The sequence below is a fragment of the Scardinius erythrophthalmus genome (assembly GCF_964197995.2).
Source record: "Scardinius erythrophthalmus genome assembly, contig: HAP1_SCAFFOLD_276, whole genome shotgun sequence".
Classification (NCBI taxonomy): Eukaryota; Metazoa; Chordata; class Actinopteri; order Cypriniformes; family Leuciscidae; genus Scardinius; species Scardinius erythrophthalmus.
The window spans coordinates 1-72,000 of NW_028296335.1; the positions used below are offsets into that span (position 1 = coordinate 1).

The 72,000-nt window shown below is 37.7% G+C and overlaps 2 protein-coding genes and 1 pseudogene across 4 annotated transcripts; all 3 read right to left on the reverse strand.

The window, feature by feature from the left end:
- Positions 1-1,865: 1,865 nt before the first annotated feature.
- Positions 1,866-2,982, reverse strand: LOC308686430 (putative nuclease HARBI1; annotated as a pseudogene). The gene has a single exon. The product of its transcript is annotated as a putative nuclease HARBI1 (transcript).
- An 8,009-nt stretch (positions 2,983-10,991) lies between these two features.
- On the reverse strand, positions 10,992-40,574 carry LOC308686428 (3',5'-cyclic-AMP phosphodiesterase 4C-like). The gene is made up of 15 exons (XM_081394858.1): positions 40,096-40,574; positions 24,279-24,455; positions 21,605-21,641; positions 21,267-21,337; positions 21,084-21,133; positions 20,778-20,890; positions 19,839-19,932; positions 16,782-16,951; positions 16,606-16,704; positions 16,259-16,423; positions 16,049-16,148; positions 15,760-15,914; positions 14,436-14,558; positions 13,983-14,165; positions 10,992-13,098 (listed from the first exon to the last, which is right to left on the reverse strand). The coding sequence occupies exons 1-15, from the start codon at positions 40,221-40,223 to the stop codon at positions 12,703-12,705; spliced, it is 2,061 nt and encodes a 686-aa protein (XP_081250984.1). The 5' UTR covers positions 40,224-40,574; the 3' UTR covers positions 10,992-12,702.
- Positions 40,575-47,542: 6,968 nt separating this feature from the next.
- LOC308686429 (uncharacterized protein) lies at positions 47,543-58,948 on the reverse strand. Of its 2 annotated transcripts, none has more exons than XM_081394860.1 (13): positions 58,664-58,721; positions 57,770-57,844; positions 57,466-57,555; positions 56,567-56,632; positions 56,263-56,352; positions 55,359-55,424; positions 55,055-55,144; positions 54,162-54,267; positions 53,990-54,060; positions 53,683-53,902; positions 51,997-52,141; positions 51,859-51,912; positions 47,543-47,809 (listed from the first exon to the last, which is right to left on the reverse strand). In XM_081394860.1, the coding sequence occupies exons 2-11, from the start codon at positions 57,827-57,829 to the stop codon at positions 52,104-52,106; spliced, it is 897 nt and encodes a 298-aa protein (XP_081250986.1). In that variant the 5' UTR covers positions 57,830-57,844; positions 58,664-58,721; the 3' UTR covers positions 47,543-47,809; positions 51,859-51,912; positions 51,997-52,103. The 2 variants fall into 2 exon arrangements, with proteins under 2 accessions (XP_081250986.1, XP_081250985.1); XM_081394859.1 differs by lacking the exon at positions 58,664-58,721 and adding an exon at positions 58,855-58,948 and having other exon boundaries at positions 47,593-47,809; positions 51,887-51,912.
- Between the last annotated feature and the right edge of the window lie 13,052 nt (positions 58,949-72,000).

Below are 72,000 nucleotides of genomic sequence, written 5' to 3' on the forward strand. Positions count from 1 at the left end.
GCACTATTTGTATAATGCATGATGTGAATGCAACATTTCCTACATACAGTTGCTCCCTATGTAGTGAGCTGACAGAAAGGCAGCTAACAGTTTTGGAACAGAGCCATTGTGATTTAGTACATGTAGGAGCTTGCTGAAGACAGCAGAACAAGCAAAAGCTCAACTTCAAAATGACTTTATGGCTGAGTGAATCGTTGTCCCATCCACTGTCTGACACTTATCTCTTGAGACCTGTGACCAAACAGCAGCGGTAGAGTCACCAGCTACTGAGAATCAGTCAGGCAAGAATCCCGGGACAAAAAGAAATGTCTGAGCGGCAAAAAGAAATGTCTGCTATGCCTTGGCATTAATCTGACATTTTCTTTACTGTGACAATTTAATGTGTCCTTCCTTGCTGAATTTGATGTTTTATTCCAAGAAGACACCTGGGCCCAGTTTTTCAAAAGTAATCCAGTGGGATTTCGGATCACGGATTGGATCAAATCTTGGAAATGGGTTTTTTAAAAGCAAAAGAGGGATTCCGAACTAAGATCAGAGCATGTAATCTGATCTTACATTTGATCTGGATCAAACCTGCCCTTTGGATTTTTCAAAACTTTGAACTCGGTTTGGGATCTATTAGATCCAAAAAATAAAAAAACAGGATTTTCCTGATCCCATCAGAAGGGTGGATTCAGTTGTGATTTTTCTAACCAAATTAAATCAGAGAGTTTTTTTTTTTTTAAGTGAATGATCACAAAATCAATGACGATATATACATTTCTTCATATTTAAAGCATATTTGAAGCATGTCACATCTAATGAGATATGGTAAACAAACAAACAAACAAAAATCTCAAAGCTATGAGCTGTCAAATAAATGTCACTTGCTCACAGCTCTATAATTCCACAGTATACTAATGGCAATGACAACAACAAATATACTCAGTCATTCAGTAGCCTAGTTAAAAGTAATTTCTCACAATTGACCTATGGCTAAGCCACGCCCCCTCCACTCACTCGGACAAACAGTCGACACTCGGTAACAGGCGCTATAGCGGTAGCTGTCACAGTAGGAGACATTTCACAGGAGGCAATTGATGATTTTTGGAGACAGAAAGATTATATATCATCTCGAAGTCAGCAAAAGGGCCTTAACTATGCATTGGAGGGTTATATTAATAATTTCATTGTTGAGAAGGTCGATGAAAAGCTAAGGTCTTTTATTGTTGAGAAGGTCGATGAAAGTGCGTCCTATTCGCTTTGGAAATGTTCAAGCGTCGAACTAGACACGATACGTGCGAATTTGACGCTCTATTCGCGTTTGGTGTGAACGCAGCATATGAACAGGCTACTATGTCAAGATTGTAATGCTGGAATGAGTGTGTGTATGTGTCAGAGAGAGAGAGGCACGGGCGCGATCAAACAGTGGAAACATAAAAACATACTCCATCATTTTGTTCATACAGGACATCATTACAACTGCAAAGTGTTTAGCCTACTTATATTTGTGTAAAACACAACATTGTGTCTGGCTATTTACAGATACGCTAATGAAGCTAAGTGACATGATGTACAACGCAGCTAGAAGCTAGGCTAACTTTATGTTAGAGATGTTAAAGATGACGTTCAAATACATTGTTGACTTACCTTAGAACAGATGTAGACATCCTTGTTTAATTGCGTTTAGTTGGTGTTGTGGTCTACCGCATAACTTAATCCAGAGCAGACACTTATCTCGGTTGAAATGTGGCTTGGGAAAGGGTAAAAAATACACACCGTCGCCCAGCCTCTCAGAATACCTAGTGTCGGAGTTACATGTACCCCATGTACACCGTTTGACCATTTTAAACTTAAAATGACAAGAAAAAACGAATGAAAACTGACTAACTGCAATGCATTTCAATGGACGTGGAAGCAGAGAATGTCCGAGTGTATGGGTTAGCTATGTGCACTGTGATCGGCTCATCGCGTTCGGGGGCGTGGCTTAGCCATAGGTCAATTGCATCTCTAATTGCATGTCCAGTGTGTCCTTCATTAGGTAAGAACATTGGCGGCTGTTCTGGTTCTACATCAGGCTCAAAAATTGTCATCAAGAGGGACATGACACCTGGTGGTGATGTTATACAAAACAATACAGGCAAGGATTATGTTGCATGCCACCTTGGGTTGTACTCGTGAGTAGTTAAGACACGCAAACCGTCTCTTCAGGACTCCATTTAAGCGTTCAATGGCACATCTTGTTTTGCAATGCGAGGAGTTGAAGTGTACCTGCTCAGGTGTGTTTGCAGCTGGAAAAGTGGTCATTAGCCAAGGTAGGAGTGGATGTGCGCTGTCTCCCAATACTATGCCATTTAGTCGGTGGGATTGAAGCTCTCTGTATAAAGCACTCTCTCTTAGAATATGTGCATCATGAACAGACCCAGGCCATTTCACAACACAGTTGGTTATTATGAGGTCGGCATTGCCCACAAGTTGGATGTTGATGCTGTGCCTCCCCTTTCGATTGACATACTCCCACTTCCTTTCACAAGGTGCTAGGATATACACATGAGTACAATCAATAGCACCAATACTAGAGCTAGGCATGTTTCCCATTTGAAAAAAAACGTGTGCTTAGTCTGAGCTGTCTGGTCATCCTTAGGAAAGGAAACAAATTGATTGATCAGACTGCCCAGTGCTACTGACATAGCCTTCACCACATTACTCACGGTTGCTTTTCTCACTCCCATATTGTCACCAATTACTTGGTAGAAAGTCCCACATGCGAAAAAGCACAGAGCGATTAAGCACTGTTCCTCCACGGATAAAGCATGACTTCTTTGGGTTTGGTGTTGGAGTGTTGGCCTGACAAGATCTGCAAAGTACTTAATGTCATCTCTCCCAAAGCGAAAACGTTCACACAGTTCTTCTGATGTGTATTGCTCGAGTGGTCGAGTGGCACGCTCAGCATGCGCTTTAACGGTACCTTCTCCTATGGTAACGATGAACAATACCCGCCATGTGGCTGCCTCTGTAGGCTAAGAGAAATGGGTGCAAAGACATGATGTGTTTAAATGATGTCACCCATTAACCAGCAATGAGCTGATTGGTGTAAGCCTAATTGAGCACAAGCCAAAGCAATCATGCTCAAGGCTTTTAAGATCAGTGTTGGCTACACCAAAGAGTTGGAACCATGGACTCAAAAGGGCCTAATTTCAGTGGCCAAGTGGCAGAAACTTGTGCACTGCTGGAGGGTGTTCGGGCCAATTTTGCCTCGATAGTAGGAGGTTTCAGCTCTGCAAAGGGTGAAGTGACCAAAAAAGAAAAACACAACATTTGGGAGGACATAACCTCAATGTCAATGCCATGGGGTCTGGCCAAAAGAGGACCATAAAACAAGTTTTGTTGCGATTGAAGAACCTTAGGACCAAGGCAACGAAAGACCTTACTGAAGCCAAGAACACCCAAACAGGTAATATAAGAGGGGTGATTTCACTGATATGGTCCTTGATATCATAGGAGGAGAAAAACCAGAGGCCCTGCATGGCATTGAAGGCATAGAAGCAGATGGAGAGGCCACAATTACAAAGTGGTAAGCCATGGCCACAAAGACTAGGACTTCAGAAGAATGCGAGCAAAATTCTCCTGCAGAGGATATGTTTGTCCTGGACTTGACTACAGTGATTGAGGAGGAAGACAGATCCCCAGTGGATGTAATGAAGACAGTCCAAGACGTTCCTACAAGAAAACGCAAACGTTCCTCAGCTACAAACCAGGATGGTGATAGCTATGAGTTGCTTCTGAAACGGGAAACCAAAAGAGCAGAAGTATAAATTGAACTGGGTAAAGAACAAATCTTGCTTACCCAACTGCAGCAGAAAAACGTGCAGATGGAGATACATCTTCTGAAGGCAGAGATGGAAAGAGCTGGTATCTGTCCTGTAAATGATTTTTGTACTATTGGATAGTATTGTTTTTGTTTTGTTATTTAACATTATAACAAAATAAGGAATGTAAAATGTTTCTGTTTCTTAAAATTAAAACAAACAATGGCTATTTGTGGCCACCGGTATTTTGGCTACACTGTTGGTTCCATTTAAGGCTCTGGTAAACAGGATTTGGTAATCCTAAAATTTGGTATTTGGATCACAGTGATCCAATCAAATGTTCCTTTAAAAAACTGGCATAAAAGTAAGATGGATCAGGTGATCCTGGATAGCAAAACATGGGATTTCCAAATCCAGATCAATTTGATCCAGATTATTATTTATTTTTTAAACTGGGCCTTGGACACCACTCATATGCAGTGTTATGAGGTCATGTGACAACAAATAGCATACATTTGTCTGTATTCTGCAACGTTTACCATTGGATAATGTGTATTCTGTAAAAAAAAAAAAAAAAAAACTAGTCCAGATATAAACAGATAAAAGTAGATCACAGTAGTGTTGTCAAAAATATCGATATTTCGATAAATATCGATACTGAAATATCTGAACGATACCAATACTAATGTCCCGAAGTATCGATACTCCCATACTAGCCGAGCTGTCACTTTAACTTCTCTCCAAAGGCGCATTGACAAACATCACACGTGACCGGACTCGTCTCATTCGCTCTGTTTAAATAGCAAAAGTGAAGTGAATGGAAAGATAGCGAGTGCGGCGCCCTCGCGACCACCTTTGGTTGATAAAGAACACCGCGAGCGGGCATGTCGGAGAATAGCGCGGACACCCGTTAAAAACGCACCGTGAGCGGGTATGTCGGAGAATAGCGCGGACACGCGCTACACACCGTGCGCGGGTATGTCGGAGAATAGCGCGGACACGCGCTTCACACTGAGCGGGCTGCGGGCACCCAAAATATTGTTTGGCTATCAATATCCCTCACATCACTCATTTTTTTTAAATTCTGAAAACAGACTTAATTAAACGAACAAGCTCCAGGGGGGCCATTTAGCAGCATGTAACTGTATGCTACTCACCATCAATGGGTCACCTCTTTCTGAATTCCCCTATAACTAACTGTAACTCCCCTGTAACTTCTCATTTTAACTTTTCTGAAACATTAACCAAGATGGCCTAGTATTGTTAAGTGTGTTGTTTCGTTTTTCCACTGTAATTCTTAATGTTAACATAAGCCTAATCTGAATGTGGAATCTTAGAAGTAAATATTTTAACTGTGGTCAAATGTAAATTAACTTGTGCCTATTTAACTTTATTCAAAAAAATATTATATAATTCTGCAATTTGCCTTCATTAGCGATTACTGAGCTAGACAATGACATCACTGAATTCAATAATGAAATGCCTTTAACTGAAAATTGAATGTTTAATCTTATTATTATACATTACTGACACTCTATCCTCCAATTTGATACTGTTAAGTGCTTTGACAATCTTTATTGTTAAAAGCACTATATAAATAAAGGTAACTTGACTTCATGTCGATCCAATGAGCATTATTTTTGCGTGTGATGCACGCACGTTTGTGTTTAAATCTATGCATCAAATAATAATGTTAATGTATTAACCAGCATTTATGACCGATAAACAATGCATTTGTTACAGTATATTTTAATCTTTGATAACAGTAGGTAATAAAAATACAACAGCTCATATAGCTCTGGTCCAAAGAAAAAATATTAACAGATAGAACTCAGGACATTTTTGTAAAATATACCTCATTGTCATGTTCTAGACTTGTTATATTCAGTTTTAAATAAAAAAAATACCCCCTTAATATTGTGGCAGTTTTTCTCTGTGGTATCTAAAATGGTATCGAATATCGATATTTTTTAAGGTATCGTATCGAAGTTAGAAATTCTAGTATCGTGACAACACTAGATCACAGTATATAGCTAGTAGGCCTATTCCATTCACAATATAACATCTCTCTTAATTCAAACACACTGAAAAAGAAAAAGAGATTCAGTGCTGACATTTCACCTTAAAACATTCCATTAAATAAACCCTTAAATAAGACAGAGGCTAACGTCATACTACTATACACTTACTATTTCTACAGTATAAAGTATGCATGTATACTGTGTACAGTATATAACAAAACAGACTGGCTGTGTCCAAAATGGGGCACTATTTGAGGGGACCGTCATTTGGTGTCCAAAACCATAGTGGCCGTTATTGAGTGCACTTATTTATTCCCACAATGCATTGCAATAACGAGTGTACAACCAATGTACGCTCAATGACTAGAGAATACCCATAATGCACTGCGACGGTCGCACTGAAAGAATTCCCGTGTCTGACCATCCATCTATCCATCACTGGTCCAATGTGGCTACTGGCTACAGCATAATATCATACAGGTATAAATTCCTTTTTAATTGATTAATAAATTGTTTAATTAAGGTTTCCATGAAAGAGTTCAAGATAAATCATTAGGCCTACTACTGGAGCTGCCAGTTTGCTAAGTTTCAAATGATTATTAAATAGCAAGCAAAAACTATGCAAAAGCGGCGGCCCTTCCAGCGAACTCAGTGTCAGAATTCACTCGCTCGTTTTCATTCACTCCTTCAAGTGAACTATTTTAGTGGACTAATGTAGGGAATAGTGAATGATGGTATAGGGGGCGATTTCAAACACAGCCTATGTCCATTACTGTATCCCACAATGCAAAGCACTTGACCTTATATATTATTTCCAGAGTGAAACAAAATTCAACAAGTCCTCAGTCATTATTTCAACAAGCCACTTGTCTTAGAGAGTTAAAGTTTACACAAAAATAAGAGTTATTTTTTCCTTTGCTCACCTTTATGTCATCGTCTGTGGAACGCAAAAGGAAAAGTTTTAAAGACTGCAGGTTGCTCATTTCTATGCAATTACAATGAACCAGGAGTGCTCCATGGAAAAAGTTACCAAGTTTGGAACAACATGAGGATGAGTAAATTATTATTTACTTCTGCACAACATTTTTAAAAAAGCCTTTTTATTTACAAATTACACTGGATTCCACTGCATTTCTGGATGCTACTAAATGCCACATATTAGGTATCTATAAAGTATAAAGTGTGTGTGTATATATATATATATATATATATACACTGTGCAGTACTTAATAACCAGTAATTCACTCCGAACAGAGACATTTGGAATACTGTGGCAAAAAGCGAAATGGGATTGGAGATTGGCATCGTATTCCACTTCAGGGCAACATGATCTTTAGATAGAGAACTCAAGGGTGGTTAAAGATAAAACAATGTCCCTATTCTATTTCTGACCTGTCAAAAACACCATAAAAAAAATAAAAACTCTAATACAAGTTTAATTAATTTCATATACATGTTTAACCAGGACACATGTATGTTCATCACAATCAGAATTATTTCCACCAGACACAGCACAAACTCAACAAAAAGGCTTCTCCTCTAAAGAACCAGGAAGCTGATCTGTGATTCAGCACTCCACGTCTGGTGTGTCGGGAAGATTCGCAGAACACCAAAGCATCCTATCAGCATCTCTCCTGATAACAGAGGGCTTGAGCAGACTAAAAATAGAGGCTAACTTTAGGATCTCAGATGCTCTTTCAGGCCAAAAACAAAAACAGACCGCCAGCTCATTTTTATTGTTGCGAAGAAAATTGAATTGTTTTCAACAGCAATTAATTACACTACATGAAATGTTCAGGCTCTGCTCTAGACTAGAGACTGCTTTTCTCTTCCTTTAAACTCAAATCCTCAATAATGCAAAAGAAATCGAGACTGACAGCCCTAGTGGACAGTGGACACTGTGTGGTTAGAGCTGCTCTGTTCAAGAACCATCAAACTGATCTGCTTCAAAATCATCATTTAAAATACTAGTCAGATAACACTGCTGAAGAAGAAGAAGAAGAAGAAGAAGAAGATCTTAAACCAGCCTAAAATGGTTTGCTGGTTAAGCAGGTGACCAGCTGGAAAGTGCACAAAAACACCTCTGAACCAGCCAAAAGACCAGCTTGGGAGACCATCAGCCTGTTTCGGCTGGTTTAAAACCTTTTTTTTTTTTAGCAAAGAATAGGCCTAAACGAAGCAACCTAACATATAAACTGCCAAATGGGAGACATTTGTCCAAAACAAGGACAGAACCACTAATAACTTTGGTTTTGCTGAATTATGGAGGTAAATATCCTAGACATAGAGCCACAAAACACATGTGCATTTTCTTGAATGGTTCTATGAGACATGCCAATTTTATCAGTAGCCCAATGTTATACTAGAATATAACATAATACAGTACAGCCTATTATACAGTATAGCCCTTTATTATAAAAGGAAATTTGTAACTAACAAAAAAATATCTGAGCATCCTTACATAATAGGAAACAGCACATGTACATGCAACACTGCTGCTGCGGAGGATATTTTCACCTGATTCACCATCTTCTGGGATGATGCTAAAGAACACAACGAGCATGGATTCGTTATTCTCGTTTAGATATATAAAAAAACGAAAAGGCAAACAATCATTCGAATCCGTGCTATGTTATGCCAACGCTTCAAAGGCTATGTGGCAGATCTGTCTTACATGGGGAGTAAAAATAGAAGCACAGAATGCGCGATGTTCATGTCAAATGAAGGTTATTCTCCTTGCAACCAGCACATTTCCCCCAGTTTCCCAGTGACAAACACACACATAAACATATATTACGGTATATTTAGCGTAAAATATTTAAAACGCATATTACTGCCGTTCTCTTACCGTAAAAGCCTTTTTAAGCGTCACTTACGCCAATACTGCGCCTTTTCCAACACCTGCAGACAATTTGACGTCACTTGAAAGACGTGTGACGCCAAGAGGGGCGGGGTCAGAGCTTTTGATTGACGGACCCGAGAGCTAATAATAACAATGCAATCCCACCCACAGGACGTAAAATATTCAAGACTCTTTAAAACCAGCATCATTCATTATTTAGGAACTTGGCTTTGGCCTTTCCATAATTAATCAATTAAAATGGTCGTAGAAAACGAGCAGCTGACACAGGGATTTGTTTACATTAGCGGTGCAGGTCAGTGTCATTTTCATCACACTAATATGTAACCAATGTTTGACTCTCATGTTGTAGTAACTGTGGTAACTATTCTATTTTGACCATAACAATGGTTAGCATGGTGATTTTCAACGCAATAATTTCTTGACATTCTAATAATATTATTTCCTCCTGATAATATTATTATATTATATGTAGGGCCTATTATATTATAATAATAACATAATATAACTATAATAATATTATTATTATTCTATTATTGTGTTGTATTTATTACATCATTTAGAGTTATTTTAGCGCCATCCAGTGTTCAAATCCATGTTTACTCAAATTATGAGAAGTCTTTATGGAGCATATGGACCCCATAAAATTAAAATGAATGTTGTGGCATGTCAGTTCGCTTTGAGGTCCTCTATATGCGAGTGTAATGCTGAAGTTTAAATGAAGTATAGCCTACATATATGCGTTTTATTAATATTTTAAAATGTAAAATTGTACCTGCAATCTTCATTTTACACAAAAACAGAGCAAAAATATTAGTGAATCATCTTGCATTCAAGGGCTCATGCAATATTGTGGCCAATCAAATGCTTTCTAGAATGAGAATCTGTCTTTCTAATACTGCTTACCACCTATAAAAGTACCAGGAGAGACCTATAATAGCATTCCTGTTCATCTCAATGGCTCTGAAATACACTGCCGGCACAATGGCATTATATCATATTATATAATATAATATTAGATTAGATTAGATTAGATTAGATTATGTAGTCGATTATATATATAGTCGAAGCTAACCAGTCGAACTGTGCCTGTTCTGGACTTTTCATGTTCTTGGCAGCTATTTTATTTATACATTTTTGCTTAAAACACAGAAACACACAACAGAATAGGTGTTGTATTTTTTGTTGTTGTTTTTATTGGCAATTCAGAACAATCTTAATTAAAAATTAAGTATTTTTTGGCTCTGACAGTGGAGAACACAAACACACTCTGTGATCACCTTTATCTGAAACGTGATCTCAACCTGTAAACAAACTGAACAAATATATATATATATATATTTTTTTTGACAACATCAGTAATACTAACAAACAGACACATATAAACATAGCACATTATTACAGAGAAGAGGACACATTTGAGTTAATATCATACAACAAAATTCATTTTAGACACTAAATGTTTCACAGTCGCTGTTGTAATGGCACTGAAGCTAAAGGGATGTGCTTTAAGGCTGTATGCTTGGATTTCTATACTGGCGTTTCTGATCTCTGAGAATGAGTGTGTCCAAGGCTTCTGGGTGGCACTTTTAGCATTTAGTATCAATCTGGCAACAGCTTCTCTCCCAGCACTGCTGACTATTTGTTTTTTTAATTAAACAAAATCATTATGCATCACGGTTTCATATTCTTAGCAAACTAAAGGTGAAATGTGTAATTCCTGGGCTACTATAAAAAAAAAAAACAACAACAAAAAAAAAACATATTTTACAACAGGTTTCCCAAGCAGACCCCCATCTCTGATTGGTCAGAAGAAGAGAGAGTTATACCCCAATAAATAAAATATGTAATAAGATATTATCTGGAAAATGTTCAAATATAATCTATAGATTAAAGTTATAGATAAAATCGTTTTGCTACTCAAACTTGTAATTTCTGAGCAGTATTTAGAATGAAGCAGTAATGTTAAATTTGGTACATGTTAATGTATTAAAATGTTTTTATTTACTGATTTCTCACAATTTGACGCAATTTTCTCTGATCCTAGTTTGGTTTTCCCTTTTCAGGGATATCAACATGCAAATGACTTACTTTTAGTAGCCTTTACTGGAAAACTAGGAAACTATATATATATATATATATATATATATATATATATATATATATATATATATATATATATATATATATATTTAAATTGCACACTTCACCTTCAAAATCCCTCTGTAATTTCATAGCATGTTTCTGATTGTATATAACCAGATATTTATGGAATATTTTGAGGCAAAAAGCTCTGAAAATGATGGCAATATCAGAGCAGGATCTTAAGGATCATTTTGTCAAAGCCCTTTATATGAGGTGGACATGCGTTTGGCTAAGAGTAACGGTTGTCTGCGCTGGTCTGGGATCAGAACTTACTGTTTAAATCCACCTGCAACCATGAAACCGCAAAAGATATCAGATCCACTTCAGCTTTCACTTCAGCCAGAGGCGATCTTCAATTTGACAATGTCTAACATGGGCACACCAGAGTAAATCAATGTAAAACACTGATTCACCCGTGATGGTCAAGTTTAGGTGAGTTTAGATTTGCGAACATAAGAAGATCTGTCACCATTCGAATTCATTCATAAATCAGATAAAACATCAACCCTGTTTCTATTTATATAATCATTATGTATACATAGTGCTAATGTTTAAGAGGTATAAAGGTATTTCAGTACAAAGACACATGTAAAGGGATTCTCCATATGGTGGTCTTGAGTCCATAAATTTGACTTTTAGATTAAATGTTTCTTTTTTTCTTTTCTTATTTGTTCAAAACAAGATTATAAACAGATTGTTTAGTGACTGCACTTTGGAGTCTTGCTACATTTCAATGAAATCAATATTATCCTGAGGTTGTTAGCAATCTTCACAATCTTATCGCTGACCTGTTAAGGCAAGACACTACAAGCCAAACTTCCTTCCATTCGCCTGATTAATACAGCTTTTTTTTTTTTCTGGCTACTGACAATATTCTTTGGAATGATAAAAAGATATCAAAAACTCCCTCTGTAAAAACCTTTATCTCTTTAATATGTCAACAAAATAAAATATGCTGAGCCAATGTACAGATTTCTGTTCTGAAAATGTATGCAAATTAGTGCATATTGAATTAGATTATAATTTGTAATAAAAAAAAATGGGCTTATCTTTATTTAGTAACATTTTATCTTTGTGTCCTTGTTACACGTCACATGTAGTTACTATAGTAATTACTATAAATTGTGCATCATTACTTGCAACTAACCCTGATTCTAACAGCCCTGACCCTATAGTAAGTTCATGTAGTTCATTATTATTGCTCAGTACTTAAATGTATAATTACACTGTAACACGGACACTTTAAAATAAAGGGTTACACTTTACTTTGCAATAATAACTTACTATAGGGTTAGGATAAGGGTTTGGTTTAAGGTTAGTTGCTTGTAATTCTTATAGCAAGTACACGTAACATGCACGTAACAGACACTGTACAATAAAGTGTTCTGTACAGTGTTTAATCAACTGGGGAATTATAGTGATATATTAGTTCAAATGTTTACTCAATTCACCTGTGGTGTCTTGCCTTAAATATTTCTCGCAACTGTCCCGTTTCATTTCAGTGGCAAAAAACAAAACATTAATTTATCCGTTATTAAAAATGTTCAGGATATTAAATATACTACAGTCCAGTGAAAAAGTTCACATAATGAGTTAATCAGCTTTCCTCTGCAATTGGCATGGACAGTCACTCAAGGGAAGACTCATGTTTCTCCATACGACATGAGACCACAAAAAAACATTCATCTACAACTTCGGCCTCAGTCTTTTTGGAAATGTTTGTGTCTGGGACACAAATATAGCTTTAAAATACAGGTTATTTGGTCAGATAAACCTTGGGTCTAATGTCTTTTTAGTTTTTAGCGTATGGTTGTTCTACTCAACCCCAAACGAATAAGTGCAACTTAGAAACACAAATGAGCAGTGCTGCGGTTGGTACTGGGTCATCTTAAGTTTCCAACTGCAGGATGGAGGCGCTGGTCATTTCTTGGTCCAGTTCTCTTTCACCGCTGTCTAAAATGGGAGTGACTTGAAGGGGGGACATTTGTGGATGCCTGGTGTCCGTCATAGTCCCTGATCTTTCTGAATCCATGTGCTCCTCTTCAGCCTCGAACTCTCCATCCTCTTCCTCCAGAGTCAGCTCGAACTGGAACTTCTCCCCGGCTGAGCCCACCGTGGCCCGCGAGTCCTGGTCTTCGGGGGTGGGCGACGGGCTGCGCGGGATCATGCTCTGGTACCATTCTCGATTGTCCTCTAATGTATCTAGAATGTCCTGAGCATCTGGATGGACCAGATCAGCCCATGTCTCCCATAGAGGGTGGACAATGTAATCAATGAATCCCACCTTAAGAAACAATGATCAAACACGGTAATCATTAATATAGTATAGGACAGGGTTTTTCTAACTTGTTAATCCCCACATTTGATCATTTTTGCAAGGTACCCTCTTCCTAAAACACAAAGACAGCTATATCTTTTTTATGTATAAAAATTCATTTATACAATATGTGATAAAAATATTAAGTGTCATTTTATAAAGACTTTTTTTTTATAATTGGCTATTGTATTGTCAAACGTTTATTTACTCATATTTTCTACTATTTATTTATTAACAAACAGTTAAAAATATTGATATTAATAGAATAAAGAAATCATATTTATCTCGTGATTTCATGAATCAAATTTAGTGAATGTTAAAATCATTATACTAAACATAATTTATTAATATCTCAAGAGCACAAATTAACTTTGACAGCCCTAAAAATAAATATTGTAATAAAATAAAAATAAACTCTCTTTTTTTAGGGCTGTCAAAAGATTAATCGCGATTAATCGCATCCAAAATAAAAGTTTGTGTTTACATAATATATGTGTGTGTACTCTGTATAATTAAATTTGTATATATAAATACACACACATGCTTGTAAATATTTAAGAAAAATGTGTCATTTATATATAAAAAATATATTTATATATATAATATAAATTAGATAAATATATACAGTATATGTATGCAAATATTTCTTAAATATATACATGCATGTGTGTGTATTTATATATACAAAATAATTATACAGAGTACACACACATATATTATGTAAACACAAACTTTTATTTTGGATGCGATTAATCGCGATTAATCTTTTGACAGCCCTATTTTTTTTATGAACCCACTACTGTTTTGAAACCCCCTAAAATAGGAGACATAATCAGATTTTTACAGGATACCTGAGTTTTTTCCACAGAAGCCGTGTGTTTGTCACACATGGGGCTGATTTCTATGCCCTTGTCACGCTCGCGGTCACCCTGACTGAAGAGCTCCACCATGATGCGATCAGTCCACAGTCGGTAGAGCTCCAAGGGTTTTGTGGGGTTGCTGAGGTCAGCACAATGCACCATGTTCTGGAGCACCTTTAGAAGGAAAGAATTAAGGAGTTTTACATCTGATGAGCAACTAGCACTAAAAAGCCAGTAATAGCTAGGGGTGGCTCAGGATGGTTGACTAAAAAAAGACTTAAATAGTGTTGTTTAGTAAGTTGTTTACTCTCTTTGAATAATTAGTTTTTTGTGGCTGTGGTGCTTTAAATGGGCTGAATTTAGTGATGCTATCAGGGGCCCCAAATTATACAGGGTCTCACATCCCTATACTGGAATTGTACTGTGTATTTGGACCTGCAATACCTGTATTCGGTCTGAGTAGTTGTCCAGCAGTAAGACTCCTAGACTGGTCACTTTTTTAGTTTCCACCATTGTCTTCAGGTCAGCCAGGAAATTCATGTGTTTGGACATATCAGTGGCTAATACCTGAAAAGACAACAGGAAATTTGGTATTAGACCCATGAGTATTAAAAACAGTATTTGAAATGTGACATCTTAAAAAGGTTTGTCTTAACGTTTTATTAGGATTGGATTTTTTTTTTTTTAGTTTTTTATGTTATTCAGTTTAATCAACAGTCTGGATTAAATACATGTTGTAAAATAACAAACAGTCAGTAGTAGTAGTCTGATTCACAAATCAATGAATCTTTTGAACTGGTTCCTTTTTTTAAATGACTCACAGATGAGTCACTGGCAAACTCATTGGTCTAAATCACTCATTAACTCTCTGAATCATTTGGAACAGTTACTAAATTTGACTCACTCACTGAAACATCATTCGTATCAGACAGATCTGGTTACGATATTTCACTGTTATATTTTCCTTAAGGTCCATAAAAGGTAAATGAGTGTAATTTCGATTCGGTGTAGTTAAGATACACATTAAGAACAGAGTTTTGTTGTAATAATAGTACTTTAAACAATGTGACCAAAATAGCATCATGGTATCATTCATGATAAGTATTTTTGTTTATAAAATAATTAAATATCAATAATAGTAAAATGGATGAAGGATCAGATATTTGGTGCTTGTTCAAAAGTAGTAAAAGTCATTAAGTTCGCTACGGCTGGTAAACATCTTTGTACTACCATTGGTTCATGGCGATTACGTAATAGGTAGGTGTGCGCGGAGGCTCCGCCTTCTTTCGCGCGGAAATCTTTTCTGGTTCATTTCTCCTGTTCAGTCCGCCTTCACGCTGGAGAGCTGCTTTATAGTAGAAAATGAAGTTGTTCGTGTTTAATACGGTAAAGCTGCTTCAGTTTAAACAATCTATTGTATAAAGTGCTATATAAATAAACATGACGTGACCAGAGTGCCGAATTGGGCATCAATTGCTATGATCAGATGCTTTTCTTATGCTTTATTAAAAAACGCTTGCTGTTTTCTCAATTTTGTTGTGTGTTTATTTTGTTATTGAGAGGAAAGTGCACAGCACATATTTACATATTCATCTAATCAGCAGTGTGGGCGGTGTTGGTTATTCGCTAACAGTATATCACCGGTTACGTATTTCGAACTTCGTTTTACCCCTAAGCGAAGAACGAAAAAGAACTTCGCTGTGAGTATATCGGGGCCTTTACTCTAACATTTAATGATGATATTCACAAATATATCACAAAGAATCACCATATCTATAGTCAACTGTCGCAGGGACTGTTTTTGTTTCTTGCTGAGATTACAAAAGATATCACAGTTTTCCTCCTGTAGAAGCTTGAAGCCGACAGCCAAGTGATGATTCTCCAACACTGAGGCGTCATTATACATGAGAGCCAGTTCAGAGTCTGAAAGAGTGAAGAGAAAAACAACATACTAAGGTCCAGCTAGGTTTTCAGATAGTCTTTCATGTATTTGTGTTGGGGAGAGAGCCTAAGTGAATGAATTAGGGAGTCATTGTAATGGTTTGTCTGAGTCGTACTTGTGTTAATGAGGAACTGGTTGGACACTCCTGGATGATCCACATCATGAATAGCACTGGCAAACAGAGCAGCCATGATCTCAAGATCAGTGAACACATCCTGAAAGTAAAAAATAAATAAATGAATAAACCATTGTCAATACCAGGATGTGTTTGTGTTTAGGTCAATTCCCGTGAGCACTGTGTATGTGTGCACACATCCATGCAGACCTCTAGGGCAGGTGTGGAGAGAAGAACGTGTGTAGACTGTACAACGTCTGCTGCGTGGATGTTGTTATGGTAGGCCACGTCTGCATGGTAGTGGTCTTCCAAAGTCATCAGAAAAGTTAAGAACGTGTCCGATGGGATTTTAAAGGTTTTGAGCAAATCTCGCTCCTGAGAATTACAGAGTACATAAAGAGTCAAATCTGCAGTTAATGCTTCACACCAATGATCAAACTATGAGCTTTTTCTTTTGGAAGTTTTTCCAACAATGGCTTTATCTACTGTATTTTTTAAATCAAGGCTATATTGTAGGAAATACAATAGCAAAGCAGCAAAACATTCAAAAACCTTACCTGAAAAATGGTGTACATTATGACTGTCAGTGGCCGATTCCCAGAATACTCTGCTATCTTAAAAATATCTATACCCCATCGATCCATGTCCTCAAGCCCCTGGAGTAAAAAATATGGTATTTTTTTCTCCAATGAATAGCACGAATAAATAGAAGTAAAATGAAATGAATGGATACCTTGGCCAGGAGGCTCTCGTGCTGCGTGTTGACACCAAATCGTGGGATGCTTGTTGGTGGGAGACTCAGGCTAGGGCTCAGTTTTCTCACTCCACTTATCTGAGACATTGGACGCCGTTTTTTCTCCTCCTTACAAGTTGATGACAAAATCTCCACATCATGCTGTTTTTCTGCAACACAAACACAAAAAGTATGTGAAAAGCCCTGAGCTGCATTCAGACTGAAAGGAAGACACAGTTTAAAAATCTGAATTAAATCTTTCCCCGCCAGCGTTTTTTTTTTTTTTTTAAAGTTGCCAGCCACCGCCAGTGTTTTTGATCATTTTTACAAACATTTCATGGCCCCCAGAATATTTTGTTGTATTAATATCTGAACATGCAATATATCAAAAGAAAGAACAGACCCTCTGCTTTAAAAAACAAAAACAAAAACTTGCACAGTCCTGTAACTCATCCTGGGTCAACATTTAATTCAGTAACATTAGGCAGTTTTGATTTATATGCTGTTTAAAGGTGGTATCAGTGATTTCAGGCCCAAAAAAATATTTTTATCACATTCATCTAATCTTTCCTAACGATCCGCTAGCTGCCCGCCCCATAAGCATGCCGTCAAAAAACTGCGTCTCTGTAGGCAGCCTAGGCTCTGAGATCTGCACACAAAAACAAATGGTTTAGCCAAACACTCAAAACCAAAACAAATAGTGTTCCAACCAATCACCGACAGGGGGAGGGTGTTGTGAGGTTTTGAGCCAGCTTTTTCTTCAGCTCTGACTTCGCGTGCAGCTGTGCACGAGCACAAAACCTCACAACACCCTCCCCCTGTCGGTGATTGGTTGGAACACTATTTGTTTTGGTTTTGAGTGTTTGGCTAAACCATTTGTTTTTGTGTGCAGATCTCAGAGCCTAGGCTGCCTACAGAGACGCAGTTTTTTGACGGCATGCTTATGGGGCGGGCAGCTAGCGGATCGTTAGGAAAGATTAGATGAATGTGATAAAAATATTTTTGGGCCTGAAATCACTGATACCACCTTTAACCTGTTAACCTTTGCCAGTGCGCCCGCGCACTGAAGCGTTTTTTTTTTTATTTAGTTCAAATTTACTATCAGATTTAATGTTATGCCTTGACAAACTATACATCATTAAAAAGATATAATACTCAAGTTTCAGTATTTGACCACTATTGTATTCTGAGAAACTTATAGCGACAGTTATTTCTAAATTTCTGTCAGGAGTTATGAAATGAAAAAATGAGTCGATACCTTTAATATGAATTATGCGCGTCAGCCGCTTTCATTCATAAAAAAACTCCCGTGCTGTCGTCATGACAGCGATACACAAAACAACGTCCCTCAGGGCTTTTAGCTCAAAAATGTGCAGATTTGGAGAAATATTGATAGATTCTCATAGGTTTACATCAGATTTCTATTGACAGGAATAATATTTATTGAATTTATACCCAAATGCGTCGATGTAATCTTTATGAGCGTTTGGCACTCTCATTTACTGGGTTTTCAATTCATACAAGAAGCCTGAGGGCGCTATAAGCACAATAATAGCCCATATATGGGACATGAAGAAGAGCCATAATCATGTGACATTCCAGGACGTCACTGATACCAGAGATACACACAAAGCTAACAAGAGATAGCGCTGTATCATGCAGATACAGATATTTTGAAGACAATAAACATGATTGCAATGATATTCGAGTTACCTGTGTTTTTCAAGCCATGCCAGGTATTTTAATAATAATAGATTATATGTATAATGTAATGCTAATCTATAGACCATCATTGTGCAGAATATGATCAAATAGTATATTTTCTGTCAGATTTTTTTTTATCTGATGTCAAATTAGATCACAGAAGATTATTTAAAACACTTCACTTGCGTTTTAAAGTAAGTTTGAAGCACAAACATGGTTTTAATCTCATAAATTGTCATGTATTGATGGTGTGCTAAGCTAACATGCTAGCTAGCTCTTGGTGCTTCTATCTTGAAAAAAATGAACTAAATACAGAGTTTTAGACTTATCATCTTCAGATTTTAAACATAAAATGTTTAGACATGTGGCTTTAGCTGTAGTGCATTTCTAGATTGCTACAGGGTCAACTTCAATTTTATTTTCATGAAGATGTTTCATAAAAATAAATTTCTAATAACTTTACAAAACTTTAAAGCTATTTATAAAAAAAAAATTCATTATGACAATAATTAATTCTACATTTTCAATAAACTGCCAGGTGTCAGCTTTCAAATGAGATCATACTTGTGCTTTTAGTGCAAAGGGTTCATGAACTGTATCTGTTTCAGTTTGGGTATGTCATTTCTGGGGATTTTTCAAAAGTGGGCTTGCAGCTTAACAGGTTAATGTTGATGATCGTTATTTTAAATATGAATATGATTACATATGAGTTTGTTGTTTCTGCATCTTAAAAGTTTACTGCAGAACAACTCATTATGTGTGTGTGAAATAAACAGTTATAGAAATGTAGAAATTAAAGTCGAAGCTCCAATCTCCACCCGAAGATCCCCCAAAAAGTCAGATGGTGCCTCAGGTACTACTTCGCTCAGAGAGGCTGTCAATCATGACGTCAAACCCTGTTTTTATAGCGTAACTTTAACTTACTTAAAAAACGAACACTTGAACTTGCATCAGCGTGACAAAAAACTTCCTAAATGCCAGAAACCATCTTTGGAAAAAAAAAATTTGAAGTGTAATTTGATTGTTTAGTTTGTCTCACGTCCCATTAGATTACATGGAGAGGGCGGGGTTTATGACCTATACTGCATCCAGCCACCGGGGGGGGCGATCGAAACGTTTTAGGTTTCACTTTTCAGGACTTGTGCAACACACTTGGGTTGCGTCCGAAATCGCATACTCTCTTGAGTAGGTACTTATTTTAAATTTGAGTAATTACTTCTGGGCTGCTAAAAAAGTATGTTCTATATAGTATCATACAAATTCTGTGTTTGGCGGGGAAAGAGTTAATAGTAAACACACCATTACAAATCCTGTCTCATAATTACATTTAAATTACATTAAGTAGTCACTCACGTAAAATTGCGCTTGCTATGAATTCCGACACCTGGTTTCCTGACCGGCTGGTCTCCGATAGCTGAGTTAGCTCCCTGTTGAGCATTCTTTTAAACTAAAAATAATACAACAAATAAAAGTGAAACATTATATTCTAATCACAAAAGTCCATTTAATGCATTATGGAACTAATTTCAGTGTAATACCGACAGCAAATGATACAATAAATGTAAGTGCGAACAGTAGATGATATACACAGTCCGGAAGAAAACTAGTGTTATGAACATTGCCACTGATCAGCCATCAGAACCCTACAGCACAATTATTCAACATGTTACTTAGTTACTATGGTAACTGAGTCCATACCAAAGGCCAGTAAGGAAACACTCATTCAGACTCTACAGTGCATGGTAGGGTTATGTAATCATGCATCAGAAAAATGATTTACAGCTCTGATTAACACATAATAAACTGAATATGATGCATTGCAATAAAAGACTGAAATAGTTTTGTCAGAAAAAATAATTTCAAGCACTGAAGCATGAGTCTTTTGACGATACAGTACATGACAGTACAGTCAAATATACAGTGTGTCACATGTACTGTAATGACTGAAACCACTCTGCCAACATTGTTTGCCTTACGTCCAAGTTTCTGTTCAGTATTTTACTGAAATGTGTTGGTTTTGTATTATCTTGTTGCTGACTTTATGCATGGCTTTGGGCGTGGAACATGCACAACATCAAATGTGAATTGAATTCATGTTATTATAATCAAAAAACCTTAATTAAAATGTACCTCCTTTCTGTACCCAAAACCTATTAATAACCAATAAAAACGACTAAATTCTGATGAACTGATAAAATGGACATATTGTATGGCTGCCGAAGTATATTATTCTAATAAAGTGTAAAGCTGTGCTGTATAGCCGGGGGGGGGGGGGGGTATTGCTTTAAATACCTTATTGGAGGCCATTTCACTGACAGAGTGACGTGTTTGCAGGGTCTCCAGCTGGTCCAAACACCAGTCCAGCTCTTCAAGAGTCTCGACAGCGAGTTTTTGATATGATTCATCTACAAAAACAAACCCTTAGATGTAAAAACAGTCCTGGTTATTTTAAATAATGTTAGAATAAGCCCCAAATACATCATTTTCATTTCTGGTGACTACTCAGATGTTCAAACTTTTACGTCTAAATCTGAGGTCTACAGCAAGAAAAAAAAAATCCTCATCTTTGGCTAGACCAGCTCATGTTCTTCCACTCACCAGTCTGGTTTGTTTTACAGGCAGATTGAGGGTTAGTGCCTGATGGTCTCCTGATATGTATATATGTAAAAAAAAAAAATAAAAAAAAATTTAAGAGACCTCATGTGACAATTGTTATAAATATTTTTCTCATTAATCATTCCATTCACTGACTATCTGAAGATGTTTTGACTACAGACTCACTTGTTGCTTCTATCTTGCATGTGGGTTAAAGCTGCAACGTTACCCCTCACTGTACGCAGACTGGCAAGAACCTATAGTACACACCCACACCCACACACACACACAAATATATATACTTTATCGATTAATTGACATGTTGTAGGTTTGACACACACACACACACACACACACACACACACACACACACACACACACACACACACACACACACACACACACACACATACGTACACATTCATCTGCATTATAGAATGCACATATTGCCTTGCACAATTATTTGGAACCTTTGTGAAATTACAAATATATTTACACATTTACCAAATTTGCACCCAACTGACCTGCGCAAAAGGCGTTACAATCATGTCCTCCCCATGACTGCAAAAGAGAAGTCAACAGTCATGATCAGATTAATTTATTTAATTCATATTTAACAAGAAATCAATATTGACCAAATTTACTTTCTTAAAGCACTTGCCTAGTTTTATTGTAAAATATTGACAAGTGCACATGTAATAATTCACTCCGACTCTTAAACAACATTGCATTGCCATTGATGTCAAAAATCCCCTTTAACCAATTTCCCTCCAATCAACAATAACATAATTTCCTGATGGATACATCTATGTAGGATTGGGAGTGCCATATTAATAAACACATTTTTCATTAAAAGCATCAATAAATAAATAGATCACAACATGTGTCAGTAAATAAATATACAGTATGTTTGCATCTAAGTCCAATGGGAAATAATTGACATGTTATTTCTTAATGTATAAACAAATTTCATGATTTAGTATGGTAATTTATGTATGGTGTCAATAAATAAATATAAATAAATAAATAATGTAAATTATTTTTTTTCATTGCCATTGGATTTTGATGTATGTAGTAATATATCAATGCTCATCAGGGACAGCATTTATACTTTGCTCAAACACTCACACTTCTGGTCTCGTTGTTGTTTACAAAAGACTGCTGAGACTCTTGTGTTGATCTTACTTGTTGGATATACTTACCTAGATTTCTCCATCGCCTCTGTTCTCCATCGTTCTCTATTGTCTGTCTACTCCTTCCTTGATCCGCTGTGATCACTCCCTCTGTCTTGTCTCCCTGTGTGCTCGTCTCATCTGACTAAAAAGTAGTGTTACTCTCAAGATAAGTGCTGGTGTTGTTTTATCTATCATCAATATACTTACCTGCGTTACCTGTCATCCCAAAAAACATTTAAAAAAATGATTCCATGACAGAAGACCAGACCAAACACACTGAACTTTCATCACTCCTGCATTCCTTCTCATTAGCCTCACCCAGGACCCTCGAGGAATTATGAGGATGATATCCTCATAAGTTTCTTCAGAGCCAGCATTAACAAACCCCTCGGATCACTGCTGCCATCCAGTGATCCTTGAGGGATGCTCTGCCCACTTCTGGATCTGGCCCTTCAATCGGATGGATCCCCCTTCAACCGTGGAAGAAGTGGATGAGGACCCTAAGTTGCTCCAATCAAGTTTCTCCAGGGCTTCCACAGTCCATTGTAGTCATCTTAGAATCAACTTCCAGATTCCACTTAAGATTTCCCTCTAACCTTCCATCCTCCAGTCCGGGCACCACATTGACCGCAGTCCAGAAGAGGAGGTGAAGGAGGAGGAAGAAGTCTGTCTTTGAACACTCTGGAGAGCTCCCAAGTCTAGAGGCCCAGAGCTCCCAGGTCCAGTGGTCCCTGGTCCGGTGGTCCCAGAGCTCTCTGGTCAAGTGGCCCTGAGTCCAGTAGTCAGGGTGGTTCCAAGTCCAGTGTTTCCAAGTCAGGTCATCTAGGTGGTCCCAAGTCGGGTGGTAAGGTTGTCCCAAGTCAGGTATTCTGGTTGGTCTTAAGTCCACTCTCCGCTCCCTTGTCTCAGCCATGGAGGCCACTCCCCACTCCCTCATCCTCATCTTCATCATCCAAAAAAACTGTGTCCCTCTCCTTCATCATGGACATGGTAACCATAGTTCCTCATCCTCTGGTTTCATCTGCTCCACCCTAGTCCTCATCCATGCTGATTACCTAAAGGTAATCCATCTCTCCACCATGGTCCCCTGCTCGGCTGGCTTGCCTAAGGCTTCCCGCTCTGCAGGCACTCCCAAGTCTTCCTCATCCCAGAGTTTCCCTGCTCAGCCAGCATCCCTGTGGTCTCCCACTTAGCCGGTGGATCCCAGCGCTTCCTGCTCCGCCTTGGTCCCCTACTCCACCTTGGGCCTCGACTACACCAAGCTTTCCCTCACTATCCTCAGTCAGAAACGCACTCTGCTCAATCTCACCTGCATTCTAATTGCGCAAGCACCTAGTCACCATTTACCTGCTCATCAATGACAGCATTTATACTCTGCTCACATGTACACACACTCTTTGTTTGGTTTTGTCATTGTTTACCAAAGACTGTTCAGACACTTGTGTTGATCTTACCTGTTGGATATACTTACCTGGATTTCTCCATCATCTGTTCTCCATAGTCTGTCTGCTACTTCATTGTTCCACTGTTTACTCCCTCTGTCTTGTCTCCACGTGTGCTCCTCTCACCTGCCTAGAAAGTACTGTTAATCCCAAGTCAAGTGTTGTCCTCTTTCACATATCATCAATATACACACAGACAGACACACACACACGCACGCACGCACGCACGCACGCACGCACGCACGCACGCACGCACACACACACTTTATTGAGTGACATTTTTAATGAAAGGTTTATTTCTTAATTCTGCACTCCCAATCCCATCTTACATTTTTCTTTTTTAAGCATGTCTTGTTTTAATTATAAATCCATAGGTTGTGAATGGTATTTCACACTGACTTTATATTTACACTATTACAACATCTATCCCACACTTGCTTCTAGAGTTACTCTCAAGAGCTACATGCCAAAAGATGAAGTAATAATTAAGCAAGAAATCACTCTGAACAGAAAATGAGTTGAGCCAGTTCAATGACAGAGTACTATGACATATTTTGCTTTAGTATGTGATAAAAGCTCACAGCTCGCTGGCAGTCGAGGTGTTTCTGGACATCGTCTTGGGCGAGATGTCGAAATCCGAGTCCGAGCGGTAAAGGAAAGACTCTCGCCTCTGGCTGTTTGCTTGGAGGACCAGACCAGAACTTGGACTGGTGTCCAGTGGACTCCGTCCGATTGACAACCCATTTTCCACATCGAAACTGCAACAGACATACAGGTGAGAAGAAATTAGTTATCTGAGTAAAACATTTGGACAACTAAAAAGAAGAAACTGCCCAACATTTGATCAAAGGAATACTGAGAATTGCAACATAGATGCAATTATCTTTTGTTTCAGAATAGACACTGGTATTCTAGCAACTCAGTTAAAACAGCAAGCACAAGTTTATTTTTTGTTTATTTATGTTAAGTCTGTGATGAAGACAGAAGACACAAGTTTATGTTCTGAAGGAAACTGTTTCATTCATGATTTCTAGTGAATGAAGGCCTCTGGCCCACAAGCTCAAAAAGAGAAGTAACAGGCCTTGCTAGACTGTCTGTAGGACTGAATTCAAGGGCTTGAAGAGAAAGTGAGCCAGGGCTTCTGGTTTATTTATATCTGTGGTAAAGGTTCAGTGGCTGAGGGCATAGTTCGAATCACATAGTCCCAAAGGGACAGAGATATCAGTTTTGGGGGGTCAGATAATTTTTCTGATATTGTGAAAAAATATAATTACAGTTACAATACAAGTCAACTCCTATTTTCACTGTAGGAACATTTTAATGTAAAGCGATTTCAGACACCCCTATTGTGGACCGTACCATTTTTAACCACCGTGGCTAGAAGCAACGGAGATAGAGAACGACTTCAACTTCTCAAGCAAGTGTCAACGTTGAATGACAAAACGCTAGTTTCATAAAGTATCATTTTTTTCAACATTCCTTATTTGTATATTCAAAAATATTTAAAATAATCTAATTTAATACAGTTATAATTTTTCAATGCAAATTATTTAATTTTATTGGTACAGCCTAGTGTCTAATTATTTTAATTGAATATATTTATCAAATTTAATAATTTGAAATGAAAGATGGAGCATACATTTAATAAAATTAGGGGAAACTGCCCTTTATAACGGTACAAAAAGTGTTTTCAAACAGTGATGTAATGAAACATTGACAATGTAAGCTTGAAGGGAGTAAAGCCTCTGTTTAGGCTATTAAGGAAATGTAATTTTGCCAAAAGAAGAAATTTTATTTTAAATAAATGTTCATTTTAAATCAGCCTACTTCAGTGTGATATGTTACCATATTATCATGCTTAATACTAAGAGTGTGATGATCAGATGCAGATATCTAAATCAAAGAATATGGGCGGTTTGCGGGTGGATTATTTATTTTTAATAGTGGATTCGGGTGACTCAAAGTGCACCAGATTAATGAATTTATCTTTAAAATGTACAAAATTTTCTTCCCCCCCGACAGCGATACCAAGCTACACCAACTAAAAAATGTGGGAAACAAATGAAGCAATATGATGATTTACAAAAAAATACACATTTAATTATCTTATTATTAAAATACATTATTATGATTTTACCACCTCCGCCTCGGTTTGAGCCAGGAAAACCCTGAAATAGGCAATAGGCTTCTTGTAAAGATATTACTTTTACTAGTAATTAGAATGGTATTTCAGTGCACTTAACTTCTAACTTTTGAGAGTTGATCAAAACAGTTCTCTTTTGGATATATAATAACAATGAGATATTCTGTAGCCTACTGATTATCAGTTTGTCGCATGTTTAGACCTTGTATGTGTGTTGCACAACACATGTTGCACTTGGCGATCACAGTGGGGATTGATATGGTAGTGGACCATGATGGTCATAGAAGAAGTGAAGGAGCAGTACCCCCCACTTATGGTGGGGTAATTCGCACTCTGGCTGAGGATCTATTTTTAGTTTCTAAGGTAAAATATTGCCTTATCAAAACCCTAGAAGACAAGTCCCATCACCTTTAATTTTATAGCGCTTTATACAATACAGATTGTTTCAAAGAAGCTTTGCAGTGATCAACAAGAAAATAATGATACAATGATACAAACAGTTTAAAGTTTTTTACGATCGCTATGACAATTTTTTTTAATACTTTTAACAATTTCTTAACAAAGTTAGCACAACATCCGTCTGTGTAGGATATACAATTAAGACATTTATTGCTGCTTTGACACAAAATGCATTCAGTTAACACACATTTAAAATGCTTGAGCTTTTTTTACGCACAAGCTCAACCAAGACCAAAACAATATATTTTTACTGCCAAATTTACAAATGCTTTCACACTGTATGTCAGAACAGATAACATCATGTTCTAAACTTATAGGTTAAAGTCAAACTGAACAGCTGTTGATATTGTGAACTGAAACACAAAAATATCCCCTGTATTTATTCCATTGCTACTGAGAAACAGCTGATTGAAGTTATGCAAATATGGGACAATGTGGCATTCCACCATTCCAGTCACAGCCTGCTTTGAAGCCCATCACTCCCCTTTCCTCAACCCCATTGAGGAGTTTTATCAGCCTGGAGATGGAAGGTTTTAGACCATTTTCCACAGGACCAAATGTCCCTCCTGGATGCAATAGATGCTGCATGCCAAGACATCACAGCTGAACACTGCCAGGGGTGGATAAGGCATGCCAAAAGATTCTTCCCAAGATGCCTTGCCAGAGTAGATATCAGGTGTGATGTGGATGAGAACATGTGGCCATGGCCAAATGCAAATTATGTTTGTATATTTGGTATTTTCACATACAGTAATACTGTAAATGGCAGCTATTTTGCATATTTTTGTTATCTTGCAGAAATGTCCTGTTACAAATAAAGCCGTTACTGCAGCAATTCTGTCTCTGTCTTCTTCTTTTTTCATAAACCCTACATTCTATAAAGCTACTCTAAGAAGGGTCATTCATTTTTTGTATTGAATTTCTGCTGCAAATAAATAAATAAATAAATAATGCACGCATTTACTAAACCCAAACAAAACATGTAAAGAGACTTCAAAAGAAACTGCAGTCCAAAACACAATCTATAATCAAAACAATATACTGTCTATTGTATAATGGCAGACCTGACACATATAAAATAATGCAGTTTCTGTAATTCCATCTTATATTAGTGTTTTTATGACAATGTGCTGATTGACTAAATGTTCCTGTTGGAAGAGAACATGTGTTAGTGTTTTGGTAGACAGTGTATTGTGTTGAAAATTTGTGTTGGAGTTTAGTTTACAGTGTGTGATTTTTAGCATGAAATTATACGTTTTGCCAATTATGTGTTGTAGATGTGTTGGTGCGTTAAGAGTTTAAGAAAATTGTTAAAGGTATTGAAAACATTGTCATAGCGATCGTAAAAAAAAAACTGTAATTCGGCTGTAAAGCAGCTTTAAAAAGAAAAAAAAGTGTCATTGTTCAGCTGAAGTCAGTTCAGTTTTGATTCAGTTCCGTTGTGAAGATCATCAATTATTAAATTGGCTATCGACCATACACAAGTTGACTTACGCCAAAAGAGTAACACTTGACGATGTATGACGTCGGATGTAGGATTAGCGTAAGCTTTGACGACTCTCGCGGTTCAAACAAACAGGGCTGGGCAACTGCGTTCGTCATTACGTTGTGCGTCAAGTTCAAGTGTTACTCTTTCGCCATAAATGGATGCGTACGGCCGTCTGCCGGAAAATAGTAATTTTAGTCGATAAAATATGGATATTTTTCTTGCACAAACACTTACGCTTCACTTCAGAAGGCCTTTATAAACCACCGGAGACGTGTGGAGCACTTTAATCAGGGATGGATGCACTTTGATGGACTTCCAAAGATATACACCGATTCACTCCCATTATAAAGCTGGGAAGAGCCAGGACATTTTTTTATATAAGTCCGATTGTATTCGTCTGAAAGAAAAATGTCATATACTCCTATGGCTTCAGGGTGAGAAAATCATTGGCTAATTTTCATTTTTGGGTGAACTATCCCTTTAAGTGACCCCAACAAAGCAAGCCGGAGGTAACAGTGGCAAAGAACCCAAACTCCATCAGGTGACAGAATGAAGAGAAAAAAAAGAAAAAAAAAAAACTTGGGAAAAAACAGGCTCAGTTGGGGGACCAGTCCTCATTTGGCCAAATGAAGCAACATGATGTGGTTTTATTGCAGGTTGCACAAGTCAGAAGTTAATCTGTGTAAATAATCAGATGCTTCTTCTGTTCTTGAAACAATCTACATTGTTAAAAGCGCTATATAAATGAAGATGACTTGACTTGACTTGACTTGTTCTTTGCAATGTAAAGATGGCTTTTGTTGATGTTGCTAAAATTTGATTGGTAACGGTCTATAGTATTCTGACCAAGTATTTTGGTTAAACTTCAGAATTTGACATAAAACATAAGACATATATGTTAAAAAAAGGTATTTATAAAAATTGCCTTTACAACTGTAAAAAAATGCCCCTGGAAATCAGTTTCAGGGGACGAATATGTCTCTTAACGGAAAAGTTCATTTCTGACCCTGCTCACAATCATTCAGAATATCTTTGCAACCTTTGAGTCCTTAATGATAAATGCAGGTAAAAATAATAATAATAATAATCATATATTTAGAAATATTTTAGACCTGTTGGGATGGTTTTCGTGGGAAATTGCGTACATGCGTCACTTGCCTGTGTGTGTCTCGTCATATTCGTAGATAGAGAAAAGTTGCTCCAGCTACTTTGACGCATGTATGACGTGAGAGTGGCAGAGGTTAGATGTCACAATGAGTGAGAAAGGTTGACATGGAGCAGCTAAATCTCAGGGGGAAAAAAACAAAACACAGAACAGAGGAGAGTCTGCTGGCAAAAAGAGAACGCAACAGAGCTCGTAATAAAACTAGACTGGCTTTTTGGAGATTGTGAGAATAGCGTTTTTGTTGCGAGATTGCGTTTTTGATATTCAACAGGTGAGTAAGGTATTTTATTTAACTTATAGATTTCCATATTATATATCTAACAGAGTTCATTGGAAAGCATTATCTATTGTGAAGGGTCATTTCATGGGCTGTTGTAGCGCTTCTGGAATGTATTTTCAAGGAAGTACTGTAATGGGTGTAGCTACAGTAACGTACAGTATTAAATATTGTGTACAAACATCTATTAAAAATCATAAACTGGTTATATGTCTTAAGCGTAGTAGTGAAGGTTTTATGAGCACTCATGCAGAGTCAAAGCACAACCAAAACAATGTTCTTCCATACAATACGTGCAGTTTTATTTTTTAACCGCCAGAGGGCCAAAAGTTACATAGTGTACAGGGGCGGCTGGCCAATAGAGGGCGCTAGGGTCTTTACAGAATTGCACATTACCTTTACATTTGAGTAAGGAAGATTTCAAGATTATTCTAGGGAGAACATCAGTTTTATCTTTTCAAGCTAACCTTCCTCCTGGGCCCGTATTCATAAAGAATCTTAATGCAAAGAGTAGCTCCTAGTGACAAAATTCTAAGAAAATTCTTAGAAATGTGGGCGTTTACTCTTAAAATTAAAGAAAAAATCCTAGTAAAGAAAAAAGTAATTCAGAAAGCATCTTAACCCTTAAAAGAGGTCTTAAGGTCAAAATTGTTAGGAGCACGGACGAGGACTTTTAAGAGGCTTAAGAGTTTCTTTAGCAGCGGAGAAAATGGCAGAAAGACGAAGAGGGAGAAGAAATCTGTTGCAGACAATGGATGACAGTGAGTTAATAAGACGCTATAGATTAGATTGTGCAGGGATCATGTTTGAGACTGATCTTATTAGAGACGCGCTAACATCTCCGACACAGCGCAGAAATGCCATAGCGCCAGAAATAAAAGTAATCACTACATTACGATATTTGGCAACTGGGAAAATTCCATGTTTGATACATTAAAACCAGCATTCAAACCACCACTTTAAATAGACATGCCAGCAATCAGTGTAATTGGAAAGAGTGGAACATTTTTTTATCATTCTAAGCCAATCAAATACCTTATAGGAAATAAACAGCATGGTAAATAAAACAAAAGGATTAATATACACATATATAATATGTGTGTGTGTGTGTGTGTGTGTGTGTGTGTGTGTGTGTGTGTGTGTGTGTGTGTGTGTGTGTGTGTGTGTGTGTGTGTGTGTGTGTGTGTGTGTGTGTGTGTGTGTGTGTGTGTGTGTGAACGATCAAATAGGAAAAATTATGCATGTAATTTCAAAGTGAAGGCTTAGAATAGACCCTATATTTAAAATCACTTTTTTTTTTTCCTTCTTGGACAACCAGCCAATCACAGTCTTCAAAAGATTGTGTCATACATAGCAACGGGGTCAACCCCGCCTCCTTACTAAGATGAAAGTTTTTGTCTTTTCCTTACTCAGAGTTGCTCTCAGATCGGTCCTGAATCGCTTTTAAGCTAAGACTCCTACGTAAAAGTTTTTAAGCTAAATTAAGAGTTTTCTTAGAGGATTCTTAGAATCTTTATGAATACGGGCCCTGATGTTTTGGATCGACTCTAAGCAGCTGGCCTACACAAAGGCATTTATGAGAACCCCAGAATGGTGGTTTGGCACTGAGACACAGATGTGATCATTAAAGATCACTGTCCCTGAAACAACAGAGAGCTTCTCTGAAAATAAAGGCCAAACATGACCCCATTCTTTCTTTTATGTAGAGTGAAAAACAGGTTGTATACATTTGTCCTGGTGGGTTCTGTAGCCTGACCTTGGCACTTTAGAGACGGGGGCCCAGATGAAAAACATGTGCCACAGGAAAAAAAAAAAATTATAATAAAGTGTTATAAAGTGTTGGTTTGGGTGGTACCTGCACAGATGACACTTAAGAAAATTAAAAAAAAGAACTACATTCTCTATAAACAGAATTTTTTTATATATTATATATTAATATATATATATATATATTTATAAAAAGAAATTAATAAAACGGCTAAAAAGGGTGGACAAACCCTTTTTAAATAATTAATTCAAAATATGTAATGGGAATGATAAAGGAAATAAAACAGAGTATAAATCTAGTTTTAAAAAAGGTGATTTCCGCTGTTTGTCACCTAAATGAATCATTCTCATGTATAATAATAATGATTTTAAGTGGTGATGCAAATTCTGAATCAGAATTCAGAATTGATTCAGTGAAATTTGAGTAGATTTTGGATTTCTTTTTCTTCTTCTTGTTTTTACTTATACTTTAGCACCATTGCTAAATGTTAAAGTTAAATCATCTCACATGAAATAATTTAAGTCTTAATTTTATCGGCAGCAAAATCATTGCAAATTTTGTGAACATTCTATAATGTATAATAAGATGCAGCCATAATGAATTAAATCAGCTTTTTTACGCTTTTACATTAAAATCATTACAGTAATGATACATTAATTAGTAATTGTGCAGATTTGTCCAGTAAACTGTAAACAAATAAATTCAAGGTGTCTGGACATAATCTAGTATTAATTATTGTACAAATACAAACATCTATTAAAGATCTTATCAAAATGTTTGTTTATATTTTATCTAGTAAGCATATGATTCACATACATTCTAAATTATCAATATCTCAACAAAATCTGCTGTTTTAAACACATACTGTAAGTGAGAAAATGCTCTAAAATGACATTTCCCAGACTAAAACACACAGATATCAAATATATGTCTTGTGAACATGCATATGGTATCAGAGAAACCAGAGAACCAGTGTTATGACAACAGGTATTATATGGATTTGGGGGGGAAACTATGTATAATAGTGCAAAAAAATCTGACCACAATATATGACATGTCAGTACAGTTACAGCCTATAGAATATGTTTTTTTTTTTTTTTTTTTTGAATTCAGTACGGTGTAGCAAACTCCATATATTTCAACAGAGAAGAAAAAGAGCAAAGTACAAATTACGAGTTCTGAAGAGCTGGTCTGACAATACGGCTCAGTTTATATAATGTGGCAAATGTCAACAGTGAACTTACCACAGTACGTGCTTTTCAGCAGATCTTGGTCTTGTCTGCAAGCAGATTGCCATTCTAACTCAAGACTTTTAGTAAGGAACCTTGGAGACAAATCCAATGCCAATCTAACCATATAACATATTTCTTACCAAATAAAGAGATAGATTTCTTACATTTGATTTACTAATTTGATTTGATATTTATTTTAAATACCTCGAATTACTTGAATCCAGAGATCAAACTCTGTAAACCTTTAATCTAAATACAGTGTTTTACCATAAATACATCCATCCAGTCCTCTCATTTTCTCTTGTATTCTGACCGCACACACACACGTAACTTCTCTTTGCCAACACACAAGTCGCAACACGCCAGCAGAGCTGACAGATTTGTAGAATGCCACAATAACGCACGTCAGACAGCTTCAGGATCAGACACGCTTTAGAGAGAAAAAAAGAAAAGAAATTGTACTTTGTACAAAGAAAATAAAGGCGATTTTTTTTTCATTGTAAATACTTTTGTTTCAATTAAAGACACCTTTTCCACAAAATTACCCCAAATAGCCCAAATTATAAAAAAAGATAAATTCATGAAATGTAATACAATAATGAAAATCATTGTCACTTTTATTATTTAAAAGTTATATATATAACATATGATTCATATCTTCGTAAATGCAAAATGATGTATTATTTAGTTTATTCTTATTTGTTTTGGTTTGAAATTGAAGGCAGATTCACAAGTCATAAATTATGAGTATTGTCTATGGAAAAGAGCCACATTAGAGAGAATGATTACTGTCACAAGTGGAATGTTAGCACACGTTGTTTACTCAAGGTATAAAACAAACTGCTTGTACAAATATTTTACGTGGAAGTGAAATTAAGCAATATGTAGCGTCGATTCTCAGTTATCCAGATCGTCATACATTTTTCCAGGGAATTACATGTTTCACAATTCAACACTCATAGCGGATGTAATTAGTTGGTAATCTTAACGCAAGCAAGAAACAAATTTTATTACATTCAGGTTTGTGCACAAATTTAATTCCAATTCAGTTACTGGGAACACTTCCCATAAATCCTGATGTACTCGTTACATCATAAGAAGAATGGCATCTACGCTAATTTTAGTGTCTTTGTTTATCCCGAGGTTTTCCCGCAGCCTGCCGGATCCAGGCCGTATCCAGATCTGATGAAGGACCTTCGCCTGGACCCGATGACAACGCAGTGCTGAAGTGCCAACTAGTCTCTCCCTATGGAGGATCCCTTTTCCACTCTACAGATAAAGCGTCGTCGGGAAACTCAATTCGCGTATCTTCCCCCGAATTGATAAAATAAAATAAAATTCTGTATCAAAAATTATAAGGAAACGCCAGTACTTTGTTTAGGCTTGGTTTGTAGGGAATTCCAAACCTGCGCACATATATGCAAACGCACATAACTATAGAACCAATTCTTAATGCGCATGTGACCGCCATCAGCGTTTCTCACAGGTTCACGTTTAAAGTCTGTGTAGAGAGAATGGTGTCGTCTTAGCGGCCCCTAATTTAATAACAAATGATCGTTGCGACGGAAGCGAATCAATCAAAACTAACTTTAGCTGGAAAATAACTATATTAAAGAACCGCTATAAAGCCAAAACAATCTCTGTTACCTTAAATTGTACGTTTATCTCTGTAAAGCTGCTTTGAAACAATCTACATTGTTAAAAGCGCTATATAAATGAAGATGACTTGACTTGAAATGTAGTAACTTAGAATGAACTAAACTGCACCAGTTGTGACACTCTTAAAGTCATCATTGTTCATGTATGACCCTGGTGGCTCTGAACAGGCAAACATGGAGACAGATTTGACCAATCCGTCCAGGTGCTCATGTTATGAGCGGGGATCTGGAATGGTGGGATCAATAAGCTCTTGGTGTGAAGAGCACGATGAGAGGTCTGCAGTAATAAAGGACAGTTATTCTCCCACAATGCACTAGTGCCCTTGTTCACCTGCACACCAGCTGTATTCCAGAGCTCTGACTCTAGTCTCTCTGCTGGGTCCGATTAGGAATCGGTCTTAATTTGGAACATTGCTTCGATCGTGACACGACAGGACACATCAGTTACTGAGCAGAGGCAATTAAAGTGCACAGTGGCCAGTCATATAAAGACTCAATGCATGATGGGCAAGAACAGCTTTGCAGAGAGGGATGGACCCTGATTAGAGGTGTAGATGTGGCTTAAATCTAAATGTTTCAATAAATGAGTAATTCAAGCATGGCTGATGCCACTTCCTGCTCAAATTAGGTAATCATCCCCCACCCCCCTCCCAAAAAAAAAACAAAAAAAAAAACCTCCAGTCAGTTGGCCTGTTTATCTTACTTGACTGTTTATCTTATCATGTTTTTATTGCTGCTCTCCCTGATCTTATCCAGGCTGCATGGATGCGCAGGGAGTTCTTGCCCAATCCAATTGCCACAATTCACTGCCAATCCAAACTGTATGCTAACTGTTGATCTACTCTTTTTAGAGTAATAGATAAATGCTGGGTTATGTAGCTAAACATGAATATCACAAGTTTTTTTTTTTTTTTTTTCAAATTTGGACAATATTCAGAATATAAATATCTTCTCTTTTTCTTCTTTTTTTTTTTTTCTCGCATGCATTTGCTATTAAAAAATGTAAAAATATATATTTTTGGCCCATATGAAAAAAGATATGATCTGGATAGAACATCTATTGTTACAAGGCACGCACAAATCTATTGTTCCGTCGCTGTCTGGTGAAAAACCTTCAATCTCCATAATTATATATTTTTTTTCTTCACAATTCATTACTGTTGGTCAACCTTTACGTCTATCTGTGGGTTTTGCAAATATTTAACCAATGAACCACTGGATCATCAAACTGTCAATAAAATCTCATAACTCCACCTCGCCTCAATTGGGAAAGAAGTGCCACACACATTTCGGACCTTCTCTGTAAAATAGCCAGTCGTATCACTTCATATTTTATAACATGAGATTTTGGTCAAATGACAGAAAAAAACTGAGTCCTCACATAGCCAGGACTTCATTTGAGGGGGAATGCGGAGGGATGAAAAATGTTGCTCCCTTGTTATAAAAAATTACAAAAAACTACAGGTGAACTATCTCTTTAAATTACCATTGAAACAAGACTTTATATTGTAGATTCAGAAATATTCCATGTGCACACACTAAATACACACTCACTTCTTTCCAGGTCAATAACAGAGGCAGATCACGGCAGACTGTGTTGCTGTGCACAGCCCTAAATGATGTGAAATTTGCTCTGAGATAAAAGACAGGGTGGTTGATGTGTTTTAGATAGACCTGACCCTATACAAAACTGCATCATATTATATTTACAGTATATCTGCATTACAGCTTCAGCACAGGCTATGGCTGCTGTTATTGAAACCCTGAGCTCATCTTTTAGTTTCTCTCTTCTTATTTCTAGTTTTCAGGGAAAAGCAGTAGGCAGTGACAATGTGGCCCTTCATACCTGGCCCTGGGACATCATAAATCATGTATATCATGGTACTAAATGATTCTCATATTAATTCTTTCCCCACCAGCGTTTTTTAAAAGTAGTTGTTGTCTCCCAAAAGAAAGAACCAATTCTGAACAGTTTGAAATGAGTCTTCACTAATTCCAGTCTTACTTCCAGCACAAACCTGCGTAGGTTTGGAACAAATTTGCGTAATGGCGGCCTATGGTTTTCATTGGCTACCATGAACGTCTACTTTGACCTGCCATCAAACACTGAAGCTGTAGCTGAGGTCTGGAAGAGTTTGGTTCATGCTGATAACATGTTGAGAACCTGCTGTTTTTCTGCACTGCGAAATCAAATCCATTTTGGATGCACTTCCAAAGGATGAGGACTCGGGCTCGAATTGATATGGTAAAACTGACACCATCATTACTGTTTAATTACTGATAAGCACTGTTCTGAGGATGCCTCCGGATCAGAAATTCCAACGCATTCTCATCCTAGGGCGTCATATACTGACGCTTTTGACATTTCGTCTACTTCGAACGCACATGGCACCCTTTAGCGTCAATATGACACGCACAGAGCTTTGTTCGGTTATGGGTAGGTTTAGGTCTGGGGTAGGGTTAGGGTTAGACCGCTAGGAGGCACTTCTTGCCTATATCTATCTGCGTCTCATATTGACGCTAAAGGGTGCCATGTGCGTTCGATGTAGACGAAATGTCAAAAGCGTCAGTATATGACGCCTTGAGGTGAGAACGGGCTGGAAATTCAGATATGGTAATAGACGTGTTGTTTCTGACACACTCTGTAAGCGGTAGACCAATCACAACAGACTGTGCCATCTGACCAATCAGAGAAGAGTAGACTCTCAGAAAGGACCGGTTTAGAGAGACAGAATCCTTTTTCATACCGTTTTAGAAACTGTGAGAAAAGAGGTGATGCTGCAATGTATATTATGAGAAAATGAAAGTGTTTTTTTGACCTTGGATGCATTTATTTTTATACGTGTTATGATTTGATTTTGGTGTGAAATATGACCTGGACATGTTTTTGTGAAATCACTTCATCACTGTCATGAGAGCACTCTCAAGGGGACTGCTAATGACGAAAACAAACTTCCTGAATGAACATCAGTGAAAGTTCATTTCTGTAATGTTTTCAGCATGTGTGGCTCAAGAATATACCATCTAGTTCTTATTTGAGTCACACAAATCGCTACACAGAAACTGACACCTACAAAACAACAGTCCAAAGGCAAACAATACTTATTTCCAAAACAATATTAAAGCAATTCTTACCTAAATTTGCGGCAAATTCATATACGATTTGTATGATCTCATTCGTATCTTTTAGTACAATCTGTTTATGCCCAACTGATGTTTAGGGTTAAGGGTGGACCTTCTTGCTTACTTTTTCACGAATCATATCGTACAAATCCATACAAAATCTTGTCAAATAGTTATGTTTTCTAATTATTTAGTGTTGGATGTTTCTTACGATAATTTTCAGTAGACAGTTTTTTTTTTTTATTGTTCTGTATGTATTTCTGAATTAAATGCATGAAGTCGTGTCTATTTAATTACAATTTACAGGTTTCCATGAAGCACAACTAAAAAATAAGTCTTTCACTGGACTCAATTCATCTGAAGAAAGTTATCACAGTAGCCTACATATCTTTGAAATGTTTTTATATATAAAATAAAAAAATCTGTTTCAGTTAACTTCAAGCTAGAAACTGCACAGTAAACATAACTTTTACTATATGTCATGATGATATTGGCAACAAGTAAGAAAAAAGAGATTGGTCACTTTGCATAACAAATTGTCACTTTTCAGCATATTGGAAATTACCAAAATTAAAGCTGCAGTCGGAAAGATTTTTTTGATCATATTCACTGAAACTGACACTATGCTCCGACAGAACAACATAAATCAGCCGGTTTTAAAAATTGCGCTTCTACCTCCACAAAGAGCGTGTTATTTGTTTTGCAAAAATCCACCGCTCCCGGTTCTTCTGGTCCAATCAGTGCAGGGCTGTGTGAGATCTGACTGTCAATCACAGTTTGTGCACACGCCACAGATCCCCCCTCCCCTGCGCACGTTACAATATCACATGCACACGCCTGAAGTTCGCAGGTGTGTTGGATTGTACGAAGCGTGATGGCGGAGAGAAAATCTACTAACAAGCTTCCAATTCCTTGGTTATTGCTATCTATGGGTGGATTAGCCAGGGCAGCCTACCTCCGAGTCCATGGTGTTGATCGATGCTGAAGAGACGGACGCGTTCACAGAAAATCTGGTGCACACGCACTGACGAGCACGAACTCGATGGGAGGGTGCTCGCTGGTAGTGGGGGAGGGGCATGAGAGTTGTAAACATTCAAAATTTTGGCTAAGTCCACTCAATCTGCCAGACTTGCCGACTGCAGCTTTAAGCGTAGCGTCAGTTCTGGCAGGTCGCGTTAGTCAAGCTCGCGTCAGCTGACTCTCAGCTGATCCACGTCTACCTATAGGAATACGACGCCTATCACTGTAAATATAAGCTCCTTCAGTATTATCATCAGCTATCGCGTTCTCAGGAGATAATTACCCTCCTCCCTCCCCAGCTCCTCCTCTCGCCAGTCAGTATTTGGCCTTCTGATTCCCCTTGAATCAGAATAAATTCTCGAATTATGTTGTACTTAAAATCTTGAATTAATGATATCTGCAATATATTCATGTTGGTTCTGTTCTGTTTACCCTAAGGGGAGTTCTTGTGCTCTCCCTGCTCTTATCCATGCTAGGATGCATGGACGCACAGAGAGTTCTTGCCCAGAACAGAACCATACCGCCAATCCAAACTGCTAATGGTCAATCATATTTGACGATAGTGGTCCTGACAGAAATGCCAATATAAATAAACTGTTCTAAATCAGACATTTCTACTTCACCTGTCTGACCTTCAAAAACAATAATTGGTTTCAAACAGGTTTTCCCAAACACTCCTACCACCACTTCAACCCCTGCCCCTATCTTCTATTGGTCAGGCAAACAAGTAGGCCCACCCCAAACATATGCTATTGGTTGAGCCATAAGTTGACAAGACGGACCGCTCAAACAAATATTTTGATAGCAGCACAGAGCCTCAGTAGCCGCTTTTCCACCGAAATTACCCGGAACAATTTGTCCCAGGAACTTTTTTCCCAGGAACCTTTTTTGCCCCAGACCGGTTGCTTTCTGCGTTTACACCGCGGTCTAAAGTAACGGGAAGGTAAACTGCGCGCAACTGCTCCTCCCAGTCTGCGACGGACAGTAATCAGTTTTGAGCGCCACATTTATAAGTTTGGAGGAGATTCAAACTGTGTTGCAGTTATTGGTTTACTAACGTGGTAATTAACATAACAAAATAGACGAGCACTGATACTAAAGCGTGTTCAGAAAGCTTGTATGCGTATAAAATTAAGACAAGGTACGTTGTGAGATGACTGGGAATAACGCGCAAAAATTTCCTTTTGCGTAAATACTCTTTAAAAAAAGCCTGAACCCCGTCTATCAATCATAAATAGTGACAGTCTTGTAAATAGTTGTTTGTTACACCTCAATGCGCTATTTCAATCCTGTTATAGTAAATTTGTAACATGGTTTGCCTTGAAATAGATGACAAATGTGTAAACATAATGACTTAATATTAAAAGCTGTGGCATAAAAGAGACGAGCACTGATAAAGCGTGTTCAGAGCTCGTAATGCTAACGTTAAATATAAAATTGTATGTTATCAGCTATTGCGGACATTGGCCGTGAGATGGCTGTGACGAACGCGCAGAAAGTTTCCTCTTCCACAAATACCCAAATAATAAAGCCTGAAACTCGTCGCCAGTCCCCCAGTTTTTTTTATTAAATTCCATATTTGCAGACAGACAACTTTACTGCATGAAGCCACTTTTTAAAAGGGAGGTTAAAAATAAAGAAAATGCTGCGTGGAGTCATCCAACCAAAATGCGGCGTGAACACAACCAATCAGCTTGTGCAGCGCACAAGTCCCACCCCTGAAAGTTCCTGAACTTTGAAAAAGTACTACCTCGTGAGCAGGGACTATCGGAGGGGGAAATATTTACCCGGAACTTCATTTAGACCCTGGTTCCTGCGGTGTAAACACATCGAGTACCAGCCCAAAGTTCCTAGTTCCTGGGGAAAGTTCCTGCGGTGGAAACGCGGCTAGTGTCTCCCTTTTTGTGGAAATCAAACTGCTTAACTGGCTTAAAGTCCTGTTAAACTGGGGGAAAAGTACTTTAACATCGGAGAGAACATTACTTTTTAGAAGAGCCAAAGCTATTTTGCATGCATAACTGATTCTAGACACAACAGAAGCAAAAGAATATGAAATTCAATTACCGCCTGCGTTTCTGCACAATGTCAATCGGACAGTTGACAGCACACGGAGAGCCGCAAAGACTGACGTTTCGAACTTTAAAAGTGCGGTCAGTGGGTGGAAGAAAGACACAGCCAGTTGGCAAACTCATATTTCCCTCCGTGTCTCTCGCTGGTTCTTTTTGCTGTTTCCCTCCAGAAATCAGCTCTTCCTTTTATGTAGTCTGAAACACATGCTTCCCACCGCTGAGTTACTGTCGATTGATGAACACATGGAGCCACGCTGACATGACAGAGTTCGCCCAGACATCTTGTATTAGCCTAGTTATCATCCTTCAGTTTAAAATCACATTGACTCCTTGTAATCCTCATAAAAAATATTTGTATAGTCTTGAATTCTGCTGTTAAATACAAGGATAATACACAAACAAACAAACTTCCAGTGTCACCAAGCACCAAAGTAAACTCTCTCTCTCTCTCTCTCTCTCTCTCTCCCTGCAGCTCAGACAGCTGAACTCTGATACACATGAGTTTACACCAGCATGCTGGCCTCATATGGGGGTGTGTGTGTGCATTTGTGTTTATGTGTGTTTGTGGGACTGGCAGCTGAACAGTGAGTCACAGCCTATGGAGAGGGTGGAACCACCAGATGACTGTCTCAACATTAACCCTTTACTGGAGACTCCCCTTAAAGCGAGCAATAACGCAAGTGCATTTATAGTATGTCCCTGTACAATTATCTCATTCTTAAAAGGTATGAATGTCACTACATTAAAATATCAAACCAAGTGCCATGTTTTAAACAAAACATTATTTGTGATAAAGAAGTACACTTTACCATACTTTTAAAAAGAATACTTATTATTGAAAATATGCTTAAGTGCGATATATTGTAGTTATAGATACAAATTATATTAAATGCAATTAGCTGTACTTTAGAGTCCTTTTTTGACCCACTTAAGTAGGACTTAAGTACATGCTTATATCATTTAATAATTATTTCTATTCACTTTGAAATGTGTTTTTTGTACTGTCAAATGTACTGCATGGTAAATTAAAATAATCAGGATTGTTTTTTTTCTTAGATGTCTATTAGGTTTTTAATTTGAAATGACAAAATGAAGACAAATTTGATTGATTGTTAGGGTTAGGGGAACACGAGCATAACTAAGAATATTCTGGGTTAAGTACAAGCTTTTATCCGCTTTTTCTGAAAGCATTGCTCTCCCTTTTGTGCTCGTTTATTTTTAATAAAAAGTGAGAAAATAATCAAAAAGTGGAAATAAAGTGCAAATAAAGTATATAATGGGTAGGTTTAGAGGTAGATGTATGGGATGGCATTAGGGACAGGGACAAGTAATGTCCCAAAAAGGCAGCATCCATTATGACTTTAATAAATATATTATTATTGCATACTGTTTTTTAAGTAAGGGAAAATCCACGGCTAGCTGTGCATTCAACGATATTAATGCATGACGTGGAGGCAAAAAACAAACAAACATTCAAATCATTTAATGCACAGTTAGCCATAGATTGCTTACACCATGGTCATTTGCCAGCACTGACAAATTAAAGCTGTTGTTGATGTTTGCATTGCAATATTTGACTGGAAGGGTCTCTATACTAGCAACGAATCTGTGAGTTTAATTACTTCAAAAACAGCAATATTACCCCCTTTTTGCTGTAAAATATAATGAAGCAATTTAGTAGCAAAGCTATTTTATTAATAAAAGTCATGGGGCGGTGTTGATACTGTAAGTTTCTGTGTTCCTGAATGTTTCTGTATGTGCGCAGCGCAATCTCAGATCTCTGTGTGAAACTGATGTGTGTGTGTGTGATTGCTTCAGTGAAAATTGTACATAGAACAGTGGTCAAAAACTGACTGGAACTGCCTGTGCATCAAGTGGTTTCAATGCACACCTTCTAATTTAAGAAGGTGACCAATCTAAATGAAGTATTCAGACAGAACATGTATGGAATAATATTCTACAAAACACTGAGGTACAATTAGCATCTACCACTATTTGCACTAAGAATAAACAGCTTCTAACAATTATTTACACTTAAAATCTATCTATCTTAAAATATAGCACTATTTACTAGGTGTTTAACAGTACATGTATTCATCCCGAACTGTCATGGTTCAGTGCATGCAGTCAGACAACAAATACCGTCAGTAACATGAGATCCAAACTCCAATCAAGCGGCAGCACGCTGTAATGCAATGCTGTTTGCTAACCATCACAACAGGAAAAAGAGCAGAAGAAGAACAGTGCACGTACAAATGACTTGAGCGCTTGAAAACAAGCTGCGTTGAATGCGTCTTTCTGCGCTCACGGACAAAGGAGTATACTTTGAAATGCTCGCACACTCGACAGTGTAACACTCCTAATGCACAAGTTTTTTTTTTCATTATTTTATTTGTTTTGTACTTTATAACACGAAATGCTTTTAAGTTTTGTAGCTGATTGTGACCAAATACCTTTTGTTTTTTTATCAGCCCTGCAAAAATGTGACCTATGCAAGAGTGCATTCTGTTTACTTTCTGTTTTGCTAAAGGAGGCTATACTGTACCTACCTCAGGGGGACTAAATGTCGCTAGTTGGAACAAACTGTAATTTGCACTACTGTCTTTTCAATATAAAATAAAATAAACCTAGCATTGTGGATTTATTGCTTTTTGCTTTAGTTTGTGGTCCCATTCATTGTTTACCATGCCTCAGTAACCTACCATGTTTTTACCATGCTTCAGAGAAAAACACTATTTTGTCAAGTGGCTAACATAACATAATCAGATGAAGCTTTATTTTTAGTAACAGTAATGCAGCATTTTGCATTACTTTGCAGTTTTAAAATTAATTGCATGCCATTTAGCAACACAAGCTATACAGCATTTATTAATATGATGTTCTAAAATCAAAGTAGCTTTTTGCAGTGTGCAACAAGTGTATTATAGCAGCTGCTGAGCGAACGCAAGTTATAACATAATTTTCAACAGACAAATATAAATGATAAAACAGTGCCGCGTTACCCCACATACGCTTGACCTGAAGAAGCGGAAGCGCTCAATCGAACCATGACCCCAAAACCAAGGTACGTACTGAACCGTGACTTCTGAGTACCCCTACTATTTACACTTTACACATTTAACACTATTTGCACTCAGTGCACAGCTAATACTTTTTATTTGCCATTTACACTTAGTGTAAATATAGCATCTGAAGCTATTTGCACTTAGTATGAATAGTCATAGTAATTGTTAAGGTTTAAGTTTATTTATATTACTTAGTTTTATTAATAACAACACTGGTTGATTGGTGGGTGTGTTGTGGGTGGTTGCTTTAAGAAAGAGCTAGCCACCAAGTCGCTATCTGACCTTTTGCTCTCTAGATATATTACTTGGGTCCCACTTTCAATGTCAATCTATGAAGTTAAAGGGTTAGTTCATCAAAAAATTTAAATTACCCCATGATTTACTATATAACATTCTTTTTTAAGACGAATACATTCGGAGTTATATTAAAAAATGTCCTGGTTCTTCCAAGCTTTATAATGGCAGTGAATGGTTGTTTATGTTTCGAAGCCCATAAAAGAGCATCCATTCATGATAAAAGTCCTCCACACAGTTCTGGGGGGTTAATAAAGGCCTTCAGAAGTGTAGCGATGCGTTTGTGTGAGAAAAATATCCATATTTAAAACTTTATCGACTAAAATAACTAGCTTCCGGCAGACAGCCGTACGCATCGATTTACGGTGAAAGAGTAACCTGTGACCCTAAAGCACGACGCATTGATGAACGCGGAGGAGCAGAAGATCAAAACACCAGTCACCAGTCAAGTCTAAAACGAGAATTTTTAAAGAGAAATGTCGAAGGAGCTTGAGTTTGTTGCCCAGCCCTGTTCGCCACTGGCAAAACCAGCAATGCAAGTTTGAGAGATGGCGCCCCGACAAATATCGCGAGAATCTCGACTTGCTTTACATCAACAACATATGAAGCAGCCTCTATGGAAGACACTAGCACGCATTTCAGACGTGAATCATGGCAGAGTCGACGAAGAAAACGAAGAAACGTGGTCGGAAGAGTGCAGAGCCGGCTCTGCGTGAGTGGTATTTATGACAGTAACGTTAAATACAAGTTCTCCACAGCGACTCTAGGGGCATAGGGGCAAACTGCATAGTGTGCCTTTAACCACCCAGAGCCGTGTGGATTAAAGGGATAGTTCACTTTGAAATTAAATTTTGGTATGTTTTAGCTTACCTCAAGGGCATCCAAGATGTAGGTGTCTTTTTTTCCGCAGTAGTTTCAATTTTGATATTTTTAGGTCAAACCGTTCTTTTCTGTCAGTCATATAATGCAGGTCTATGGTTACTGTCTCAAAGAGCATGCACAGAGTCCAAATTAAAACAATTCCCCATCTAGTATATATTTCTATGCACCAGTCTGCGTACATGTCACACACCAGGATGTGCGCGCGCCCTCAGATCACTTGGACGTGGCTTTTGGGAAATAGAGCTAAAAACGTTATAAATACTGTTCGTTTTCTCACACAAACCGCTCGTTTCGTGTCTTAGGCCATCAATGTGTACTTACGATGGGGAATTGTTTAATTTAGACGATGGGGAATTGTTTTAATTTGGACTCTGTGCATGCTCTTGAGACAGTGACCATAGACCTGCATGATAAGACTGTCAGACAAGAACGGTTTGACCTAAAAATATCAAAATTTAAACTACTGCGGAAAAAAAGACACCTACATCTTGGATGCCCTTGAGGTAAGCTAAAACATACCAAAATTTCATTTCAAAGTGAACTATCCCTTTAATGGCCATTCACGGTAATTATAAAGCTTGGAAGAGCCAGGACATTTTTTAATATAACACAGATTGTATTTGTCTAAAAGAGGAATTTCATATACATATACATCTTAAGGGTGAGTAAATCAAGGGGTATTTATTTTTTTATTTTTGGGTGAACTATCCCTTTAAGGCCAGTTCATACCAAGGACAAAAATTATGACGATAATGATAAGTATAAAGTTTTAATAATCATCCTAATTTTATTAGAATAGGGAGGTCCACACCACAACTATAACAATAACAACAGAGGAAGAAATTGTTGGAATCACTTTCAAATAACTTTTTTTTCAGCTGATGAATGATTACAACATTGGCAGCCAATCAGAATCCATCCTGTTTCAAAGAGCTCGAGCATTTAAAGTGGCATTTATGCTCATAATAAACAGAATGTTATCATGCATTGTTGTGGATGCTAATATATAGTTGTCAGTAAGGTTATCTTTATCGCTCTTGGTGTGAATATACACAATGATTACTTATACACACAATTTATTGCTTTTTTAAATAAAAATTCTTTGACAATTTATTGCCATGAGAAAATAGTAGGCCTATGTCTGTGGTGTCTGTCAGGAGTTAGTAAGCAGCAATAAAGCACACAAGACAGGAGTAGCGAACTTCATCCATCTTGTTTACTCATTCACTTCAGATCTCACACACATTAAGGAGGTCCATAACACTTATGAACACAACAAAGTCCACTTGTTTATAAAAAAAATAGCTCACCTCTCCTCCCATGATTTCAGATAACATTCAAAACAATCAGTGATGTATTCTGCATACTTCTTCTGAGCTTATTTTTCTCAAATTAAACAAAACTCTTTTGAGGAAGCCAAAATAAACCTCTGGCTAGACTACTGATTCTATTCAGCCTCCCTCTCTCTCTCTCTCTCACACACACACACACACACACACACACACACACATACTGGTTTATGTGGATTAGCCAGACTTTTTCTCCAAACAGGCCCGGTGGTGGTTTAGATGGACTACCCTTTCCTGAGGTCCTAGAGCTATGAGAGTTCGATTAAAACACTCAAAAAAATTTGAAAAAAATTCAGGACACTTTAGACTTCAGATACACCCTTCAGAGCGTGATACACACCACCCTAAAACTATTGTGGTTTATAGAGACAGTTCTCATTTTGAAAAATATGTGACTTATAAGGACCAAAACAAACATTATTGGGACTTTAAAGGGACAATGACGTCACTTCCTCATTAACATAAATACACATACACATTAACCTGACACCACCAAGCATTAATGGGACTTTAAAGGGACAATGACGTCACTTGCTCATTAACATAAATACACTAACACAAATACACATTAACCTGACACCACCAAGCATTAATGGGACTTGAATTATTATTTTATTGCACAACTCTAACATCACCATTGTTAGTTGGTGACAATGGCTAACAGCCAGATAACAGCCTGTAAGAGCTAAACAATAGATTGTCACACAACACCAGTGCCATGACAATGAGAATTGAGCAAAAAAGTCAAGTCAACTTTATTTATATAGCACTTTTCACAATACAGATTGTATCAAAGCAGCTTCACAGTATTCAATTAAAATAATACATCAATGTTTGTTTCTAGTGTAAAACGTCCACGTTTGGTAATGCTGATCAATAGAATTATTGATTGATTAATTAAATTAAATGAAGTATCCCCAACTGAGCAAGCCATAGGCAACAAAAAAAAAGGTCAAATAAGTTATTCTTACCCAACTTCAAAATACCCATGGTTGCTCATAACAAAAAAATAAATAAAATATAAAAAAACTAAAAACTGTTTAACAGTTTGCTTTTGTGATGGCCTCTATTTAAAACATTAAAGGAACTTTGGACTTTTGGGACTTTAGCTTATTCGCCGTATCCCCCAGAGTTAGATAAGTCCACACACACCCTTCTCATCTCTGTGTGTGCCGTAACTCTGTCTGACGCACCCACCGCTAGCCTAGCTTAGCACAAACACTGGAGGTAAACGGCTCCAGCTAGCATACTGCTCCCAATAAGTGACAAAATAACGCCAACATTTTCCTATTTACATGTTGTGATTTGTATAGTCACAGCGTGAACAAATAACAAGGTCACATGAGACATGGACATCTTCTAACCATATACATACTGGGAACTAAATTCTCAGAAGACGAAGCACTGCTACTTGGGCGGAGGGATTTGCTCGCAGGACCTGAGAAGCCCGTGGTGAGGAGCAGAGAGTTCGCTCAGAGGGTTGCGCTAATCACTCCTGCCAGCAGTGCTTCGCCTTCTATATAGTAAAATCTATGAGAATTTAGTTCCCAGTATGTATACGGTTAGAAGACGGCTGTGTGTCATGTGACCTTGTTATTCATACACACCGTGACTATACAAATCACAACATGTAAATAGGAGAATGTTGGCGTTATTTTGTCACTTATTGGGAGCAGTATGCTAGCTGGAGCCGTTTACCTCCAGTGTTTGTGCTAAGCTAGGCTAGCGGTGGGTGCGTCAGACAGAGTTACGGCACGCACGGAGATGAGAAGGGTGTGTGTGGACTTATCTAACTCTGGGGGATACGGGGAATAAGCTAAAGTCCCAAAAGGTCGAAGTGTTCCTTTAACACAAACATAGAAACACCACCACAATAGTCAGTGTATTTAAATCTTTTTTTTTCTGACTGCCTCTTTGCAGCTATTCCTCTATTTTGTACAAAGTCCCTTATATTTTGCACTGTTCTTTGTGCTAACACGGGGTCTACCACCAGTTTTGGTGGCCAGTTTTCCCCTGCTTATATGACCTTTGTAGTGTCGCATTACTGCGGCGACCTCAGCCTTAGACCATACTTTCTTCGCCACTCTTCTGGATCCATGTTCCTCATCAGCATAATTCCCTGGAAGATAGGCAAACAAAAAAAGAATATATCTCAAACAAAATGTGTTGTCCAGTTGAAGCCATCAAAACATGAGTTCAGTTAATGCCACAGTTGACAAGAAATTGCAGTTTACTTTTCTTAATTCACTCTGGGTATCAGTTGGTTGCTCACTCGATGTGATTTCACCAACTTTATTAACCCACTAGAGTGTGGACAATATGGAGTGTAATATTAGAATGTCTTTGCTGTTCATCTATTTATGTGGCCAAACCTTTTACTATTTGAATTAATTGCAGTAAGTAATACTACAATCTAAAAATAAAATTTAGGGCTATTTATTTATATCTCTTTCTTTAAGATTACTCTTGCATTTTGATAGTTGAAAACATCACAAAGACGTGCATAATAATCCTTCTGTTAAAGGGATACTTCACCATTTTTTTCATATTAAACTGTTATTCCCTTAACTAAGACGAGTTGATGCATACCTCTCTCGTCTCAGTGCGTGCACTCAATCGCTCTGGCGCGCGGCTGAACTTGGATAGCACTTAGCTTAGCCCAGTTCATTCATTAGCGACGAAACAGAAATGAAGCTAGAAGCGACCAAACACCTCCAAGTTTTCCCTATTTAAATACAGTTAGTCGAGTAGTTACACAACCAAGTATGGTGACACAAATTAAAACGTGGCACTTTAAGCGGGTAAAAAGGATAACTATGATGTATGGCGACATAGCACTTGGGACTAGAGATGCGCGGTTGACGGTTACAGCCGCGGATCGGGCGGATGACGTGACGAAAAATAATATTTTAATTAAATTTGGGCGGGTGGCGGGCGGTTGAACCAATCAAATGAAAAATATATGTAAATATTGCTATCTAACTATACCTACATCCAAAAAAAAAAAAAAAAAAAAAAAAAGAGCACACTTTAAAAGTCAAATTTTCATTACGCAGTAATATGGCCTAGTCGAGTCTATGCAGACTGCTTGTTATTATCAGAGATGGCAACGCCGGCGAAGGAGGTAACTTTACGTGACAAACTCAAAAAAGGAGAATTAAAAACAAAGGCAATAGAAGGTCATCCATCCATTTTTTCCCCCAAAACGCTATAAATGCATCCTTATATATATATATATATATATATATATATATATTAAATTGATGGTTTGTCTTTTTTTTAAATTGCATTGCCCAATCAGCGGATGGCGGGTGGGTGCGGTTTTGAAAATTCAGGGGTGCAAACAGCGCGCTTTTCGGCGCCTCCCGCTTTTTTCACGTCCGTTTGGGTGACTTGTGTGAATCGTGCAGATCCGAAGAGTTTTTTTTTTTAAGGGGGGGGGGGGGGGTCTGAGAGGGTCTGATTATAATTTAACCAACAGTAATTCTGGATTGCATCCACCAACAAGTAAATAGGAAATAGCGAATCAGAACACTGCGCGCCAAACCAGCAGTATGTGCGCAAGCGTGAACCACTAGTGTTTCTGTCTCACTCTGGATCTGCCACTGCATCACATTTCTCCCTGCGTGGCGTGGAGTGTCCGTTTTTATGTCCGCTCTCGTGTTAACTGGTCAGAGCTTGTGTTAGAGCACAATGCCTGCGTGACACACACACACACTTCTCGAGCCGCGCCGAAACCGCGTGCTAGAAATAGAACCGCAACCGACGCCTATTTTTCACGCGACACGCAAGAGTGTTGGAAGTTTCCAGACAAAATAGAAGGCGCAAATACATATTAATAAGTTACATTTTGATGCATGAAAGTCTCTCGGTTTTGACAAATGCATATTTGTAATTTAAAAAATAGGCCTATCGATTTTTTCGAGTAATTTCAGCCGTCACCATGGTAACCCGGGACGGAACCACAATCGCCGCGGATCGCGGCCACCCCGGCGGCACGTCAACATGGTTACAGATGGCAGAGAGATGCAATCTTTCCCCGGAATACCCGCCCAGCCAGTGCTTGAAGTGCGTCAGAAACAGAGCGCGCGCGCGATCAGTTGTTGGTAATTTGTTGTGTAGTGTGCTCGACGCCGCATCCAATGTAGACATTGCTTTTTTTTTGAGGGCGCTTAACACACAGGCTCGTAGAAACGGCCCTGGCAGCTCGCGCCAGTTCTAGACACGGTGAAAGTTTCCTGATTGTGACGGATGGCCGAATTTACATGACACATTATAAATGAGCATTATAGTCTGCGATAGATACAGAGCCAAAAAGAAGAGAAGAGGATAAAAGGGGATAAAGACAGAGGTAAAGTCATGTAGTGAATGAACAGTTTATCTAATTGCATGGGAGTAAGATACTATAATTTCATGGCAGTTATTTTTACCTTAAACTTAATGTAAGCAGTTCTGAGAGCTCCAGAGTCCAGACTGTGTGATTTTGTAACAATCATGTCAGTTTTAAGACGCATTATTTATTATCACTTTTTTATTAATGTTTTACCCTACAGTTGTGCAGTTTTGGGGGGAATACAGTACAGGCCAAAAGTTTGGAAACATTACTATTTTTAATGTTTTTGAAAGAAGTTTCTTCTGCTCATCAAGCCTGCATTTATTTGATAAAAAATACAGATTTGTTTTTTTAATATTGTGATATATTATTACAATTTAAAATAATTGGTTTTCAATTTATTATACTTTAAATTATAATTTATTTCTGTGATGCAAAGCTGAATTTTCAGGATCATTACTCCAGTTTTCAGCATGTGACATCCGGTCTATCACATGATCCTTTAGAAATCTGATTTATTATGAGTGTTGGAAACAGTTCTGCTGCCTAAAATATTTGATGAATAAAAGGTTAAAAAGAACTGCATTTATTCAAAATAATTAAAAATATTTTCTAATAATATAAATCTTCTTTACTATCACTTTTTATCAATTTAACACATCCTTGCTGAATAAAAGTATTGATTTATTTCAAAAAAAGAAAAAAAAAACTGAACCCAAATTACTGACCAGTAGAGTATATTGTTGTTACAAAAGATTTCTATTTTTTTTTAATTCTTCTTCCTTTTTAATTTTATTTTAATTTTTATTACTTTTTATTCATCAAAGTATCCTAAAAGTATCACACGTTATTAAAAAAATATTAAGCAGCAGAACTGTTTCCAACTTTGATAATGAATCATCATGGAGTAATTACTGGAGTAATGATCCTGAAAATTCAGCTTTGCATCACAGAAATAAATGATAATTTAAAGTATAGGCTAATAAATGGCCTATATTGGGGTCTCAGTATATTTTCCTGCTATTTTGTCCTTAGCCAATCACATGCCTGATGCTTGTATTTTGTTTATTAGTTTCTATGCAGATGCACTAGGCCTACCCTACACAATTACCCCAATCATCCTAGAATTATTAATTCTTTACAAAAAGAGCTATTCAAATCAGGTGAAATTGTTTTCAGGAAGTAGCAGTAAAGCAAGAAGAAGAAGTGCAAGATAGTTTTTCTAAATTTCATTTGACTATGTGCCTATAGGGGTGGGTGGGTTGGGGATGGTGGCAATGTAGTATCTGGATATTTGCCGCGGGACGAGGGCTTCGATTACCTCTCTCTTTTTTGACCATACATGTGTTTGCACCCCTGAAAATTGGTCAAAAAAGTTGGTGCGGATGGATGGCGGACGGATGATGAGTTTTGCGATGCGGTTGCGGATGAAATAATAGCCCATCCGTGCATCTCTACTTGGGACTCGGGAGCACTTCGACTCGGCGCAGTAAAAAGTCACGCTTGAAAAATCCTCTCCCTCTCACTTCTGTCATTAGAACCAACGTGACTTTTTACTGCGCGAGCCGAAGTGCTCCCAGTGCTATTCCGCCATACACTATAGTTATCCTTTTTACCCGCTTAGAAAAGCGCCACGTTTTATTTTGTGTCACCATACTTGGTCGTGTAACTGTATTTAAATAGGGAAAACTTGGAGGTGTTTGGTCGCTTCTAGCTTCATTTCTGTTTGGTCCCTAATGAATGAACTGGGCTAAGCTAAGTGCTATCAAACTGTCGCCGCGCGCCAGAGCGATTGAGTGCACGCACTGAGACGAGAGAGGTTACCTTCATCTTACCTTCAGAGGGAGGTACACTCTCACTTACTGTGGACGACACAAATTACACTGATCCTGTTGAAAACAATTTAACAAGTTACTTTTGTCACAGGAAAAAATACATTTTATCAGCAGAGACTATGAATTGAATTAACATACCAAAGTCTCCCATGTCATGGTCTTGCTCTGTGGTTGTAGAGTCAATATCCATAGGCTCCACAGTTCCAAGCTCTGATGCGGTGAGATCTGTGTTGCTGTCATCAGATTCACTCCCAGTCTTCAGCATCACTTAACGCAATCTCATCTGGAAAATGGCATTAGTAAAACTCAGAGGTGGAAAGAGTACTTGAAAACCATACTTGAGTAAAAAGACAGATACCTTGCAGCATAAATTACTCGATTACCAGTCACCAATACGAGTAAAAGTGATTAACAATACTTTAGTATTATACTAAATCTAGGCTCAAAGATGCACTAGTCCTTGACACTGAGACATGCAGGTGAAAATAAGAAACAATTGATTTGTAAAATGAGAAGTCATGTTTATTTTCTAAAATCTAAATAAAACTGAACACCTCAATAGTCTAATAAATCAGGGTCGACACAACAGCCTCTTAAAGGGATTGTTCACCCAAAAATGTAGTCAACCTCAACCCCAAACCTGTATACATTTCTTTGTTCTGCGGTACACAAAGATAGATATTTTGTAACCAAGCAGATTTTGCCAGCCAATGACTAGTACAGCAGAACAAAGAAGTTTGTAACAACTTGATGGTGAGTAAATGATGACAATTTTCATTTTTGGGTGAACTATCTATTTAAGCGTTTACAAACTCTCAAGTCTCAGTTAAGCTCAAGTGCACAAAAAGGCCACACGCAAACCAATATCCTTCAAAAAGGCCTTGTCAATAATGTGGATAAAAAAAAAATTGTTAAGTAAAATTAAATAGTCAAAGTCTAATTGCACTGGATGTGCTGGTTTCGGACTCATCACTGGCTGCAGTCCTGACTTCATCTAAATCAACCGTCTGCGATTTAGCACCTACTAATGCACTCGCATTCACGTAAAGTAGACTTGTTGACAAGTTTGGGTGAGTAAGGGCAAAACTCACAAGATATAGTTCAGTCAATGCCACTTAGATGGAAATATCACTTTCTGCAGCAGTTTGTTTTTGCAATAAAGAAAAGTTAGGTGCCATGCAAAATGTAATTTGTAATTGCATTACTCATCACAAATGTATTGGAGTAAAAAGTTCATTTACTTCTTCAAAAGTCAAGTAGAGTAAAAGTACTTGACTAAACTTCATGTAGTCAAGTAGAGTAAAAGTAGCTAATATCTTTGATACTCAGTACAACTACAAAGTAGCCAAAATTACATTACTAATTACATTTACTCAAATAGTTTACAGCTCTGGTAAAACTCTCATAAATAGCTGGACATAAAAATCTGTGGTTGAAATAGCCACATAAAATAAGGAAAAGAAAGTACTTGGTTTTGTACTTGCCACTTTTTGCAAAGTAGTAGTTTTGAGCTATTATACCTGCGTTTATGTTTAAGGTGGTCCATGAGCACATAAGATAAATGATTACACAATATGATATTAGGTTAATATTTAAAGTAATTCGACTGCACCTACACAAACATAATTTTGAATTACTGTCCAGCCATACTGTAGACTTAAGTTTATATTTCTGAATAGTAGTCCTCGCTCCTCGACTCATACTTGGACATGAAAGGTGATTTTTTTTTTCTTGGAAAGGGATGCTGACAACGCCAAGCCTTGATGTTTATCTAAAAAAACAAAAACTCAGATAATATCTACAAGGGCTAATTTCTGTACATACCTTCAATTTCAATCTCATCCAGTGACTTCCCCTGGATGCTGCAAAGGTTTCCTTTACTGGCAAGTAATGACAAAGAATATTCTGACTCCGAATCAGGTATGTATTCCTTGTCAGACATGTCCTCAGCATCATCAGATGATATTTTGTCCAATGCTGGATGTGGAATTTTGTCCTGATCTGACAGCAGTTCATCATCAGAAGCCTTAGGAGACTGCTGCGCCTGAATTGGTGAGAAAGCAAATTATTTGACATGGTGATTGAATCTTATAGACAGTTCAAGTTCAACACTCACTTAGTAGATACTCACCTGTGCTGTGCTGTTAAAGTCATCTCTTTTAATTTGCTTGAGGCAGGATTTATGCCAGACCCCTGAACAAACTGGAACACATTTGAGTAAAACAATGTTAACACTGCAGGTCTATTTAAGTGGTTAGAGCACAACACATATACACTCTATACTAATTCACTAAATATCTAACCTGTGCATTGATAGCCAAGCCACTTGAAGGAAGATACGGGTCCCACACAACGAACACACTTGTCCAAGGAGGATACTGTTGCACACACAAGGCAGTGTTTTTGACACTGTTGGCAAAAAAAATTATTGTAGTATTTACTTATGCCACATAGTTTGGACAAAGATATTTCATATTTACGCCACATAGTTTGGACAGAAATATATTTCATATTACATGTCGATATCTAATAATTTTAAATTCAATACCAATGTGACATTTAATTTACCTGATACATATGATTACCCTTTTATTGCATTGTATTTTGTTATTTATAGCGTATCTTATTTATATGCAGCTTATTTAAAGCATATCCTATATGAAGATATACCTTCTTCATATTTTTAAATTGTAGATGGGGAATTTGTGGTTAGCCTCAGTGCCAGGAGCTGACTTCTTGTAGCCCAGTATAACTAATAGGGTGCCTTTCCATTACATGTAACCAAACGACTTAGCATTCACATTAAACCAACATACAGATCCAATGCAGGCAGTCCAAGTGTTCTTAAAAACCAAAGTGATGCCTCTGGGGACGGGACCCTCTAAACTGCATGGACCTCCCAAGTCATGTTTGGGTGGGGTTCAGTGTTTGATACACACACTCAGATATTATACTAACTGAAGCTTGAAAAGGCATGTTTAGACAAATGTCCTTCCATTCCATTGTCCACATAAAGCACGTTCTACTCAGGCGCCTGTCCACATAAAGCATGTTCTACTCAGGCGCCTGTCCACATAAAGCATGTTCTACTCAGGCGACTACACACACACACACACACACACACACACACATATTGAAATAGGTTGGCAGATTTAACATTTTGCCACAAATAAGTTGTACATGAGATTTAATTTACCTCTCCAACCTTGGTGCATGGGCCGAGCTCTGGACTATTCTGATTCGGGTGGCTGACGGCTGTATGGGTGCACTTGCTCTCAGTGGTCAGCTGTAGAAGATGAAACAGAGACAAAGGACAATAAAGAGAAAGTCCAGGGAACGTGACACTATAGAGGACATTTGACATCGGAGTAAAAAAAGAAACCATTCTACTGTTGACAAAGACAGAGGAAAACCTTGCTTTAAAACTCACTGACAACTTCTTTGATATTAACAATCAAGAGCAAGATATTAATAAAAATCTATCTTTTGTGAGGACATACCTCTTCAGTGTCATCAGTTGTGAATGTGGTACCACACATCTTTGGAGCCATTTCATCATCAAAGCCCTGTAAAAAGTAAAAAAAATTAAATAACAAAAATATTGTAGACCGTGGACTATGGAAACTACTCTGATGAACACATTCGTGTTCACCTCGACTTCTACAGATTACCAGTTCCCACAACACAACTTGCTAAGATTTCCAAACTCCTTTTGTCAATGGAGAAAGGAAACCTTTGCAGCATCCAGGGGAAGTCACTGGATGAGTTTGAAATTGAAGGTTTGTGCAGAATTTAGCCCTTGTAGATATTATCTGAGTTTTTGTTTTTTTCCTTTGAATGTTTGAATGCAGCTTATTTAAAGCATATCCTATATGAAGATATACCTTCTTCATATTTTTAAATTGTAGATGGGGAATTTGTGGTTAGCCTCAGTGCCAGGAGCTGACTTCTTGTAGCCCAGTATAACTAATAGGGTGCCTTTCCATTACATGTAACCAAACGACTTAGCATTCACATTAAACCAACATACAGATCCAATGCAGGCAGTCCAAGTGTTCTTAAAAACCAAAGTGATGCCTCTGGGGACGGGACCCTCTAAACTGCATGGACCTCCCAAGTCATGTTTGGGTGGGGTTCAGTGTTTGATACACATACACTCAGATATTATACTGACTGAAGCTTGAAAAGGCACGTTTAGACAAATGTCCTTCCATTCCATTGTCCACATAAAGCACGTTCTACTCAGGCGCCTGTCCACATAAAGCATGTTCTACTCAGGCGCCTGTCCACATAAAGCATGTTCTACTCAGGCGACTACACACACACACATACACACACATATTGAAATAGGTTGGCAGATTTAACATTTTGCCACAAATAAGTTGTACATGAGATTTAATTTACCTCTCCAACCTTGGTGCATGGGCCGAGCTCTGGACTATTCTGATTCGGGTGGCTGACAGCTGTATGGGTGCACTTGCTCTCAGTGGTCAGCTGTAGAAGATGAAACAGAGACAAAGGACAATAAAGAGAAAGTCCTGGGAGCGTGACACTATAGAGGACATTTGACATCGGAGTAAAAAAAGAAACCATTCTACTGTTGACAAAGACAGAGGAAAACCTTGCTTTAAAACTCACTGACAACTTCTTTGATATTAACAATCAAGAGCAAGATATTAATAAAAATCTATCTTTTGTGAGGACATACCTCTTCAGTGTCATCAGTTGTGAATGTGGTACCACACATCTTTGGGGCCATTTCATCATCAAGGCCCTGTAAAAAGGAAAAAAACAACAAAAAAAAAGATAAATTATAACAAATATCTTGAAGACAAGATGTTCCCTGTGTAGCATTCAGTGAAACGATATCATGGCTGTATTTCAGTGAGTGTTTTGTGGAAAACATGTAGTCTCTGAAACGGTTCTTTGACACTGAACAGGCCACATGACTACAGTCTGTAGACTATGAAAACTACACTGATGAATACAGCATTTGATTACTTTGTTGTTTATCTATTGTCAGCCAACTTCGTAGAATGATTGCACTTCTAGAATAATTGACTAAGCTTTTACATGGAGTGAGGGGTTAGTCCTTTTATAGTTCTTAGATTTGCTATGATTCTTTTAAATGACATCTTGTCATGAATTTTCGTCAGTGCTGTTGAATGGGTGCCTTTCCATTACATGTAACCAAACAACTTAGCATTCACATTAAACAAACATAAAGATCCAATGCAGGCAGTCCAAGTGTTCTTAAAAACCAAAGTGATGCCTCTGGGGACGGGACCCTCTAAACTGCATGGACCTCCCAAGTCATGTTTGGGTGGGGTTCAGTGTTTGATACACACACTCAGATATTATACTGACTGAAGCTTGAAAAAGCATGTTTAGACAAATGTCCTTCCATTCCATTGTCCACATAAAGCACGTTCTACTCAGGCGCCTGTCCACATAAAGCATGTTCTACTCAGGCGACTGTCCACATAAAGCACGTTCTACTCAGGCGACTACACACACACACACACACACACACACACACACATATTGAAATAGGTTGGCAGATTTAACATTTTGCCACAAATAAGTTGTACATGAGATTTAATTTACCTCTCCAACCTTGGTGCATGGGCCGAGCTCTGGACTAGTCTGATTCGGGTGGCTGACGGCTGTATGGGTGCACTTGCTCTCAGTGGTCAGCTGTAGAAGATGAAACAGAGACAAAGGACAATAAAGAGAAAGTCCTGGGAGCGTGACACTATAGAGGACATTTGACATCTGAGTAAAAAAAGAAACCATTCTACTGTTGACAAAGACAGAGGAAAACCTTGCATTAAAACTCACTGACAACTTCTTTGATATTAACAATCAAGTGCAAGATATTAATAAAAATCTATCTTTTGTGAGGACATACCTCTTCAGTGTCATCAGTTGTGAATGGGGGGTTTGTGGTACCACACATCTTTGGGGCCATTTCATCATCAAGGCCCTGTAAAAAGGAAAAAAAATATAATAATAATATACACATAGGAGACCGTGGATTATGAAAACTACACTCTGATGAACACAGCATTTGATGACTTCATTGTTTTTGTTCTAACATTCTGTAATGGTCAGTATCATCTATGGTTTGCTGGTTAGGTGGTGCTAACAAAAGCTATAAAAATCATGTTCCACCTGAAGCTAGATGGAAAATGTACAGTATTTTGGTATGTGAAATGTTCTATGGTTAAAGCATTTCTTATATGAGAACTAACAATTTCACAAAGTTAGTTAAATGAAGTCAAGAAGATAAAAACAGTTAACAACTTGTAATTATATATATATATATATATATATATATATATATATATATATATATATATATATATATATATATAAAAAACACTTTACACACTGCACAAGATACTTGTCAGGTCTGTTGCCCCTCATGTTTTGTATATTGATCATTGTGGTTGGTTACTAGGTACCAATTAATTTATCTTACAGGTTTAGTACACTAACAGAACATCATAAACGCATTACATTTATTTAATGGCCTGAAAGTACTCATATTAATGATATAACAGCCTTCCTGTGTCACTGCAACTTCATATTTAAATAAAATAATGTGGGCTACTAAGAAAGTATTTAATTCTATAAAACAAACACAATGTCTGTAATAAAAGTTAAGGCTTTAACTAGCTACGCCTTGCTCATTAAGCCATGCGGTAGCCACAAGCTCAACTAAACCTAGCTAGCTTTCATTTTAAAAACAAAACTACCAAATTTGACTTGCTGGCAATGTTACTTCTGTCCTCATCTCTACCTTTTGCCCTCCACCTCTTTAGCCTGAGGCTTAATGAGCAGGACATGTTGATAGCCACTCAAGCTAGCTCAGCTAACATTGTGGTAAATATATAGCATTTTACAGTAATTGTAAGTTACAAGTTACAATTTCTTGCAAATAAGAAACACTTAATGCAAAAATGCAGCTATATTTATAAATATAATTATTACCTGTATGTATTTAATCCAGTAAATCCAACGACGTCGAGCTGACACTTCCGAGGTGTGGTCCATTAGGTATTTAATTAGCGACAGCTGGGCCATGTGCTATGGGCGGAGCATCCCGTCGACTTCCGTTTGTTACCGCCCACGTGCGCAAACCAGCCAATCACAAGACGGCCCGCCAAAATGCACCGTGTGTATCAGAAATGTGTATGAAACTGCAATATAAAACCCAGCTGTGGGGTCGCTGTTCTATACACTGGGATACACTCAAAATCAGGTCAAGTGGTAAATGAGGACTTTCAAAGAAAAAGAGAATATATGTTGTTCAGACACTAACAAATGCAGTTACACTCTTTGATTTACGAGGACCTTGGCATAGTCCCCGTATTACCCTTAGGTCCGTGGAGCCCAGGTGAAATGTCTGGCGTGTTGTCCATGTAAACCACATATACCAACACACACACACACACACACACACACACACACACACACACACACACACACACACACACACACCCCTACAAAAGTTTATCTTTCCACATGCAATAAATTCCCAAAAAAGCGCTGTTTCTGCAAGTATGTGTGTGTTTGTAACTTTGCATGCTATTCTTTATGGACTAATGCTGGCCGAAATTCTCAAAACAAATCATCAAGTCCCGGCAGGTCACACAAAGCAAAAAATTCACCTTTCAGCCAGATGGGGGCAGCCACAAACTGAGAACTGCTAGGAAAGTTATTTACACCAGTTCACCAAAGAAACCTACACACAGAGCATGGTCAGGAAAGATACAGGGTTCTCAAGTTTTATCAAAAGCTTGGAGTGAGATCACATGTGGTTGGGGGAGGAGCCTAATGGAGTCCCGCCCCCACCTGTCCCCGCCCCCCAATTTTACCCATTGTTCATAATTAACCAGCACAAATTGAAATTATAACAATTAGTAAATCTAATAAATGACAGAGCAATTCATCACATAAAATATACTCTTTAATGTTATATTTCAAAATTACAAATAAGTTAACAAATTGCTCCAAACAGTTTGGAAAAACAAATATTTTTGCATTTTGAATGTGTCTAGTTGAAACGGCATAATGATTTATTGTGTGGTGGGACATTGTGAACAAATGACATATTAGTGTATTATTAAGGTGTGTGTGTGTGTGTGTGTGTGTGTGTGTGTACACAAGAGTACACACTCCAGCTTATGAAATGTGTTTTGTGTTGTAAGTGTTTGAAAAATACAAATGCAATGGCAATGATTAATGTATGTTTTGACAGGATATATATTACCCAGAGCACTCTGCTTTAATACGTATGTAGCCTTAATGTAACTAGAAATACTATTAATACAGTATAATATATAATTTAAAATAAAATAAAATAAATACATTTAAATTTATTTAAAATAAAATGAAATAAAAAGAAATACATCTTCATTCCTTCCCATACCCACAAACATTTCCCTTAGTTTCAGATAACGTAAGCTAGCCAAACTGAGCCAAAGCTTCTGGCCTGGTTGCAAAGTAGCTGTAGAGTTTTTGACTGCATCAATAATAAGGTAAACGATGGGCTATATATTAAATGTTCTAGCCTTAAAATGTTAGACGAGCTTTCTTCCAACTTACCTTCTCCATCATCACGACGTGTGTTCGCGCGATGTTGTTGGTTACCTAGTAACGAACGTACGGTGGCCGAGAATGTTCCGTCAACTTCCGTGAGTTCGCGCATCTATGTTGCCTATTAACGAACGCAATCTGGCCGAGATACGTGCTGGCGGCAGAAACCTTCACTTTGTGTGCCCGCGCCTCGTATACAACGTTATATATAAAGCTTGTAGGACAACTTGGTTGGAATTGCCTTTTCAGCGTGAGAAATACACGGTGTGGCGTGTGAGCGTGTGAACTGGTTGAATTGCGTGTGTCTCACGGCCAATGCGTGAGACTTGAGAACCCTGAAGATATTATCACTGTTATGTTAGCAACAGGACAAATATGTTTGTGTGGAGTGAATCAGGATGAAAAGAAAACAAGAGTTCTACAGGAGTCATTTGAATATTATTCATAAAATTTCCCTACTTCAACACCAATACCACAGAAATAAGTGTCCTGAGAATTTACACCTCTTTCTGTGACAATACTTAGAGCTAACCGTTAGCATTCCCATTCATCTCGATGGCAACTACTCAGCAGGCACACTTGATTTAAATTCTGCAATCTGCTGATGGACGATCATTTCTAGATACTTTTTATTTTATTTTATTTTATTTTATTTTATTTTATTTTATTTTCTTGACCCCAAGGATAGAGTAGTAGCCCTCTTTTTACTTATGACTCAATTTCTACCAAGAAACAAGCATTGTAGTCTGTAAACATCTGTTTGGTTATCTCTAAAGCTTACCTGAATTTGTTTTAGATCATTATATATAGCAATATGACCTAAATCGTTACAGCACCTTCACATCATTTGATATTTATACACTCTTTATCCAAAGCAACCTATACTTTTTTTCAACAATAAAACTATTAAACAATAGTATTGGTGCAGTATGTACTTTCTGCAACACTAGTAGAAACAAAACAAACAGTTTTCTCAAACACTAGTCTCACATGGCAAGATCTCTGACTGGCAGAATAAAGTTTGGCCCACTTTGGCAGCTTGTTTAGGCTAAGAACCATCCACTTAGACAGCAAGGAGCTCACTGACCAAGAAACCCTTTGCTGTTAAGTTCATCTGAAAAATGTAATTCTAAAATAAAGCCTTGTTCAGCCTGTCAGTCCAAATCTGATTTTTGTGCAGATCTGATTGGATCTGATCCAATCATAATTAGCAAATACACGTCATGTCAGAATTTCTGGAAATCAGTTTTAGTCAGATCGCTCTGATTGGATTTTGCACAGCTTTTCCAAGTCACATTCTTATGCCATGTAAAACATAAACATGTCAGATGTTGAAAGGAACATGCTGAAAATCAGCTCGGAATTTGGCCCGAACCTAGAATACTCCCCCGAAAAAGTTGCAAAACAGACGTGGGACAGCAGCCAGGAAATGGTGCAGACAATCCCCCACAAATTGCGGAGGGCAAGGCTATTGGTATAGCATTTGTTGGTTGCTGGACCGGGAGGGCTCTCGCATCATCGGACAGGAGTTCGATAGGCTACTCACAGCTTCAGACATGTAAACTCTGAGTTTGAGCACACGCACGAGCACTTGCTTGTAAACGTACTGGTTGCAATCTGAAACATCACCGCTAGAGGCCGCTGAAAACTACATATAGCCCCTTTAATGGCAATGAAAAGGTTATTAGTCAGTTATTGAAATGCCTTATTTTCAATAAGTCACTTTAGTAAATTAATTGATATTTAACCAAAAGTCCATTTGTGTTTTTTTGGCAAAAAAAACTTCTAAGTCCACCTCTTTGGACAACAAGATATAGTAAACAGTTGCAAAATCACTAAAGTATTCCAAAATCACTGGAAACATTGCAGATGATGAAAGCAGAATTTTAAATGAAACCATGAAGAAACTGATCCATACAGTAGGGGAGTAGTGATGCAAGTGACTGCCGCGTCCATTTCTTTTAGCGTTTTACAGCAGCAGAAGGAACACTGTTGTGTTTACTTGCTACTCGCAAAATCCTGTCATCATTGCCACTGGTTGCCACTGTAACGATGGACAAAACGTGATAACTTGCAACCAGTGGTGGGAAGAGTACTGAAAAAATATACTCAAGTAAAAGTACATTTACATTCCAAAAAATGTAGTGTGAGTAGAGTAAAAAGTACTTGTCCAAAAAACTACTTGAGTAAGAATAAAAAAGTAGCTCATTTAAAATTACTCATGAGTAGTGAGTAGTGAGTAGTGAGTACTGAGCTGCGGATTCTACCAGTGGTGGAAAGATTACTGACAAAACATACTCAAGTAAAAGTACCATTACATTCCAAAAAATGTAGTGTGAGTAGAGTAAAAAGTACTTGTCCAGAAAACTACTTGAGTAAGAGTAAAAAAGTAGCTTATTTAAAAGTACTCATGAGAAGTGAGAAGTGAGTATTGAGTACTGAGCTGCGGATTCTACCCCCTTATAATAAACACTGTACACTATAATTAAATAAATTTGAAAACATTGTACATCAGGGTTGTGTACTCGAGACTCGGACTCGGTCTCGGACTCGGTCTCGAGACCATATTTTAATGGTCTCGGTCTTGTCATGGACTCGTGTGCATTTTGACTCGGAATTGACTCGTACTCGAACATATTAGGACTCGGACTTATTCCCGAGTCCACTCGAGTCCCATTCAAAATATTTCATGATTGTTACTGTATGTTAATATTTCTTTAAATTGTTGTTTGATTGAAACGTCCAATGATTGCTGACTTTCTTGTGCGCAACTGCGCATGACTTGAGACTAACGTTCGCGCCACGCAAATGCAGCAGGAGCCTGGTCAGATGTGATGTGGAGCCTCTAGCTCAACTATGTATTGAAAATGTCTGCCTTATCATCCATAATTCAGTTTGCATATAAGAGCCACACAGAATTCGTGTGCAGTAGGACGCGCGACTGAGTCGAATTCGCGTCCACCGCGCCGCGCTAAACGCCCCGGACGCACGTAAACGCTATTTCTTGATATTTCTTGATAATAGTCCGCTGCGAAGTATAATAACACACCGTTGCCATGAAAAACAGAGCGTTGCTATGGACGCAGTTGGAAGCAATATAGCCTAATAGTTTTTAAATCAATAAGCTCCTTTTTAAATCAATATTTTGTCAAATTATTGATTTATTTGGTAGGTAGCCATGTAATAAGCGGGATAATGTATAGCGAGGCGGTTGTTATGAATACAACCCCTTCAGGCTGATTCAAGCTGATTTCACCTCGCTATATATTATCCCTTACATATTTCTCTCTATTATTTGTATTGCAATGTGGACAAGAGCACTTACTGATTGTAATAATTGTAAGTAATAATTGTAATAAAATTACCTTTACACACCACCTACTATGTGGCCTTTTTACCATTACAGTGTACATGATTCCATGGTATATTTGATTTACTGTTTGAGTATGGTGCCAATTTTATTGTTACCACCAAATATTTTACATATTCTTGAAGATATCTTTAGGTCTGGTTTTTTAGACCCAACCTTAGGTTATCCAACCTCTCTGGTCTCGGTCTCGACTCGACTCGGACTCGACTCTCTTTGGTCTCGGTCTCGACTCGGACTCGACTCTCTTTGGTCTCGGTCTCGACTCGGACTCGACCCTCTCTGGTCTCGGTCTCGACTCGGACTCGAGTGAGCTGGTCTCGACTACAACACTGTTGTACATACTGTAATTTAAATTATCTTTTGTTGTCTGTCAGAAAGATACATCTAATATAAAATATAATATAATATAAAAATATCTATCATCCATCTTTTTAAACTGCATCAAAACAACACGGAGAGACTAGTACAGAGATGGGAAGATGAAAGAGTTATTCTCAGTACACTCATAAGGCGGCTGAGCCTCAGCATGCTATTGTTGCACATAAAATATCAATGTTCAGAACTGTGCAAAGAATTAAAAAACCTTTAAAAACGATTCGAGAATTCAGCATCACACACAATGAGATGGGTTAAATAGAGAAATAAAAAAAGAGCAAATTTCTCTAATAAATTATCAGTTTACCTCACCTAATGCACTGAAAAAGGCTAAGATAGTGGGCTAACACTATATTACACTGTAATTCCATGCCATAAAATATGTTACAATTTAAACGTAAAAGCACATTGTCCTAGAAGGGTGGGCATCATCCTTTACATTTTACACGGCTACATTTACTCAAATTTTTATGCGGATAATATAATTTGTATTTTGTAAGGTAAATTTGGCATTAAATAGGGAAGTATTTCCGGGGAAACTTTTTCAAAAGAAACACACACAAACGCTCGTCTCTCTGCAGTCTTAGCGTAGCTGTTTTCAACAGCATCCACAACCGAATGGTTAAAAAAAAAACTTGAAAACTGTTTTAGCTAAATAAAGGCGGATTGTATGAAATGGACCAATCAAAAAACGTTGTTTATTAACGAGCTGTAGTCATGCACTGACAGAAACGCAGTAGGCCTACAAATTAACGCCATGGGTCATTGTGCTATGGTCCTCCAATTTCAGTACAGAAGGTGTTTTTCCACGTTAAAGTCCAACTGAAATCAAAGTTGACCCTATTTACTTTGTTAGCGCATATTACTAGTCTTGTGGTGAAAAATTAATCCGTGCAAGTTAATACACAGAAAAAAAATAGTTTGCCGTCGTAATTTTTAATCAAAGTCTGAAAAGTTATTTCCGGTCTGGAATGGCTGATGACGTAGGTTTGACTGCTTGGGTTGGGAAACGCTTAACCACTCCCCTCAAACCATTAGTCTGCTATGAGTGAGAGATGGAGAGGAGGAGCGCTAGAGTAAAACCCTGCCCTCTGTTCAATATTCCTTTTCACTGGGAAATACGTCACAACACTGGAGAAAAGTCATTTGCAACTTCCGGTTCACACGGACTTTAAGCGTTTTAGAGTATCACCAACACAACACACCTTCACAGCGCGCATTGCGAACTCATAAACTCCTCAAGAGTCAACGAGCTGACGACTTCTCCAAGTGATGCTGAGCGCGAGGGAGTCGCATCAGTGCACAGATCGCGTGACGCACGTCTATCTATAGATAGGAGCGGGAATTCACCGCATTATGAATGTGGCTCTTGAGGAAGTAGTTCACCAAATGTCAGGCCCTGTAGATAGGCTAGCCTCTATAAAACAATTTAGTAAGCAGAAATTTGAAATGTACCTAGCATATTAGGAGAAAGGCGCTGATATCTCGATTGAATTGATGCTTGAAGAATGCACATCCACATCAGCCACGAGTAACAGCAGCGGTTAAAGTTTTCAATGCAGAATTTGATTTGACGACAGTCACGAGACCGATTACTCGATGAAATAACAAGCATGGAACGAGTAATGACAACAAACGGAGGGAAAATAACGGAGTAAAAGTACCGATACATCACTTAAATGTAGGCCTACTCAAGTAAAAGTAGGCTATAAGTACACAACTTTTAAACTACTCCAAAAAGTACAATTTCTGGAAAAAAAAAACACAGTAAAGTGAGCATTTGTAATTCTGTACTTCACACCCCTGCTTGCAGATCGGCAATTGAAAGCCGGCTCAGTCGCACACTGTCATTCATCTTGAAATCATACAATTCAATTTGCATCTTATGATTGTTTTTTGTGGATTTAGGGAATTATGCTGACAAAGGGAAGTGGCATTTAGCTGTTTTCTGGAAATCCAAACATTAGCTTATCGTCCATCGACCTCAAATATGGCTTATCACTTGAAACAAGTAGTAGCAAATCCTCTCGCACTAATGTTAACCTAGATAAATGTGTGCTATTATCAGGCGCATAAGTGTTTGTGTGGAGAGCGCTCTTACTGCATGAAATACAGGAGTCAGCACCATCACTTGCATTTAACTTAAAATGCTGCGTCATTTTTGCTCATTCAGATAAGAGTAATGCTAACTATATAGGGTCTACTTTTATTTCTGTAAACTCACAGTAACAACAAAATGTTGTGCTTTTGTAAAATAATGAAAACAATCAGGATGTGCTTTCTGCAGTCTTGGTCTCAGTCACGTCACAAAACGAACCGAAACTCAGTGTATACTTGCCTCACGGACCGAAAGCTTGAAATATCCACTTTTAAATGAACCAATTCAAATGGAAAATAAATATTCAGAGATTATGTAATCCGTATGAAACGTGCATATAGGCAGCTAGGCGCATCCACTACTGCAGAGATGATGAGTCTACTTAATCTCTGCAGCCATAAACACAGAAAACATTAGCAGTAAATTATTTTTTTGAGTGGTTTAGACAGTCTCCTTCTGTTTTTTCACGACACACTCATAATCATTTGCCTGTGCGCTGTGGCAAGCTTTATGCGTGCGTTTGAGCGCTGATTAGGCTATGTAATCTATTGCCAATTAAAGGCTTGTTATTATGATTTAAGGCTTATTAATATAAACACATGACTAGTTGACTAAACGCTTAAATGAACGAATACTAGTCGACTAGAAATTTATTTTTGTCGAAGGCAGCCCTAAAATAAACCAAGCAAAATGGCTCTGCTGTGCATCCCTGTGTGTTTAATAAGCAGAGTGTACGCACGTTTTGCACCTGTCTATAGGCTCATATTACTAATGCGCCCTTTAAATAATAATAAAAAATACTGCGCCATTGATTTTAGACCAGGTTTTTGTTTCAGTTGCCTCAAAATAGCAACGTGCCAACAATGCGCCTAAACACACCTGGTTTTCAGACCAGCAGGCCCATAGGCGCACAAATGGGCACAAATGCATTTGCTATTTAAACAATGTGGCGCAGGATGTGAAAATGATGACTGCGTCAGGCTGAAACTAGCAAAAACCACTTGCGTCGTGCCTGGTGCTACATTGCGCCAGGTGTATGATAAGGCCCGATATGTTGCACAGTGTGGTGCAGTTCTAAAGTTGAGGATTAATTGTGCATGGTTGTCCTCTCCTATAGCACATCATTTATGTTGTATGTGCTTACGCCAACACAATTGAAAACCAAACGGAAAACATGGAATGGAGTTGTACAGTATGTGGACACAATACACAAACACTGGAGTGACACAAGTGCGGTTGGAGAGTGACAGCACGTGGTCAGATAATGACAGCACTTTCAACAATAAAAAATATTTTTGTGCTGCTTTGTTTGTATGGTTACAAACTTTGGCTTGAACACAGTTTCACTGATGTCTTTAGGATGTTTGAGAACTCTAATATGATATGACAATGTTATTAAAACATGGCATCCTCAAACACAGGCACGTGCATTGTGACGTCTGCACATCTGGAAGAAATTTAAGTTCACAGAGGAGTTTATATTCACTCCACCTAAGAATAGATTAGCGATCTGTTGTTTAAGCAATAACTGGCCAAAGTCACATAATATCTTAAAGTGTTTAGTGCATTACAAATGTGAGTAGTCCGGTGTAAAGGGTGTTAATGTGATGAGTATAGACAGCCAAATATTAATGCTGTTAATGTTAATCCGTTTGTTTACATGTTTCCAGCACATCTGGACCATAAAGCCATAAATTTGCATTTGTTTTGCATTGCATGCGCCAACCCAAAAATACAGACAAATATTTACAGAGACATTCGATACTCACATATATGCAAATAATATCAAGTAGGCTAACCAATTTTGGGCAGTAACTAAAAGTAGTGAAGCTACTAACTGAACTGAAAGTGGCTCAGTAGCTTCAAAATAGTGTAGCCTTTTTCAGAAATATTTCAATATAATTCATATTTTTTTGTCATATTATACTGCACATACAGGATTAAAACCAAGTGAACTGAGGTAATAATCGAATGCCTCTGTGATAGTCTGATTCATTTTAGTTAATCAGTTCATTCGGATAAATACTTAGATTATTAATTTGATATCCTCATTGATAATGTGCCTAAAAATAGCCGTTAGCTGCTTTTTATTAGTATCTTAACATTAGTTGAACTACTTAAACTTTGAAATGTTTCTCCAAAACAGGTCTTGACATGAGACAATCTGGACATGAGACATCCAAGTCGGAAAGTCTATACAGCTGCTTGGGCTGTTGAGACTTTCCATCTCCTGTGAAGTCTGCCAAAGTAATAAATCTGAACTGCACTCAGTGTTTTCAGCCCTTCAGCGGCAAACGACTCTTAGTTATTCCATTCATACTGCAGTTGACCTGCCTGATCTGACTTCAGCAATCAAAATAAACTTTGACAAAGCAGATCCTATGTAACTGACGTAATGTACAGTAGATGTCCAAACATACCCAATGCAAGAGTGTCGTCTCCGAGTTGAGCCACAATTAAATAGTGAATTCCTCCTGAGGATTCGAGGATCCCTGTGCGTCATTTCAAAAAGCTGTGGAAACAACTTTAAGTCTTGGTCTTTTACCAGCACTTAGTAAAAGGAAACATCCATAGAGTTTCAGTCTATTTTAAAGTTCAACCAAATGAGCAAACATGTAAAAAAAACACATGTTCAGTCGAAAGAGGCTAAGCAAAAATCTGACACCTTAGTCCAGGACTTTTTGTCTCCATTTACAGAACCTCATCCTCAGGGTCTGCTGAACAAGAATGTGATGACTAGCTCATGTAGATCATCATCCAAAGCTGACAAATATCTTCTGTAACATGCCAAATAAGGTTAATCAGAAACTCTATCTACTTTCAAAAACTTGCTTTCATAATTCACTCATAAAACTCTATATTTATCTTAAGGGAATCCCTAGGGACACAGTTTAGAGGTTCAAGGTCCTGCTAAGTTTCCATAAGAGTGTTTCTTTGGCTAAATGTTAGATGGGCGGGAAGAAGCAAGAGAAGAGAAAAGAAAGAGAGAGGGGGAGGTGTAGAAAACTGAGCCTGGAGGGTGGTGTGCGGTCACACGCTGCAGCATTTCATATACATGTGCATTGTGAATTGTCTGTGATGGGTGGCTCCTGTTTGCCCGCCAACATCATCAGAGTAACACGCGAACACACACACAGCATGAAGTGAAAACAACACACTCTTGCTGCGGGTGCTGTTCTGACATGCCTATGCTATTGTCTACATACTTCATTTTCATTGCACACTCATTTGTTCCATTTAGCGAGAGAATGACCTGATTTAAACTTATAGAACTTCAGCTTTGCAAAGCGTCCAATCAGAACTTAAGGTCGGAAGCGTGTCTGATCAGAACTTCAATTCAGTACTGTGTCCAATCGTTCATTTTGCTACAATGTTAGTCCGGTGCCATATCCAATCAGAAGTCAGTTTAAAATTGTGTCCGATCACAAATTCAGTCTAGTAATGTGTTCGATCTGTCTTTTGCTACAGTCTGTACTTTAATTTCAGTCCAGTACTGTGTCTGAGTGTCCAATTAGAACTTATTTTGACACTGTGTTCGACTTTATTTTAGTGTTCAAGTGACCATTTTGAACTTCATTTTGGTCAGTTTAAAATTGTGTCTAATCAGAACTTCAGTCCAGTACTGGGTTTCAACACTACTTTCAGTTTGGTTCAATATCCTGTTCAGTCACCTTATTACAGTATGCCTGATCTGGCAATCAGTTTCGTTATCGCCACAGTTAAGTGTCATCAAGCATGCAGTGATTCCTGTAGGAACATGACTCCACTGCCTGGATTAGAGCCATCTAAGAGTCAGGCCTAAATCTGCCCACTTTTCTGATCTGGAATTTTTAGATTTCCTCTTTCTCACAGAGACTGGAATGTACAGACTGTTTTGAAGGGTTTGCAATGAAGTAATATCAAGCTAAATGATAACAGCATTTATTTGATCATATAGTGACCCTTACGGAACAAAAATATAGGGAAAATACAGCTAAATATTATGCGATATATTACTTTATACATTTCCATATACACTGTAAAAACTAAAGGAGCCTCAAATATCCTGTCGGATACTCAAGGAACTTAAAAATGTAATTTAGGTGCCTCAAAGCTCTTTCTCCTATAGTAGGGTTACTGGAGGAGCATTGACAATATTTGAGGTTCTTGCTGGAACTTATGGGGTCCTTTAAGCACTTTGTATTTAGTTCAGAGGTTCTGGAGTCACCTTTTCATTACCATGAGTCCTCAAAGTGCTTTGGGGGAAAATAGAGGAACTTGAATGTGATAAAAGGGTTATTGGAAGATCTTTTAACATTTAAGTGGTTCCTGGAGGATCTCTTATGTTAAAGCCAGCTTCTGGAGGAACCCAGTGGTTCAGTGAGGCCAGAATGATATTATTATTATCCTATTATTACTTAAGTTTGATTCAGTATATATACCCAGGTGAAAAATACGTATAGGCTACTATTAAAAATGAACTTGAGTGTGTTTTTAGTAGGCCTTCAATACAAATATAACCTACTTTAATGCATTTTAATACATTTAACAGTAGCCTACGTCTTTTTCACCTGGGTAGCTTACATTTATTTAGTATAGGCCTATTTTATTGATTAATTTAAACCTTAAACAACAACACTAAATAATAATAATATTAATAAAAAAATTCATTAATTATTATTGAATAAATAATAGTAATAAAATAATATTTTTTACTTCTTCATAAATTATTATTTGAAGAAGAAGAACCAGGAGGATAAAGGTTTTATTCAGTCACGAAACTGCTGCTGTTCCTCTGCTGTCGTCGCTTCAGTGGTGCTCGCGCTGCTCGCGCGCAACAAAGCTCAAAAGTAACGGCTCTCTCCTCATCAAAGCCTGCCGCATCTTCCGCCGTTTGTTCGGCTCTCCGTTCCAAGGTTTGTAAACTCGCCAACGAAATATAAATACTCACTATTCAAACACACACATATATAAACTAAATTTATTATACATTACTACGTTTTTACAGTGTTTACCACTCGTTTATTGCTATGGTTTATTGAACAGTATCTGGTATGAAGGTTTTAGCTGCGATGCAAACTACGTTGATCTAATGAACAAATTGAAATTATTGACTTATTGTCTTAGATTGATTTAAAGTTAGTCATTCAATTCAACATATTCTGTACAACTGTGTCTTCAAATTGCTGATATAACTTACAGCCTAACTAATTTAGCTGATTCCTGCTGTCGTCATTGGCGTTTGTTATGAATAACAAAAGCAGATTAATATAGTTTGGTCTGTTTTTGTTTAGCCTAACTTTACTTACTACAGCCTACAGGTGCCCTCATTCTCTCAGATATCATTTTGAATCCATTTAGTGGTCAATAAATACTATGTTGTGAATAATCAGCTTTGTTATTTTGTTTCCCCAGAACAACCAGTACAATGTTTCAGTGGCAACATTGAATTACAGTAAGTACCTGCACCACATGCAAGTACTTTATTACTATGAACTTTCTCTGTGTGCAGTTGTATTGTTTGACTGTGTACTTGTGTTTTTTAATCAGTTATTCTCTGAAAATCTTCTTCCCTCATGCTCTCAAATCTCATTCATGTTACATTCATGTAATAACACTGGTTTGGAGCCAATAATGCTATGCATTTTTTATAGGCTATAGTACCTTAATCATATGCATTTGAATATAAGACATTTGAACCCTGAATTATAACTTT

Excerpts from the sequence above, each read along its gene's own strand:
- LOC308686428 (XM_081394858.1), bottom strand. The coding sequence starts at position 40,223 with ATGAGTTTGCCAACTGGCTGTGTCTTTCTTCCACCCACTGACCGCACT. Across the intron at positions 21,642-24,278 it reads ACCTCGACTGCCAGCGAGCT|TCATGGGGAGGACATGATTG; the intron begins GTGAGCTTTTAT and ends TCTCTTTTGCAG. Across the intron at positions 16,149-16,258 it reads TCTCCACACCTGCCCTAGAG|GATGTGTTCACTGATCTTGA; the intron begins GTCTGCATGGAT and ends TTTTACTTTCAG.
- LOC308686429 (XM_081394859.1), bottom strand. The coding sequence starts at position 58,947 with ATGGCCCAGCTGTCGCTAATTAAATACCTAATGGACCACACCTCGGAA. Across the intron at positions 55,425-56,262 it reads CATGCACCAAGGTTGGAGAG|GGCTTTGATGATGAAATGGC; the intron begins GTAAATTAAATC and ends TACTTTTTACAG. Across the intron at positions 54,061-54,161 it reads GCTTGGCTATCAATGCACAG|TTTGTTCAGGGGTCTGGCAT; the intron begins GTTAGATATTTA and ends AATGTGTTCCAG.